Source organism: Zea mays, chromosome 5 (assembly GCF_902167145.1).
Source record: "Zea mays cultivar B73 chromosome 5, Zm-B73-REFERENCE-NAM-5.0, whole genome shotgun sequence".
NCBI classification, from domain to species: Eukaryota; Viridiplantae; Streptophyta; class Magnoliopsida; order Poales; family Poaceae; genus Zea; species Zea mays.
Genome location: NC_050100.1, coordinates 151,129,782 through 151,201,870, shown reverse-complemented (window position 1 = coordinate 151,201,870; position 72,089 = coordinate 151,129,782). Strand labels below are relative to the sequence as shown.

The 72,089-nt window shown below is 45.7% G+C and overlaps 1 protein-coding gene across 1 annotated transcript; it reads right to left on the bottom strand.

The window, feature by feature from the left end:
- Positions 1–63,376: 63,376 nt before the first annotated feature.
- Positions 63,377–65,525, bottom strand: LOC542741 (NOD26-like membrane intrinsic protein 1). Its single transcript, NM_001112251.1, has 4 exons — positions 65,274–65,525; positions 64,666–65,088; positions 64,512–64,573; positions 63,377–63,784 (listed from the first exon to the last, which is right to left on the bottom strand). The coding sequence occupies exons 1-4, from the start codon at positions 65,406–65,408 to the stop codon at positions 63,556–63,558; spliced, it is 849 nt and encodes a 282-aa protein (NP_001105721.1). The 5' UTR covers positions 65,409–65,525; the 3' UTR covers positions 63,377–63,555.
- Between the last annotated feature and the right edge of the window lie 6,564 nt (positions 65,526–72,089).

Genomic DNA, 72,089 nt, shown 5'->3' with positions numbered 1-72,089 from the left:
GATCTCAATGCAAAACTTGAAGCCGAAGCTCAGCAAAAATCGGATTTGAGAAAACTACTGACAAATCTTCAAGAAAAATGCCTGGAATTTAGCAACAAGTGCATTCAGCGACTAAGAAAGATTTTTTACTCAGTTGGAGCCAGCAGCGAAAAATTTACCCCCTCAGCTGAAGATCTATCAAAAACCTTCGAACACATTGAGGGGGAGATTGACGAGCTCGACGAAGTCATAGCCGGGCATGGTGACTTCTGTGCCTGGGTGGCTTCTCGAGGGACTGCTGCAGCCTTCCTGAAGGCTGGCTGTGATCATGGGAAAATTGTCAATAGGCCAAATTTTACTTTGTCACCATCAATCCTGGATGACATCCCTGATATCGCCCGAAGCATCTCGAATCGATTTGTAAAAATGATATGGACAAAAGGTGGTCGAGAGAAAGCTGGAGACGAAGCTCGTAGCCACCTTGATCCAGTAAGAAATCATACCTTGTGCTTACCTTTTTCTGTAAACTTGATTTTGACTTCCAACAACCTTATTCGTGTAGGATGACGAAGCCGAAGCTGATGATCAAAAATAACGCCGAAGCCGAAGCTCCTTGGAGATTTAGATAGTGGACTGCAGACAGTACTTGAAAAACTTTTGAGATAACTTTTGTAAATGTAAACAAAACTTGTTTTTAATGTATGCTGTTCATACCTTGTAATATATCCTTAACCTTTCACTGATGTATAAGAAATGCTTTGATGTGGACGAAATTTCCTTTTTTGAGCCGAAGGCGAAAAAACACCTTCCCTTCTTTTCGTACGCAACGAAGCATAGAAAACAACATTTTCCTTTTTCCCGAAGCTCTCCTTCATAGAAAACAACATTTTCCCTTTCTTTTTTCTCTTCTTGCCGAAGCAACCATTTTATGCGATGAAGATGATTATCCTACATATGCCTAGATGAATGTTTATGAATGCAAATGCTATGATGTAATGTGATGTGCAAATGAATGGCCAAGCACGTATCCGAAGCCATATTCATAGCCATTATTTTCTTAAAAACAATCACACCTCAGCTCTGCATTCCCTTAGGAACGACTTTGGAGCTTCTTCGCCTTTACTTTTGGCGGAATCAGCGTTGATTTTTCGCTGTAAGCTCTGCATTCCCTTAGGAACGTCTTTGGAGCTTCTTCGCCTTTACTTTTGGCGGAATCAGCGTTGACTTTTCGCTGTAAGCTCTGCATTCCCTTAGGAACGTCTTTGGAGCTTCTTCGCCTTTACTTTTGGCGGAATCAGCGTTGACTTTTCGCTGTAAGCTCTGCATTCCCTTAGGAACGTCTTTGGAGCTTCTTCGCCTTTACTTTTTGGCACTCGATGGTGCGCTCCCAACTTTTACATTTACATTCTTTGGGGGATTTTGCTCTTATAAGACTAAAAAAGGAAATTACATATGCTGGCGCCATTAAAAACCTTTCTCCCCCTTTGGAAAGGAAAAGGGTGCCATGAAAGAAAAAATAAAAATATGAAAAATTACATCGAATTATACATAATATCGCCGAAGCTCATCCGCATTCCAAGACCTAGGAATGTCATTGCCGTCCATATCTTTCAATCTGTATGAACCGGGTCTTGATGAAGATGCTACTAAGAAAGGCCCGTCCCATTTCAACTGCAATTTGCCCACTGCTTCCGGGTTGGCCACCCTCCGAAGCACCAAGTGCCCTGGCTCAATATTTTTTAGCCGAACCTTTCTATCCCGCCATTTGACTGTTTCAGCTTGATATTTATTGATATTCTCCACAGCTTGCAGTCTGATCCCTTCTAAAGCATCTTTTTCTATAGAATAAGCAGCTTCGGAATCTGATTCTGCCGAAGCTACTATCCTTATTGATCCGGTTCTAGCTTCCTCTGGAGTTATTGCTTCGTCACCAAATAACAACTTGAATGGAGTGAAGCCTGTAGACCTTGATGTTGTCGTGTTGTGGCTCCACACCACTTTGGTTAACTGATCAGGCCATTTTCCTCTGGGTTGATTGAAGATTAACTTCATTATTCCTGTCATTATAATGCCATTGGCTCTTTCAACGAGTCCATTTGACTCCGGGTGCCTAACTGATGCAAAATGGATCTTCGTACCAATTTGGTTACAGAAATCCCTGAAAGCTTCGGAGTCAAACTGTGTTCCATTGTCCACAGTGATAGCCTTTGGCACCCCGAAACGACAAACAATATTCTGCCAGAAAAACTTTTGGACGGTAGCCGAAGTTATTGTGACTAAAGGCTTCGCCTCAATCCATTTAGAAAAATATTCCACAGCTACTACAATATATCTCAGGTTCCCTTGGGCCGGTGGTAACGGACCTAACAAGTCAAGGCCCCACCTTTGCAATGGCCAAGTAGGTTGTATGAGCTGTGTTAAGGACAAAGGTTGTTTTTGATCTCTTGCACATTTCTGACAACCTTCGCACTTTTGAACCAACTCTGCTGCATCCGAAGCTGCCTTCGGCCAGTAAAACCCTTGACGGAAAATTTTTCCAAGTAACGGCCTAGATCCGATGTGAGATCCACACAGGCCTGCATGTATTTCTTTCATTAACTCTATACCTTCGGTTCTGGATAAACATTTGAGCAGCGGAGCACAAACTCCATGTTTGTACAACTCCCCTTCTATCATGACATATGGACGAGCTCTTGCCTCTATTCTCTTGTTATAAGCTTCGTCATCTGAAAGGAATTTACCCTGAAGGTAAGAGATGATCTCAGTTCTCCAATCTTCGCTAAAAACAGGAGATATGTTAAGGACTGCTCTTTCAAGAAGTTCCACCGAAGGTGCTTTTATTGTTTCGAAGAACACGTCCGAAGGTAAAGGCAGCCCCTGTGCTGCTGACTTAGCTAACAAATCAGCATGCTCATTTTGTCCTCGAGGGATATTTTTGACAGAAAACCCTTCGAAGGAAGCTTCGACTCTTCGAACCATATCCAGATATTTCTCAAGCTTCGGATCCTTAGCCTTGCAACTCTTGTCAATATGACCCGAAACAACCTGGGAATCAGTTTTAAGTATGGCTCTTTTGATACCCATTGCTTTTAACTTCCGAAGACCTAGAATCAATGCTTCGTACTCAGCAATGTTATTTGTGCAATTAAAATCAAGCTTTGCCGCATAACAAGTTTTGACTTTGGAAGGTGAAACCAATACAGCAGCCGCTCCTGCTCCGAAGGTTCCCCAGGATCCATCACAAAATACTGTCCAGGCTTCGTTGTCTTTATTCGTTTCCTCCTCCTGAGCCCCTAGCGTCCAGTCAGCAATAAAGTCTGTCAGCGCCTGTGACTGAATCGAAGATCTATGAACATATTCAATACAAAATTCATTGAGCTCTGCAGCCCATTTTCCAATCCTTCCAGTAGCTTCTCGGTTCCTCATAATATCCTTCAGAGGTTGTGATGAAGGAACAATTATGTTGTAAGCTTGCAAATAGTGCCGAAGCTTCCTGGAGGCCATCAAGACAGCATACAATACCTTCTCCAACTCTGTATAAATTTTCTTTGATAAACTAAGAACCTCGGAAACAAAATATATTGGGGCCTGCCTTTTGACTTGACCATCAAGCTTCTCCTGGACCAGCGCTGCACTTACCGCTGAGTGCGAAGCTGCCACATATAATAATAAAGGAGCCCCTGGCATTGGTGGAGTCAGTGTTGTTAGATCTATTAAATACTGTTTTAGTTCTTCAAAAGCCTTCTGCTGAATTGGTCCCCATTGAAAGACTTCTGCTGACTTCAGCACTTCGAAGAATGGTAAGTTTCTCTCTGCTGATCTGGATATGAATCTATTGAGAGATGCCAATCTTCCTGTCAATCTTTGAGCCCCCTTCTTTGTAGTTGGTGGCTCCATCCGAAGTATAGCTTCAATTTTACTTGGATTAGCTTCAATTCCCTTTGTTGAAACCAAACATCCAAGAAATTTCCCCTTCTTCACTCCGAAGACGCATTTTTCTGGATTTAACTTTAAGCCAGCTTGCCTGAAACTGGCGAAGGTCTCCTGCAGATCAGCAATATGATTCTCCTGCTTCATGCTTTTGACAATGATGTCATCAACATAAGTTAGCACATTTCTGCCTATTTGAGATTGGAGAACCTTCGCAGTCATTCGGCTGAAACTTCCTCCAGCGTTTTTGAGCCCCTCAGGCATCCGAAGATAGCAATATGTGCCACTTGGAGTTATGAAGCTAGTCTTCGGCTTATCTTCCTTCTTCATCCAAATTTGGTGATATCCTGAATAACAGTCTAACAGACTCATGAGCTCTGAAGAAGCTGCTGCATCAACTAAAGAGTCTATCCTTGGTAGTGGGAATTCATCCTTCGGACAAGCCTTGTTAAGATCTGTAAAATCGATGCACATTCGCCACTTGCCATTGGCCTTTTTTACCATAACAGTGTTAGCTAGCCATTCTGGGTACTTCACTTCTCTGATAACTCCTGCACTAAGGAGTCTTTTGACTTCGTTGCAAGCACCTTCGGCCTTATCATCTGACATTTTCCGAAGCCTTTGCTTTCTGGGTCTGAAGGATGGATCGACATTGAGCGAGTGCTCGATAACATCTCTATTAACTCCGCAAAGATCATTGGCTGACCATGCAAAAACATCATTGTTATTGAACAAAAACCTTATCAAGGTTTTCTCCTGCTCTTCGGATAACTGAGAGCCTAACAGCACCTTCTGCTCTGCTATGTCCTCACATAAGAGCATAGGCTTCGGCTGGTCTGCTGAAGCTGCTTTCTCCCTTCTGAATTTGTACTGTTCACAAGCTTCAGCTCCATCTATGTTATGGATTGCTTTTGAGTCAGTCCAATTACCTTCGGCCCTTCTTGCAGCTTCCTGACTTCCATGGATAGCAATGGGTCCCTGATCCGAAGGTATCTTCATGCAAAGATAGGCAGGATGAAGGATTGCTTCGAAGGCATTGAGAGTACCACGACCAATAATTGCATTGTAAGGGTATTCCATGTCAACAATGTCAAACACAACTTGCTCAGTTCTAGTGTTGTTGATGAACCCGAAGGTCACTGACATGGTGATCTTGCCCAATGCTACAATCTGTCTTCCTCCGAAACCACAGAGAGGATGTGTAGCATCATGAATTTTATCTTCTGGCTCCTGCATCTGTCTGAAGGCCTTAGCAAATATGATGTCCGTTGCACTGCCTGTATCAACCAAGACATTGTGGACCAGAAATCCTTTGATAACACAAGAGATAACCATGGCATCGTTGTGTGGGTAATCTTTGAGCTGAAGGTCCTCTTGGGAGAAGGTAATAGGAATGTGAGACCATCTTGACTTAATGAAGGGTCCTTGCACCCCAACATGTTGTACCCTTCTCTGTGCTTCCTTCTTCTGTTTCTTGTTAGCTGGCTCTGAGGACGAGCCACCTGTGATCGGGAGCACCAGCTTCGGGTCCGAAGCAGCTCCAGCTTGGTCGTTGAACGAAGCCATCAGCTCAAAAAGTGGAAGTGAGTTCACCGGAGGTGGGCGCCAATGTTGGAGACTTGTTCTCAAATGCTATGAATTAAGAACAAGGCAACATAAAATGTTAAATGATACTGTCCTTCGTCCGTGAAGCATTATTCCTTTGAGGATAATGGGTCTTGGACGAAGGTTGATGAGAGTATTATTACGAAGTTGAATCTTCGTAATAAACTTTCATTAAACATTGTAAAATAATGTAAAATAAAAGGTACAAAATGGATGAATGAATCACAAATGTATCATATTATATTCACTTAATATATTGAATTATTAAATACAATGATACCTATGCCTTGACAAAGGTTGTATTCCGAGAGAGGTGATTACAAAAATCAGAATGCGTGAACAGTAACGGAATACTGTTCACTATTTATAGGCACAGGACGCAGCCTGTGAGGAATTACAAGTATGCCCCTTATAAAAACTTACAACATTGACTCAGACCTTTATGGACTAAAAGGTCATTCTATCTTTAAGTCGGTTGATGATGCCGAAGCTACACGAAGAAGAACCTTCGGCTATCTTATATAAACAGCTTCGGCCGAGGACCACTTCTTCTTATAAGACCTTCGGCGACGAAGCATAAACCCAACAGTCCACCTCAGCAGCATCAGCAGTTTCAAAGGCAGTTTCCTCAGCACCAGTACCAGAACCGTCAGAGCAATCAGTCAGGAGGTCAGTTTCAGAGGCAGAATCAGCAGGCACCTCGTCTTCCTGCCCCAGCAAACCAGCAGAACAGTCAGGCAGCACCAGCTCAGGTTGGAAACAGAGCATGTTTCCACTGTGGAGAGCAAGGCCACTGGGTGATGCAATGTCCGAAGAAGGCAACCCAGCAGCAGTCAGGCCCCAATGCCCCAGCGAAGCAGAATGTGTCTCAGCCTGGAGCAGGCAATCGCTCTCAGCCGCGCTATAATCATGGAAGGCTGAACCACTTGGAGGCTGAAGCAGTTCAGGAGACCCCCGGCATGATAGTAGGTATGTTCCCAGTCGACTTCCATATTGCAGAAGTGTTATTTGATACTGGAGCAACGCATCATTTCATTACTGCATCATGGGTAGAAGCACATAATCTTCCAATTACTACCATGTCAACCCCCATTCAAATTGACTCAGCCGGTGGTAGAATTCGAGCCGATAGCATTTGTTTGAATATAAGTGTGGAAATAAGGGGGATAGCGTTTCCCGCCAACCTTATAGTAATGGGTACTCAGGGAATAGATGTCATCCTAGGGATGAATTGGCTAGATAAGTATCAGGCAGTTATCAGTTGTGATAAAAGGACAATCAAGTTGGTGTCCCCACTAGGAAAGGAAGTGGTGACCGAGTTAGTCCCGCCTGAGCCAAAGAAAGGAAGTTGTTATCAGATAGCTGTCGATAGCAGTGAAGCAGACCCGATCGAGAGTATCAAGGTTGTGTCCGAGTTCCCAGATGTGTTTCCAAAGGACTTACCGGGTATGCCACCAGAGCGGAAAGTTGAGTTTGCCATAGAGCTTCTTCCTGGAACCGCCCCTATCTTCAAGAGAGCTTACAGAATATCTGGACCAGAATTGGTTGAGCTTAAGGAGCAGATTGATGAGCTGTCAGAGAAAGGTTACATTCGGCCAAGCACCTCGCCTTGGGCCGCCCCTGTCTTGTTCGTGGAAAAGAAAGATGGCACCAAGAGGATGTGTATCGATTACCGAGCTTTAAATGAAGTCACGATCAAGAACAAGTACCCTTTGCCCAGAATAGAAGATCTGTTCGACCAGTTGAGAGGAGCCAGTGTGTTCTCCAAGATTGATCTGAGGTCAGGTTATCATCAGCTCAGGATCCGACCTTCAGACATTCCGAAGACGGCATTCATTTCCAAGTATGGTTTGTATGAGTTCACAGTGATGTCTTTTGGTTTGACCAATGCGCCAGCGTTCTTCATGAACTTGATGAAAAGTGTATTCATGGATTACCTTGATAAGTTTGTGGTGGTATTCATTGATGACATTCTGGTTTATTCGCAAAGCGAAGAAGAGCATGCAGATCATTTGAGGATGGTATTGCAGAGACTGCGAGAGCACCAGTTGTACGCAAAGTTGAGCAAGTGTGACTTCTGGATCAGTGAAGTCCTGTTCTTGGGTCACATAATCAACAAAGAAGGATTGGCTGTGGATCCGAAGAAAGTGGCAGACATTTTGAACTGGAAAGCGCCAACAGATGCTAGAGGAATCAAGAGCTTCATTGGAATGGCCGGATATTATCGGCGATTCATTGAAGGGTTTTCGAAGATTGCGAAACCAATGACAGCGTTGCTAGGCAACAAGGTTGAGTTCAAGTGGACCCAGAAATGCCAAGAGGCCTTTGAAGCGCTGAAAGAAAAGTTGACTACAGCGCTTGTCCTAGTCTTGCCTGATGTGCACAAGCCCTTCTCGGTGTATTGTGATGCTTGTTACACAGGTTTGGGATGCGTGTTGATGCGAGAGGGAAGAGTTGTGGCCTACTCGTCCCGACAGTTGAAGGTTCATGAGAAGAATTACCCAATCCATGATCTAGAGTTGGCAGCAGTGGTTCACGCACTGAAGACATGGAGGCACTATCTGTATGGACAGAAATGCAATGTTTACACAGATCACAAGAGTCTGAAGTACATATTCACCCAGTCAGAGTTGAACATGAGGCAACGAAGATGGTTAGAGTTGATCAAAGATTATTAGTTGGAGATTCATTACCATCCAGGCAAAGCAAACGTAGTGGCAGATGCTTTGAGCAGAAAGAGTCAAGTCAATCTGATGGTCGCTCGTCCGATGCCTTATGAGTTGGCCAAAGAGTTTGACAGGTTGAGTCTCGGATTTCTGAACAATTCGCGAGGAGTCACAGTCGAGTTGGAACCTACCTTAGAGCGCGAAATCAAAGAAGCGCAGAAAAATGATGAGAAAATCAGTGAGATCCGGCGACTGATTCTAGATGGCAGAGGCAAAGATTTTCGAGAAGATGCAGAAGGCGTGATATGGTTCAAAGACCGCTTGTGTGTTCCCAATGTCCAGTCCATTCGGGAGTTGATTCTCAAGGAAGCTCATGAGACAGCTTATTCGATTCACCCTGGCAGTGAGAAGATGTATCAGGATCTGAAGAAGAAATTTTGGTGGTACGGAATGAAGAGGGAAATCGCAGAGCATGTGGCTATGTGTGATAGTTGTCGAAGAATTAAGGCCGAGCACCAGAGACCTGCTGGATTGTTGCAACCGTTGCAGATCCCTCAGTGGAAATGGGATGAAATTGGTATGGATTTCATAGTCGGATTGCCTCGCACTCGAGCCGGCTACGATTCCATCTGGGTAGTAGTGGACCGCTTGACTAAGTCAGCTCACTTCATACCTGTCAAGACCAACTATAGCAGTGCAGTATTGGCAGAATTGTATATGTCTCGGATCGTTTGTCTTCATGGTGTGCCAAAGAAGATAGTGTCAGACAGAGGAACGAAGTTCACCTCTCATTTCTGGCAGCAGTTGCATGAAGCTTTGGGCACGCATCTGAATTTCAGCTCAGCTTATCATCCGCAGACAGATGGCCAGACCGAAAGGACCAACCAAATTCTTGAAGACATGTTGAGAGCCTGTGCGTTGCAAGATCAGTCCGGATGGGATAAGAGATTGTCTTATGCAGAGTTTTCCTATAACAACAGTTACCAGGCCAGTTTGAAGATGTCACCATTTCAGGCGCTCTATGGAAGGGGTTGTAGAACTCCGTTGCAATGGGATCAGCCTGGAGAGAAGAAGTGTTTGGGCCAGACATTCTGCTTGAAGCCGAGGAGAACATCAAGATGGTCCGAGAGAATCTGAAGATAGCGCAATCGAGGCAGCGAAACTATGCAGACACAAGAAGAAGAGAGCTGAGTTTCGAAGTCGGAGACTTCGTCTATCTGAAAGTGTCACCGATCAGAGGAGTCAGAAGGTTCGGAGTGAAAGGCAAGCTAGCACCCCGCTACATTGGTCCGTATCAGATTCTTGCAAGACGTGGAGAAGTGGCCTATCAGCTCAGTCTGCCAGAGAATTTGTCCGCTGTGCATGATGTCTTTCATGTGTCTCAGTTGAAGAAGTGCTTGCGTGTGCCAGAAGAGCAGTTGCCAGTGGAAGGTCTTGAGGTCCAGGAGGACTTGACCTACGTTGAGAAGCCAGTGCAAATCCTTGAGGTTGCAGACAGAGTCACCCGAAGGAAGACCATCAGAATGTGCAAAGTCAGATGGAATCATCACTCAGAGGAAGAAGCAACCTGGGAGCGTGAAGATGATCTGATGGCTAAATACCCTGAGCTCTTTGCTAGCCAACCCTGAATCTCGAGGGCGAGATTCTTTTAAGGGGGATAGGTTTGTAACGCCCTGAATTTGGGGGTAGAATTTTTTCTTCTTTTCCCTCACCAAATTCAAGCGTTACTCTTTTCTTTTCTCGTTCTCTCGCTAAACCTTGACCTTTTCCAAAGTTTTAGCGGGATTTGGCTTGGAATTCCCGTGTAAAGAAAAACCCTAAATTACTTTATGTTGTTTGATGCACCATGCCGAACCATGCATACTTTTTGATTGATTAAAAATGTGAATGCTTTCATCTAGAGAAAATTAGAAAAAAAAAAGAAAAAGCCTTTTCTTTTTTTTCTCTCTTCTTTCTTTCTTTTTCTTCCCTCTCTTCCCTCCCCCTTCTCCCCTATTCAGCCCAGCCGCCCCCCCCCTTCGGCCGGCCTAGCTGGCGGCCCAGCCGCCCCCTCTCCCCCCCCTCTCCCGCGTGGGCCCCGCGCCGGCCCAGCCGCGCGCCCCCTCCCTCCCCCACTTTGGGCCCAACCGGCCCAACCTCCCCCACCCCTTTTCCTTTTTCCAAAAATCCCCCCCCCCCGCGGGCCCCGCCCGTCATCCCTCTCTCTCTCTCTCCCTCCCTCGCCCTAACCGCCGCCACCGCCCTCCCCTGCTCGCCCGAGCCACCGCCGCCGCCCCTCCCCGCCCGCCGGTGAGGCTCCCCCCTCCTCCCTTCCCTCTCCTTCCTCCCTCTCCTCCCTCCGGCGCCCTCCCCTCACCCGCGCCGCCCGCCCGGCCGCGCCCCGCGCTTCCCCGCGCCCGGCGAGCTCGGCCGCCCACGCCTCCGGCGTCCCGTCCGGCCGCGTCCCGCCCCGACCCCGCCCGGCTCGGCTGTCCCGGCGAGCTCGGCCCGGTCCCGGCCACCCGCGCCGCCCGCGCCCGGCTGCGCTCGCGCCCGCCCCCGGCGAGCTCGCGCCCGGCCGCGCCCTCGTCCGGCGAGCGCGCGCCGCCCGCCCGCCCGCCCGCCCGCTCGGCCGGCTCCCTGGCCGCCCCAGCGACCCGCGCCGCGCCGCCCGCTCAGCCCCGCCGCTCGGCCGCCCGCTCGGCCCCGGCGACCCGCCCCGCCGCGCCCGGCCTCGGCTCGGCGAGCCCCGCTCGCCCGCGCGCGCCCGCCCCCAGCTCGGCCGCCCGCCTCCCGGCGAGTTCGGCCGCACCCCCGGTTCAACCGCCCCCATGCCCCGGCTCGGCCGCCCGTCCTCGCGCTCGGGCTCGTCCGGCCGTGTCCTCGCTCGCTCGCGCTCGCTTGCCCCGGCGTGCTTGCCCGCCCGCCCCGCCGTGCCTTGCTCGCGTCGTGTCGGCCCCGGCGTAGCCTTGAGTTCGGCCCAGCGTGCCTATGGCGCGTGGCTTTGAGCTCGGCTAGCGCACGGCCCCGACGTGCGCACGGTTAGTTCGTGGCGTGTGTAGGCGGCCTCGCGTGCGTGCCCGCGTAGTGCGCGTGCCTTGGCACGACTCGTCGTGCCTCATCTACCCCCTAACCCCCCGTCTACCCCCCCCCCCGTCTCCTATATGCGCTAATCACGTCGTTTATATTAATAAGGTAGGAGTCTCAATTTGGAAATTGGTTACTATAATTAATTTGTATAGTCAATCGTCTATCTTATTCTATGTTAATCTACTAAAAGGGATCGTGTTTACATTAGTGCATGTAGCTAATCCTTTTATTAGGACCAACTGGGACTAGAGCGCGTGACGTCTAGTCATTCGTTCACCCGTAGTGCCCCTCGAGCATAAGCCTTAACCCCTGCGAAACCTTCCCTCGTTTCTTTCTAACCAAGGTAAATCCATTATCGTATGTGGTATTCTATGCATATTTACTTTACTTGTTCTCTTGTATGGTGTACTGTTGGTTTCCTAATTTCAATGGATGGATGTATGTATGTTTGCACCCGCTTAGAGAACGATCCGGTTGAAGAGCCCGAGGAACCCGCAGGAGAAGCCCCTGAGCAGCAGTCGGTTGGTGGAGGCAAGTGTCCCTTGACCTATCTCTGTCCTATTCATTATTTAATTCATCTCCCGCTTTACACATTTATGCCTAAGGATTGACTAGCTTTTGTGATCCATGTCCTTGTTTACCTATCTGGGTTGGATTATTATTGTTTAGCTTTATGCTATTGCTCAAACTCTAATCAATGAACATGATGAGATTATCTATGATACGCTGTTTTCCCTTCTCTTATTATGATGTTGTACTTGTGGTCATCAAGGGGGCTCGAGCGGTTTCTCGAGTGCCTCTCCGTAAGGACCTGTTCTATGGATGACCGCCCGGGAAAACAGTGCAACCATGAGGGTGGAATGGGATGCCCTTAGCTGAATAATTAGAGGATCCGGGGTGTAGTTCACTTAGCCGTCGTGCCGTCAATGGGGCTCGGTGTATGCGGCTCGCTCTGCCAAGTTTGGGTTCGCCCCTTGGGGAGGAGTGCGGTGCATTTAGGAAACCTAACGGGTGGCTACAGCCCCGGGGAATCTTTGTAAAGGCTACGTAGTGATGCCCTGCTAGGCCACCTAGGTAGTGGTCAATGGGGAGTAGCTCTCTCCGGGCAGAAAGGGAATCACGGCTTGTGGGTAAAGTGCACAACCTCTGCAGAGTGTTTGAAAACTGATATATCAGCTGTGCTCACGGTTATGAGCGGCCAAGGGAGCTCTAGTGATTAGTGATACTTGATCAGAGATGGTTGGTTTACAGATGATGATGAGGATGGTTATGATCATGCTTATGGTAATGGTAAGTGGTACTCTTTCCGTTTGGAAAGGAGTACGTTTGGGTTAATAACTTGGGTTAATGCTAAAACTTGGCTTTCTACTAGTAAGTAATAATCTGACCAACTAAAAGCAATTGCTTGACTTATCCCCACATAAAGCTAGTCCACTACAGCCAAACAGGATACTTGCTGAGTATGTTCCCCATCCCCAGGTTGTCAGCATTGCAACCACTGCTCAGGCGAAGATGAAGCTGTGGAAGGAGACTTCCAGGAGTTCCAAGACTACGACGAGTTCTAGGTGTGGGTTAGCGGCAACCCCCAGTCGGCTGCCTGTGAAGGCCGCAGTTACCTACGTTTCTTTTCCGCACTTTGATTTATTGTAAGAACTATATGGACGTCTCAGACGTATGATGTAATCGACTATTTCCCTTCTTAATACTATTTTGAGCACTGTGTGATGATGTCCATGTTATGTAACTGCTGTGTACGTGAATAACTGATCCTGGCACGTACATGGTTCGCATTCGGTTTGCCTTCTAAAACCGGGTGTGACATAATCCTTGAGCTGAAGGTATTCCTGGGAGAAGGTGATTGGTATGTGAGACCATTGTGACTTGATGAAGGGTCCTTGCACTCCAACATGATGTACCCTTCTCTGTGCTTCTTTCTTTTGCTTCTTGCTGGCTGATTCAGAACTTGAGCCGCCTGTGATTGGGAGCACCAGCTTCGTAGCCGAAGGTGCCACATCTTGGTTGACTTGCGAAGTCATTGTCGCAATTGTGGAAGTGAGTTCACCGGAGGTGGGCGCCAATGTTGGTCACTTGTTCTCAAATGCTGTGAGTCAAAAACAAGGCAACACAATTGTAATCATTAAGGACCTTCGTCCTTCGAAGCATTATTTCTTTGCGGGTATAATGCTTCTCAGGCGAAGGTCAAGAAGGACATACCTTCATCATATCAATACAAGGATAGGAATGCGAAGGAATAAGTATGATAATTATATCTTAATAATTCATTTATTCTTGCATTCCATAAAACATATATGAAAAACAACAATGTTAATATTACATTGATACCTTCGGCTTGCTCGAAGGTGAGGATGCGAGAGAGTGAATACAATCCAGCGTGAACAGTACGGGGTACTGTTCATCTATTTATAGGCACGGGACGCAGCCCGGGTAAAATTACATCCATGCCCTTGAACATTTGTTTACAAGCAACTCAAACTAATAAGGTCTATCTAGTCCTTTTTCCTTCTCTACTTGGTCTGGGCCAAAGCTATTGACCTTCGGCATTCTGCATTGTTGCTTCTCTGCAGAGCCTTCGTCTTGAGGGGCTAAACTGAGGCTGAAGGTAGCTTTGACGAGCCTCTGTATTATTTTGCTGAAGGTGTTTTTGCCTTGAGGACCTTCGGTGGAGAAGAAGACCCCAACACCAGTCTACCTTGTCTTCTAGTGGTGATGCTAAAGCTCACTAGTAAACTTGTTAGTTGTGGGTTCTGAATCACTATCAATTGAGGGATATTGATTTTAGTGGGAGTAGATTCTATTAAATGTTTAATATGATTTACTCTGTCATGGATATGTTTGTCTTAGTATTTTGCATTATTTTGTTGTAGATTAATGGCACCTAGTACACCAACATTTACTTTGTGATCAATTCTTGAAAAGGATAAGTTAAATGGAACAAACTATACATATTGGATCCATAACCTGAGAATTGTTCTCAGGGCTAAAAAAATGAAGACGTTCTAGACACCCCACTACTAGCGGATCCTGGTGAAAATGTAACTGCTACAGCTAAAACCGCTTACAAGAAAGCAATGGATGCTAATCTTGAAGTGAGTTGCCCGATGCTTGCTTGCAAGGAACCTCAGCTGCAAGTCCAGTTTGAGACAAACCATGAGGCGTACGATGTGATTGTGGCGCTAAAGGATATGTTCTAGACTCAGGTTAGGACAAAAGGTTCAATGTGTCCAAAGCCTTTCTGGAATGCAAGCTAGCAGAAGGCGCAGCAGTTGGGCCACATGTAATCAAAATGGTTGGTTACAGTCAGAGGTTGGAGAAGCTAGGCTACCTAGTAAGCCAAGAGTTGGCTACTGACTTCATTTTGGCATCTCTTCTGCCTACCTATGGGAACTTCATTACGAACTACCATATGCATGGGGCAGAGAAGGGCCTCAATGAACTATGTGGCATGCTGAAAACAGCAGAGGGTGACATAAAGAAAAGCATTGCCAGCAGCGGCCAGGTGATGGCGGTCCAAAACAAACCCAACTTTAAGAAGGGTAAATCTCAAAAGAAGAAGGGCAAGGCAAAGGTTAGGGTATACAAGCCAAACCAAAAGCCCAAGGCTGGACTAGCTATAGATGCAGAGTGCTTTTACTGCAAAGAACTTGGTCACTGGAAGGGGAATTGCAAATAATACTTGGCCTCTATTAAGGATCACAACGGTAAAGGTACAACCACAACAAGTACACTTGCTATTCACATTACATAAATTTTTCTTGCTGATTCTTATATAAATTCTTGGGTATTTGATATCGGATCGGTCACTCATATTTGCAATTCGATGCAGGGAATGATAAGAAGTAGAAGCGTGAAAAGAGGAGAAGTTGATTTCCGAGTAGGCAATAATGCAAGCGTCGCTGTGTTGACCGTCGGGACGATGCAACTCCACCTTCCATCAGGATTTATTTTGGAGTTAAATAATTGTTATCTAGTTCCTAGTATGAGTCAAAACATTATGTCTTCTTCATGTTTGATGAAGGATGGTAATTCATTTGCGAGTGAAAACAATGGTTGTGTGATCTCTAAGAATGGCATGTTTGTGGCTTTTGCATCCATTATGAATGGGTTATTCATTTTAAATCTTAATGATGCAAATATCTATAATATTAGGGCTAAAAGGCCTCGGCCTAATGACTTAAGTCCTACCTACTTGTGGCACTATCGCTTGGGTCATATAAGTGAGAATCGCATGAAGAAGCTTCATTCTGATGGGCTTTTAACTTCGTTTGATTTTGAATCATATGAGACATGTGAAGCATGCCTACTTGGCAAGTTGACCAAGGCACCCTTCACAGGTTTACCTAAGAGGGCATTAGATATGTTGGAACTCATACATACTGATGTGTGCGGACCAATGAGTATGATAGCTAGAGGATAATTCCAATACTTCATAACCTTCGCTGATGATTTTAGTAGATATGGATATGTCTACTTAATGAAACATAAATCTAAATCTTTAGAAAAGTTCAAAGAGTTTCAGAATAAAGTTGAAAATCAGCGTGGCAAGAAAATTAAAGCACTACGATCTGATCGTGGAGGTGAATATTTGAGCCATGAGTTTAGCAATCATCTAAAGAGTTGTGGAATTGTTCCACAGCTTATGCCGCCTAGAACACCTCAGAGGAATGGTGTGCCTGAACGACGTAATCAAACTTTATTGGATATGGTTCGATCAGTGATGAGCAAGTCGGACCTACCTTTGTCGTTTTGGTGATACACTCTAGAAACAATAGCTTTCACACTAAATAGGGTACCATCTAAGTCCGTAGTTAAGACACCATATGAGATGTGGACTAGGAAAATCCCCCAGTTTGTCTTTTCTCAAGATTTGGGGTTGTGAGGTTTACGTCAAGTGACTGCAGTCGGATGAACTCACTCCAAAATCGGATAAGTGCATGTTCGTGGGATATCCAAAAGAAACTTTATGATATTACTTTTACCATCGGTCAGAGGGCAAAGTGTTTGTTGCCAGGAACGGTGTTTTCTTAGAGAAAGAGTTTCTCAAAAGAGAGAAAAGTAAACAAAATGTGTATCTTGAAGAAGTTCAAGATGAGCCAGTGGGACAAGATTCAACAAGTCATGCTAATGTACCAGAACAAGTTAAAACATCTATGCAAAGAGAATCACCACCACAACCACGAAGGTCATCAAGGCTTCATGAGGCACAAAGAGAAGTGCTATTATTGGGCATGGGGAAGTGTTGTTGTTAGACAATGAGGAACCTGTAACATATGCAGAAGCGATGATGGACCCAGATTCCGAGAAATAACAAGTCGCCATGAGATCTGAGACAGATTCCATGGGAGAAAATCAGGTTTGGAGCTTGGTTGACCCGCCTGATGGTGTTAGACCCATAGATGCAAATGGATCTATAAGAAGAAGAAAGACATGGATGGAAATGTTCACATATATAAGGCTCGACTTGTTGTAAAGGGTTTTCGACAAGTTTAAGGAATAGACTATGACGAGACATTCTCTCCAGTAGCGATGCTTAAATCCATTTGGATGAGGATGTATATATGATACCATTTTGCTTAATGGAAACCTATATGTGGATGTGTATATGATACAACCCGAGGGTTTTGTCGATCCGATCAATGCTCTAAAGATATGCAAACTTTAGAAATCTATTTATGGGTTGAAGCAAGCATCTCGGAGTTGTAACATTCGTTTTGATGAAGTGGTCAAAGGGTTTGGTTTTCATCAGAATGAAGAAGAAGCTTGTGTTTACAAGAAAGAAAGTGGGAGCGTTGTTGTATTTATGATCTTGTATGTGGATGACATATTATTCATTGGGAATGACATTCCTATGCTGGAGACCAAAAAGGCTTCACTGAAAAAGAGTTTTTCTATGAAGAACTTAAGGGAAGAAGCATAAATTTTGGGCATAAGGATCTATAGAGATAGATCGAAGGGGCTTATAGGATTAAGTCAAGATATATACATACATTGACAAGGTGTTGAAACGGTTCAACATGGAACAGTCCAAGAAAGGGTTCTTACCTATGTCACATGGTATACACCTTAGCCAGAAGCAGTGTCCTGCGACGGCTAATGACCGAGAGCCCATGAGTAAGGTACCATACGCCTCAGTAATTGGATCAATCATGTATGCCATGATAAGTACACGTCCAGATGTTTCATACACTATAAGTGCTACGAGTAGGCACCAGGCTGATCCAGGTGAGGATCACTAGACAGCGGTAAAAGGCATACTTAAGCATACTTGAGAAGGACTAAAGATATGTTCCTGGTATGGGGGTAAGGAGGACCTCATTGTAACTGGTTACATCGACGCTAGCTTCCAAATTGACCCATACGAGTTAAAATCGCAATCAGGTTTTGTGTTCACAATAAATGGTGGTGATGTTAGTTGGAAGAGTTCAAATTAGGAGACTGTGATTGATTCTACAACAGAAGTCGAGTACATTGCAGCTTCTGAATTTGCGAAGGAAGATGTTTTGATAAGGAAGTTCCTCATCGAGCTTGGTGTGTTTCCTAATGCCTCTAGTCCATTGAACCTCTACTGTGACAACAATGGGGCTATTGCGCAAGCTAAGGAGCCAAGGAACCACCAGAAAAGCAAACACGTATTGTGGAAGTTTCTCCTTATATGGGAATTCATAAGGCGGCGTGAGATAAATATATGCAAAATACATACGGATTTGAATGTTGTTGATCCTTTAACAAAACCTCTTCCACAACCCAAGCATGAGGCACACATGAGATCTATGGGTATTAGATAACTTCTAGATTAACTATAGTGTAAGTGGGAGACTGTTAGAAATATGCCCTAGAGATGAGCATATTTCTTTGTATACATTATATATATTGCTTAATTGAATATCCATGCAAGGCACCTTGTATTGATTAGCAATTATGTGAATTGTTTTTGAGATTGTTTACTTGTATGGTTACTCTAAATGATGTCCCTAGTCAGAGTCCATGACTAGCACATGTATTAGTTGATGACTACATTTCACAAGTCATGGGCATGGAGATGTTAAACTAATAATGTGGGCACATGTATGACATGAAGCTGGACCGACCCAACGTGAGATATTATAATATAGTTCTCTTTTTGCAACATGTATACTATATCCTTAGACCTGCGATTGTCACATGTTCTCAAGATGTGAATTGACTTACTTAGGGACTATCAAATGCTACTTCGTAGCAAGGTAGTTACAAAGGAAGTTTGGGTTTGTCAGGAATTATGTTGTGAGGCATGGTCAGTCAAGATGGAATTTGTCCCTCTCTTCTTGAGAGAGATATCTCTGGCCCCTTGAGTGATTGGATCAAGAAATGCATGGTTGTGCTAGGGTTAAGTGTTAACCAATGAAAAGATTCCAATTCACAGTATCGAGAAAGAAATGTCAGCTTAGAGCTAGACCAAATATCGTGAGACAAAGGGAACAACATGTACGTAATGTTGCAATGGTTTGTTTGATATGATCTTTACGCGCGCATAGGAGTTGACATGTCTTGCTAGAGGCCGCTGTCAATTATTGGGCCAAGTAAGAGTACTCGGGCCATGTCTATATGTACGTGAACCTATAGGGTCACACAAGTAAGGGGAGGGAAGCCTAACTCAGATCAGATCCGAAATTAGACAGGGCTTTAGGGTTACTGATGGGCCTCGAAGTTAGAAGCCCACTAGAATGCCTATATAATGAGGGGCAGGGGCACGGTTAAGGTAAACCTAATTCGCCACCAGTAAATGAGCAGCCGCCCGCCCCTCGCCCTCGCCTAGCCACTATCACGAACCTAGCAGTTCGGAACGCGATACTTCCTCCCTATACATGTGGATACCTAAGAGGTGCTACATTTGGAGAACTTGGACAAACCGTGCAAGGATGTGAAGGTCGCCGTCAACAGCACAACGCTGCTCGACGCGTTCATCTACATCGAGACGTCTTTCTGCTGCCCTACGCGTCTAGTGGTGATTCCATGATCTATAATCACAGTAGTTTCTGGTTTTATGGGGTCGAAAATTTTGTTTTGCACTATTGTAGCCTCCCCATAATCCGCCAGTGCTCACGTCTCAGCTCTTTTACTACCTCCATTCACAGATGGATCAAGGCGTTCTCCAGCAAACTTCACCATAGCTGCAAAGTTTCTGCATGCTTTAATGAGACAGATCCTTTTACCTATCATGGGATATAGAGAGGCCACCACTCATATTCAGCTCTGGCTCCTAGTTGTTTTTGTTTTTCACTACGTGTTAGACGTTATGGATTTTCTGATTTGTGAGATACGGGACACCGTATTGGACGATCTTCGTGCTCATCAATAGCTGCCATATGCCCACGACCTTTGTCACATATTTGTGTAGCTGATCTAGCCTCCTCGGTTCTAGACAGTTCTTGGTCACTCACGTCTATTGTTAGGATCTACCGTCCCTCACCTATGAGACTCATACATGAGCTCGTGCCTTGGATAGACGTTTGGAGGATCCTTTAGCCTTCGAGCGTCAGGTTGAGGATGAGGCAATCAAGCAAATTGAGGATCGAAGCCTGATTCCTTTTGGTGCAGTTGATACCTCTTCAGATTCCACTGATGATGATGATCATGGTATACCACCACTGCCTCCCCTGTGCCTCCTCACTCACATGATAACAAAGAAGGTGGTTCCAGTGCTTCTCCCTCTCCAACACCTCCGACGATGAATCCAGCTTATAAATGATTCTTCAGCAGTTGACTCAGCAGCAGGCTCATTCGGCCACCGAGCAAGCTCGACAGGCAGCAGTTCAACAGTAGCAGTCCGAGTCGATGCAATCTATGTTTTAGACCATTCAGGACCATCATGATGCATTTCGGCAACAGCTTCTAGCTGATAGGATAGAGCATCGGGCATTCTGCAGTACATTCTTCAGCACATAGGTGGTCATGTGCCTCTAGTTCAGTCGACACCTCGTCGACCCCTTCAAACTTCAGTTGTGCTAGTGATACAGTCAGGTGCTCATACTCATTATTTTGGACTGACTGTCTCTCCTCTCTGACCTATGACTTTGGATTTTTTTCTACCTGGGTCATCGGAGTTGAGAGCGTTTAGATAGCAGTGCCACCATTTTGCTCAGCAGTTTCTACCCTAGCAATGGCAGTATTAGTTCTAGTGCTAGCTCCAGCACCAACACCAATTACTCGGACTCGATCGACGGATCCCTCTGAGTCAGCACCTGCTCTAACTTCTATAGCAGATCCAAGATTAGGCTCTGACTTTGACTTTGATGCTAAGTTTGAGTTGGTCACTTGCACTCCCACTAATGCATCTGCCCCTCCTCCTCCTCCTTCTGACTCTAGGTTAGGGTGAACCTTTTGGTGTTTGACGCCAAAGGGGGAGAGATGAGTTGTGAGAGATAGGGGCGCTAGTTGAGAGAGACTGTCTTTTGGTTGTATTATATGCCTTTTACTCTCTCTTGTGACTCTCAGCTTTTGTGCCTTAAACATAATGATATACTCTCATGATCTTTTGGTGACTTATGTGTTTCATTCTCGCTCACTAATTTCATCTGTCATGCAAAATGTGTTCTTGAATTTCATTCTTATATTTTGAATGAAGTTTTAAGTCATGTATATGTGCTTATGTTTCTCACAATTTTTATACATGACTAGCTATTGTCAACTTCATGAATATCACTAACAATCTTCAACAGTTGACAAAACTTAAAACAAAATTCTTTCACACTCTTGTAGGGTTGTCATCAATCACCAAAAAGGGGGAGATTGAAAGCATCTAGGGCTATAGTTGGTTTTAGTGATTAATGACAACGTAAGATTATTGTGACTCACATGTGTTTTGCAGAATATATGGTAAGTGAGAACACAATGTGGGGAATTGGGCTTCAACAGGTGAAAACAACCCCACATATGAAACTTGAAGTGACGGCTAAAAAAGGTGAACCAAAAGGTGAATTACTTCATATTCTAAGTGTCGAAGGAGAGGTGGTACACTTAGATAGAGTTAGGACCTTTTATTTTATATTAATCGTACTATAAAGAGGGGTTGTGGATGAGTAGCTTGACCAAGGCATGTCTAGTGTAGTGTCGGTGCATGCACACACTTAAAACTAATGCTAGGTGTCACTCTCTAGCTCACACAAAAAATTGGAGTCAAAATCATTTTTGAAAAACACGAGTTAGAACAGTTTGTAGCTTCTCTAGGAGCACCAGACTATCCGGTGGTGCATCGGACTGCCCGATGGCACTCCAGACAAATGACCTAGAGAGCTTGCAAAATTGGCTATCTGAGATGGCGCATCGAACTATCTGGTGGTGCACCAGACTGTCCAGTGTGCATTGGTGGTGCACCAGACTGTCCGGTGTGCATTGGTGGTGCACTGATTGATCTCTAAGTGTAACAGCTAGTTGTCAAAACTGTCTAGTTTGCATTGGTGGCGCATTGGTCGATCTTTGAGGTAACAGCTAGTTGTTAGAACTAGTCGTTGGTGTGTGTAAGGAAAATGGACCCCGGGCCATTTGGCTCAATAGATTTTGGTGTTTGATGATCAACATAACCTGTGGACTAATGTGTTAGCTAGTTTTTGTATTTGTAGTTCACAGGATGCGAAGAGGATTGGACTAAGGAAATGAGGATGCAATACCTCAAAAGAAGACATAAAAAGAAGCAGAGAAGTCCAAGACTCAAGAGCAAAAGAAGCCAATAAGAATCAGTGAAGAAATCCAAAAAAGGGCAGTTAGCTAGCACCTGGTGGCACACCGGACAGTGAATAGAAACTATCCGGGGTGCACCAGATTGTCTGGTGGGACAACCGGACAGTCTGCGCAGAGGGCCTGTGACGGAACCTCCCAAGTAATTAGGCCCACCTACAGTTGTCCTTGTCCAACGGACCTCAGACAACCCTGTAGGTTCCCCTGAATTACTTGACAAGTTCGGTATCTTTCCTTACCTTTCCAGGAACGTCTCACCCGTCTTGCAGACATTACAGAACATCAGAGATTGTAACGCCCCGAATTTTGCAGTTGAATTTTTTTTTTCTTTTCTTTACTCGCCAAAATTCGGGCGTTACCTTTTCTTTTTCTTTTTGCCCTCGCTACACCTTGACCTTTTCCAAAGTTCTAGCGGGATTCGGTTTGGATTTCCCGTGTAAGAAAAACCCTAAATACTTTATGTTGTTTGATGCACCATGCCGAACCTTGCATTTCTTTTTGATTGCTTTGAAAGTGCAAATGCATTCATGTAAAAAGATCGGATTTCGAAAATGAGGAGAAGATCTTTTCTTTCTTTTTTTTCTCTCTCTTTCTCTCTCCTCTTTTTCTCTCTCTCCCGCGCCGTGGGCCGACCCCGGCCGGCCCAGCCGCCCCTGGCGCCCCCCCTTGGGCCCAAAAGGCCCAACCGCCCCCCCCACCTCCCCTTTTTCCCCAAATTCTTTCTCCCTCCCTCTCATTTTCTCTCATTTTCTCTCCCTCACCCTAAGCCGCCGCCGCCCCTACTCCCTGCCCTAGCGCCGCCCCTCCCCGTCGCCGATCGGCCGCCCCGCTCGGCCGCCCCGCCCTGCCCCGTCCCCGTCGCCGGTGAGCCCCCTCTCCTCCCTTCCCCATTTCCCCCCCTCCCCTTTCCCCTTGCCGCTCGGCGCCTTGGCCGCCGCCATGGCCGGCTCGGCCCGCCCCGCCCGGCCGCGCCCTGGCCGGCTCGGCCAGCCCCCGGCCGTGCCCCCGCCGGCGCGCCCCCTGGCCGCCTTGGCTGCGCGCTCGCCTGGCCGTTTGGCCGGCTCGGCCGCCTGGCCAGCCCGACCCCCCCCCCCCCCGCGCGCTCGCCTGGCCGCCGGTTCAACCGGGCCGGCTCAGCCGCCCCGCCGCCCAGCTCGCCGCCCAGCCGGCCGGTTCAACCGCCCCTAGGGCCGGTTCAACCGCCCCCCCCCTGTTTTTTATTTTTTTAATTTATTTTATTTTATTTACTTTCTGTGATCATAGCTATTTTATTTTAAGTAGGCTAATCGTTGTTCATATGCCATTGAAATAGGAAGTTTAATTTAAAATTCCGTTATGCTAATTGATTCATGTAGTTAATTGTTTATCTCGTGCGATGTTGATCAACTTAAAACGATTAGGTTCCCACTAGTGCATATAACAGAATTCTTTTGTTGAGAACCAATTGTAATTGATCGTTAGCGCATAAGATTTAACCCCCTGCGAGACCCTTTCCCGTTTCTTTCTAACCATAACAAATGCGATATCGAATGTCATACTTGATGCATATTCGCTTTATTTGTTTCCTTGTATGGTGTACTGTTCTTTTGTATTAAATATGTGGATGTACGTATGTTTGCAATCGCATAGAGAACGATTCGGTCGAAGAGCCCGAGGAACCCGCAGGAGAAGCCCCTGAGCAGCAGTCGTTTGGTGGAGGCAAGTGTCCTTTGACCTATCTCTGTCCTATTCATTCTTTAATTCACCCCCCGCATTACATATTTATACCTAAGGATTGACTAGCTTTTGTTATCCATGTCCTTGTTTACCTATCTGGGTTGGATTATTACTGTTTAGCTTTATGCTATTGCTCAACTCTAATCAATGAACATGATGAGATTATCTATGATACGCTGTTTTCCCTTCTCTTATTATGATGTTGTACTTGTGACCTTCAAGGGGGCTCGAGCGGTTTCTCGAGTGCCTCTCCGTAAGGACCTGTTCTATGGATGACCGCCCGGGAAAACAGTGCAACCATGAGGGTGGAATGGGGTGCCCTTAGCTGAATAATTAGAGGATCCGGGATGTAGTTCACTTAGCCGTCGTGCCGTCAATGGGGCTCGGTGTATGCGGCTCGCTCTGCCAAGTTTGGGTTCGCCCCTTGGGGAGGAGTGCGGTGCATTTAGGAAACCTAACGGGTGGCTACAGCCCCGGGGAATCTTTGTAAAGGCTACGTAGTGAAACCCTGCCTATTCACCTTGGTAGTGTTTAAGGGTTTGATCGGCCCGAGGCAAGAGGGAATCACGGCTTGTGGGTAAAGTGCACAACCTCTGCAGAGTGTTATGAAACTGATATATCAGCCGTGCTCACGGTTATGAGCGGCCAAGGGAGCTCCAGTGATTAGTGGTACTTGATCAGAGACATTGTGGTACAGGTGGTTATGAGATTGATGGTTTTGGTTATGACTATGGTGCTGGTAAGTGGTATTCTTTCCGTTTGGAAAGGGTACATTGGGTTAATAACTTGGGTAAATGCTAAAACTTGGCTTTCTACTAGTAAATAATAATCTGACCAACTAAAAGCAACTGCTTGACTTATCCCCACATAAAGCTAGTCCACTACAGCCAAACAGGATACTTGCTGAGTATGTTGATGTGTACTCACCCTTGCTCTACACACCAAACCCCCCCCCCCCCCCCCAGGTTGTCAGCATTGCAACCACTGCTCGGGCGAAGATGAAGCTGTGGAAGGAGACTTCCAGGAGTTCCAAGATTACGACGAGTTCTAGGTGTGGGTTAGCGGCAACCCCCAGTCGGCTGCCTGTGAAGGCCGCGTTATCTACGTTTCTTTTCCGCACTTTGATTTATTGTAAGAACTATATGGACGTCTCAGACGTATGATGTAATCGACTATTTCCCTTATTAATACCATTTTGAGCACTGTGTGATGATGTCCATATTATGTAACTGCTGTGTACGTGAATAACTGATCCTGGCACGTACATGGTTCGCATTCGGTTTGCCTTCTAAAACCGGGTGTGACATAAGTGGTATCAAAGCCGTGCTGACTGTAGGACCGCTAACCTAGAGTAGAATGGTCGTTCTAAGGACTATAGACCTCTGTCCCTACCTTGACTTTAATATCTCTTCAAAAGTTGGTCATACCGACCAAACCTATGTTCTACTATATATTATACCTTGCTAAAAAAAATTGTGTTTCATTCTGATCCTTCATTTACTTATTACTTGCTGGTCATATTAATTCTGTTCTCACCCTTCTGCTTGCGATGTCTTTTGTAGATGGCTCGACTTAGACACACTGCACGAAAGTCAGTCATCCCCTTCTTACCCTCCCGCCTTGCTGAGCGTCCGCTTCGCCGTCCCGTGGCCGGACAGTCCAGCCACTTGGAGAGAATACACCACCGCCTGCGTGAGGAGCAGGAGCGTCGACGACAGGAGCAGCAGAGCTCTTCCTTCTCGCTCCACCAGGAGATAGAGTCTGTGAGGAGCTGCTCCCCTGTGCTTCCTCTGGAGCCGCCCCCTGCACCACCACTGGGCGCCCCAGCTTCTGGAGTAGCTGCTGGAGGAGACCCAGACGACGGAGATGGCGACGACAGCTCAAGCCACGACACCGACTTCTCTGCTAACCCTGAGCCGGAAGGATGGGTTGCTCGACCCATCACTCGCGACGCTGCTCGCGGGTGTCACTTCCACGATGCGCTCGACACCCTGCTACGTCGGGCATTTGACCGGCATACTTGGTCCGTCGAGTATCGCTGTGTGGTCTACCAGCACAGTCGCGGGGTCTACCCGGACCGCTGGGATGCAACTTGCTTGGTGCGCTGCCCGGAGAACAGTCTCCAGGGTGCAGAGGCCTGTTCAGAGCACTATTCTATTTCTGAGCGGGACTCAGCTGAGGCAGCCATGCAAGATGCTGCACGGCGTGCGCTTTCGCACTACTGCTCGGTTTTCGGTGGGGCAGCTGACGGTCTTGACCTGAAGTATTACCCCCGCCGTCCATCTGGCAGCACAGGAGGCGTGATTGTCTCACCTGTCGGTGAGGGCAATCCTAGGTTGAGCAGCACAGTCAACCTAGCCGCCGTGCTAAACACGGAGCTGGACCATGCATTAGACGAGCTGAGTGGGGCTCGTGCTGAGATCGCCCTGTTGCGGGCTGAGCGCGCGGAACGTCGTTATTTGGATGGTGGTTCCCCCGCTCCCGTTGGGACTCAGCACCCGTACCGCTCACCTCAGCGTGGACACCAGTCTTATGGCAATCCCGCCTGCAAGACCAAGATAAATCTAGAACCATAGATCGCTAGAGTTGGATCTTGTAATTAATACGAAATATATACGTAGAAGCTTCAGTCTTAGCGTTAGTCTCGGTCTTAGTTAGTCTTAGTTAGACAGGGTAGTTTGCTATATCCTGTGCATTTATGTTTGTCATGATGAACTATGTTTGGTTTGGATCTTTGTAATGATTGTCACCAGAGTGTGGGTATCCCCTGCATTTTGGTTTACCTATTATGTTAATAAAGTTAGTTATATAGTTGGGAAACCTTTTATTCCACTTTCCTCTTTATCTGAGAAGCTGTGTGGTCTGGGTTGGAGATCAGTGAAGATGCTCATCTGTTCAGTGCTGTTGAAGAATTCTATTCTCTTTTCTTATGCTGCAAGATTTGCCAGATCAGTTCTGATGTGTGGTCGCATTCTGCAGATGTCAGAGAACAGGCGTAGAGGAGGAAGGCGTGCTCAGCAGGAGCGAGCCGGTCAGCAAGATGAGGCGCCCCAGCAGCAGCAGCTGCCGCCCCCGCCCCCGATGTCGATTGAGCAGATGTTTCTGATGCAGACTCAGGCAGTTCAGGCCATCGGTCAGACTTTGGCCGCCATTCAGCAGCAGCAGCAGCAGCAAGCACCACCTCAGCCTCAGATGCCTCAGATGCCCAGAGACAAGCGTGCTGAATTCATGAGAGGTCATCCACCAACGTTTGCTCACTCTTCTGACCCCATGGATGCTGAAGATTGGCTGCGCACTGTGGAGCGGGAGTTGCATACCGCTCAGTGCGATGACAGGGAGAAAGTCTTGTATGGTCCCCGTCTGTTGAGAGGAGCAGCCCAATCATGGTGGGAGTCTTACCTCGCCACCCATGCCAACCCCGACACCATCACCTGGGAAGAATTCAGAGGTAGCTTTCGTCAGTACCATGTTCCTGCAGGTCTGATGACAGTGAAGAAAGAGGAGTTCCTGGCTCTCAAGCAAGGGCCATCATCTGTCAGTGAGTACCGAGACAGATTTCTGCAATTGTCTCGCTATGCTCCTGAGGATGTCAACACCGACGCCAAGCGACAGTACCGTTTCCTGAGAGGCTTGGTTGACCCTCTGCAGTACCAACTGATGAATCACACCTTCCCGACATTTCAGCACCTGATTGATAGAGCAATCATGACAGAGAGAAAGCGTAAGGAGATGGAAGATCGTAAGCGCAAGATCAGTGGACCCCAGCCTGGAAGCAGCAGCCGTCCTCGTTTCTCAGGCAATCAACCTCAGCAGTTCAGGCAGAACCAGCGTCCACCTCAGCAGCATCAGCAGTTCCAAAGGCAGTATCCTCAGCATCAGTACCAGAACCGTCAGAGCAATCAGTCAGGAGGTCAGTTTCAGAGGCAGAATCAGCAGGCACCTCGTCTTCCTGCCCCAGCAACTCAGCAGAACAGTCAGGCAGCACCAGCTCAGGTTGGAAACAGGGCGTGTTTCCACTGTGGAGAGCAAGGCCATTGGGTGATGCAATGTCCGAAGAAGGCAGCCCAGCAGCAGTCAGGCCCCAATGCCCCAGCAAAGCAGAATGTGTCTCAGCCTGGAGCAGGCAATCGCTCTCAGCCGCGCTATAATCATGGAAGGCTGAACCACTTGGAAGCTGAAGCAGTTCAGGAGACCCCCGGCATGATAGTAGGTATGTTCCCAGTCGACTCCCATATTGCAGAAGTGTTATTTGATACTGGAGCAACGCATTCTTTCATTACTGCATCATGGGTAGAAGCACATAATCTTCCGATTACTACCATGTCAACCCCCATTCAAATTGACTCAGCTGGTGGTAGAATTCGAGCTGATAGCATTTGTTTAAATATAAGTGTGGAAATAAGGGGGATAGCGTTTCCCGCCAACCTTATAGTAATGGGTACTCAGGGAATAGATGTCATCCTAGGGATGAATTGGCTAGATAAGTATCAGGCAGTTATCAGTTGTGATAAAAGGACAATCCAGTTGGTGTCCCCACTAGGAGAGGAAGTGGTGACCGAGTTAGTCCCGCCTGAGCCAAAGAAAGGAAGTTGTTATCAGATGGCTGTCAATAGCAGTGAAGCAGACCCAATTGAGAGTATCAAGGTTGTGTCTGAGTTCCCAGATGTGTTTCCAAATGACTTACCGGGTATGCCACCAGAGCGGAAAGTTGAGTTTGCCATAGAGCTTCTTCCTGGAACCGCCCCTATCTTTAAGAGAGCTTACAGAATATCCGGACCAGAATTGGTTGAGCTTAAGAAGCAAATTGATGAGCTGTCAGAGAAAGGTTACATTCGGCCAAGCACCTCGCCTTGGGCCGCCCCTGTCCTATTTGTGGAGAAGAAAGATGGCACCAAGAGGATGTGTATCGATTACCGAGCTTTGAATGAGGTCACGATCAAGAACAAGTATCCCTTGCCCAGAATAGAAGATCTGTTCGACCAGTTGAGAGGAGCCAGTGTGTTCTCCAAGATTGATCTGAGGTCAGGTTATCATCAGCTCAGGATCCGACCTTCGGACATTCCGAAGACGGCATTCATTTCCAAGTATGGTTTGTATGAGTTCACAGTGATGTCTTTTGGTTTGACCAATGCGCCAGCATTCTTCATGAACTTGATGAACAGTGTATTCATGGATTACCTTGATAAGTTTGTGGTGGTATTCATTGATGATATTCTGGTTTATTCTCAAAGCGAAGAAGAGCATGCAGATCATTTGAGGATGGTATTGCAGAGATTGCGAGAGCACCAGTTGTACGCAAAGTTGAGCAAGTGTGAGTTCTGGATCAGCGAAGTCCTGTTCTTGGGTCATATAATCAACAAGGAAGGATTGGCTGTGGATCCGAAGAAAGTGGCAGACATTCTGAACTGGAAAGCGCCAACAGATGCTAGAGGAATCAAGAGTTTCATTGGAATGGCCGGATATTATCGGCGATTCATTGAAGGGTTTTCGAAGATTGCGAAGCCAATGACAGCGTTGCTAGGCAACAAGGTTGAGTTCAAGTGGACCCAGAAATGTCAAGAGGCCTTTGAAGCGCTGAAAGAGAAGTTGACTACATCGCCTGTCCTAATCTTGCCTGATGTGCACAAGCCCTTCTCGGTGTATTGTGATGCTTGTTACACAGGTTTGGGATGCGTGTTGATGCAAGAGGGAAGAGTTGTGGCTTACTCGTCCCGACAGCTGAAGGTTCATGAGAAGAATTACCCAATCCATGACCTAGAGTTGGCAGCAGTGGTTCACGCACTGAAGTCATGGAGGCACTATCTGTATGGACAGAAATGCGATGTTTACACAGATCACAAGAGTCTGAAGTACATATTCACTCAGTCGGAGTTGAACATGAGGCAACGAAGATGGTTAGAGTTGATCAAAGATTATGAGTTGGAGATTCATTACCATCCAGGCAAAGCAAACGTAGTGGCAGATGCTTTGAGCAGAAAGAGTCAAGTCAATCTGATGGTTGCTCGTCCGATGCCTTATGAGTTGGCCAAAGAGTTTGACAGGTTGAGTCTCGGATTTCTGAACAATTCGCGAGGAGTCACGGTTGAGTTGGAACCTACCTTGGAGCGCGAAATCAAAGAAGCGCAGAAGAATGATGAAAAGATCAGTGAGATTCGGCGATTGATTCTAGAAGGCAAAGGCAAAGATTTTCGAGAAGATGCAGAAGGCGTGATATGGTTCAAAGACCGCTTGTGTGTTCCCAATGTCCAGTCCATTCGGGAGTTGATTCTTAAGGAAGCTCATGAGACAGCCTATTCTATTCACCCTGGCAGTGAGAAGATGTATCAGGATCTGAAAAAGAAATTCTGGTGGTACGGAATGAAAAGGGAAATCACAGAGCATGTGGCTATGTGCGATAGTTGTCGAAGAATTAAGGCAGAACACCAGAGACCTGCTGGATTGTTGCAACCGTTGCAGATCCCTCAGTGGAAATGGGATGAAATTGGTATGGATTTCATAGTCGGATTGCCTCGCACTCGAGCCGGCTACGATTCCATTTGGGTAGTAGTGGACCGTTTGACCAAGTCAGCCCACTTCATACCTATCAAGACCAGCTACAACAGTGCAGTATTGGCAGAGTTGTATATGTCTCGGATCGTTTGTCTTCATGGTGTGCCAAAGAAGATAGTGTCAGACAGAGGAACGCAGTTCACCTCTCATTTCTGGCAGCAGTTGCATGAAGCTTTGGGCACGCATCTGAATTTCAGTTCAGCTTATCACCCACAGACAGATGGCCAGACCGAAAGAACCAATCAAATTCTTGAAGACATGTTGAGAGCCTGTGCGTTGCAAGATCAGTCCGGATGGGATAAGAGATTGCCTTATGCAGAGTTTTCCTATAACAACAGTTACCAGGCCAGTTTGAAGATGTCACCGTTTCAAGCGCTTTATGGAAGGAGTTGTAGAACTCCGTTGCAATGGGATCAGCCTGGAGAAAAGCAAGTGTTTGGGCCAGACATTTTGCTCGAAGCCGAAGAGAACATCAAGATGGTTCGAGAGAATCTGAAGATAGCGCAATCGAGGCAGCGAAGCTATGCAGACACAAGAAGAAGAGAGCTGAGTTTCGAAGTCGGAGACTTTGTCTATCTGAAAGTGTCACCGATCAGAGGAGTCAGAAGATTCGGAGTGAAAGGCAAGCTAGCACCCCGTTACATTGGTCCGTATCAGATTCTTGCAAAGCGAGGAGAAGTGGCCTATCAGCTCAGTTTGCCCGAGAATTTGTCTGCTGTGCATAATGTCTTTCATGTGTCTCAGTTGAAGAAGTGCTTGCGTGTGCCAGAAGAGCAGTTGCCAGTGGAAGGTCTTGAGGTCCAGGAGGACTTGACCTACGTTGAGAAGCCAGTGCAGATCCTTGAGGTTGCAGACCGAGTCACCCGAAGGAAGACCATCAGAATGTGCAAAGTCAGATGGAATCACCACTCTGAGGAAGAAGCAACCTGGGAGCGTGAAGATGATCTAGTGGCCAAGTACCCAGAGCTCTTTGCTAGCCAGCCCTGAATCTCGAGGGCGAGATTCTTTTAAGGGGGATAGGTTTGTAACGCCCCGAATTTTGCAGTTGAATTTTTTTTTCTTTTCTTTACTCGCCAAAATTCGGGCGTTACCTTTTCTTTTTCTTTTTGCCCTCGCTACACCTTGACCTTTTCCAAAGTTCTAGCGGGATTCGGTTTGGATTTCCCGTGTAAGAAAAACCCTAAATACTTTATGTTGTTTGATGCACCATGCCGAACCTTGCATTTCTTTTTGATTGCTTTGAAAGTGCAAATGCATTCATGTAAAAAGATCGGATTTCGAAAATGAGGAGAAGATCTTTTCTTTCTTTTTTTTCTCTCTCTTTCTCTCTCCTCTTTTTCTCTCTCTCCCGCGCCGTGGGCCGACCCCGGCCGGCCCAGCCGCCCCTGGCGCCCCCCCTTGGGCCCAAAAGGCCCAACCGCCCCCCCACCTCCCCTTTTTCCCCAAATTCTTTCTCCCTCCCTCTCATTTTCTCTCATTTTCTCTCCCTCACCCTAAGCCGCCGCCGCCCCTACTCCCTGCCCTAGCGCCGCCCCTCCCCGTCGCCGATCGGCCGCCCCGCTCGGCCGCCCCGCCCCGCCCCGTCGCCGGTGAGCCCCCTCCCCCTCTCCTCCCTTCCCCATTTCCCCCCCTCCCCTTTCCCCTTGCCGCTCGGCGCCTTGGCCGCCGCCATGGCCGGCTCGGCCCGCCCCGCCCGGCCGCGCCCTGGCCGGCTCGGCCAGCCCCCGGCCGTGCCCCCGCCGGCGCGCCCCCTGGCCGCCTTGGCTGCGCGCTCGCCTGGCCGTTTGGCCGGCTCGGCCGCCTGGCCAGCCCGACCCCCCCCCCCCCCGCGCGCTCGCCTGGCCGCCGGTTCAACCGGGCCGGCTCAGCCGCCCCGCCGCCCAGCTCGCCGCCCAGCCGGCCGGTTCAACCGCCCCTAGGGCCGGTTCAACCGCCCCCCCCCCCCCTGTTTTTTATTTTTTTAATTTATTTTATTTTATTTACTTTCTGTGATCATAGCTATTTTATTTTAAGTAGGCTAATCGTTGTTCATATGCCATTGAAATAGGAAGTTTAATTTAAAATTCCGTTATGCTAATTGATTCATGTAGTTAATTGTTTATCTCGTGCGATGTTGATCAACTTAAAACGATTAGGTTCCCACTAGTGCATATAACAGAATTCTTTTGTTGAGAACCAATTGTAATTGATCGTTAGCGCATAAGATTTAACCCCCTGCGAGACCCTTTCCCGTTTCTTTCTAACCATAACAAATGCGATATCGAATGTCATACTTGATGCATATTCGCTTTATTTGTTTCCTTGTATGGTGTACTGTTCTTTTGTATTAAATATGTGGATGTACGTATGTTTGCAATCGCATAGAGAACGATTCGGTCGAAGAGCCCGAGGAACCCGCAGGAGAAGCCCCTGAGCAGCAGTCGTTTGGTGGAGGCAAGTGTCCTTTGACCTATCTCTGTCCTATTCATTCTTTAATTCACCCCCCGCATTACATATTTATACCTAAGGATTGACTAGCTTTTGTTATCCATGTCCTTGTTTACCTATCTGGGTTGGATTATTACTGTTTAGCTTTATGCTATTGCTCAACTCTAATCAATGAACATGATGAGATTATCTATGATACGCTGTTTTCCCTTCTCTTATTATGATGTTGTACTTGTGACCTTCAAGGGGGCTCGAGCGGTTTCTCGAGTGCCTCTCCGTAAGGACCTGTTCTATGGATGACCGCCCGGGAAAACAGTGCAACCATGAGGGTGGAATGGGGTGCCCTTAGCTGAATAATTAGAGGATCCGGGATGTAGTTCACTTAGCCGTCGTGCCGTCAATGGGGCTCGGTGTATGCGGCTCGCTCTGCCAAGTTTGGGTTCGCCCCTTGGGGAGGAGTGCGGTGCATTTAGGAAACCTAACGGGTGGCTACAACCCCGGGGAATCTTTGTAAAGGCTACGTAGTGAAACCCTGCCTATTCACCTTGGTAGTGTTTAAGGGTTTGATCGGCCCGAGGCAAGAGGGAATCACGGCTTGTGGGTAAAGTGCACAACCTCTGCAGAGTGTTATGAAACTGATATATCAGCCGTGCTCACGGTTATGAGCGGCCAAGGGAGCTCCAGTGATTAGTGGTACTTGATCAGAGACATTGTGGTACAGGTGGTTATGAGATTGATGGTTTTGGTTATGACTATGGTGCTGGTAAGTGGTATTCTTTCCGTTTGGAAAGGGTACATTGGGTTAATAACTTGGGTAAATGCTAAAACTTGGCTTTCTACTAGTAAATAATAATCTGACCAACTAAAAGCAACTGCTTGACTTATCCCCACATAAAGCTAGTCCACTACAGCCAAACAGGATACTTGCTGAGTATGTTGATGTGTACTCACCCTTGCTCTACACACCAAACCCCCCCCCCAGGTTGTCAGCATTGCAACCACTGCTCGGGCGAAGATGAAGCTGTGGAAGGAGACTTCCAGGAGTTCCAAGATTACGACGAGTTCTAGGTGTGGGTTAGCGGCAACCCCCAGTCGGCTGCCTGTGAAGGCCGCGTTATCTACGTTTCTTTTCCGCACTTTGATTTATTGTAAGAACTATATGGACGTCTCAGACGTATGATGTAATCGACTATTTCCCTTATTAATACCATTTTGAGCACTGTGTGATGATGTCCATATTATGTAACTGCTGTATACGTGAATAACTGATCCTGGCACGTACATGGTTCGCATTCGGTTTGCCTTCTAAAACCGGGTGTGACAGAGATATAGAAATGCGGAAGCTTTTACATAAACTTACATTTATTTAGAAAGTAAGATCAAGTTACTTATTACAGACCAGAGCTATAAACGAGTGCTGAGTAGTATTGTTACACATACCAAGGGAGGTAAAAACTCCTCCTGATAACTATCAAACAAAAAGTCATATATGGAGGACCACGACCTCCCGCATCTTCATTCTTCTACTTCTTCATTTGATACCACCTTGGAGCAAAAAGCAACAAAACTTTGTCGCTTCCTCACCTAAAAACAACGAAGGGATAAACCCTGAGTATGGAATTACTCAGCAAGTCTTACCCGACTAAGGAAAAGACTCTCAAGGGTATGCTAGATAAATAGGAGTCAAGGAGAGGCTTTAGCAAAAATCAAATTATACTTTTGCAGAAATAGCTTACTAAAGTGAGTCCTTACTTTCAATATTTTAACGCCAGATTATATATCAATAGACTCTGTTTGCATCTAGTCTCATTTCATCATCTCATCAATGCAACATCCTTTTTATTCATAATGTTCACATCCTGACTTAGGTTGTAGACAAGTGACCAAGTCTTCATAACCGCGAAGGTACGGCGATCCGAATCGATTATACTCAGCTGAGGATCTCCAATCACACGACATATGTAGCACTTAACCCTTGCATATGTCAACCCGCCACCGGGGTTCTTAAGACCAGATCAGGTTCACGCAAACCGAGAGCACAGATACACCACCGTCCAGCCTCTTGCCACGGAGGGTACACGCTACTCTCGCCACCGCTCCACGCCCATTTCGTGTTATCTTATTCTGGCCTTAGTCTGCCCGAGGCAAGGCTTACCCATGACGAGGCATGTGACCAGTTAAAGGGTCCTCGGTCAGCACACCTACATATGCATCAATCCTTAATCAACATGGGTAGAACATCACCTGTTCCTAACCCAAGTCCCGATTTACGTATTTCCACCCTTAGGATTGTTTGTGTTCCTTAGGATGAAAAGAGCATCACAGGGAACTTTTGCAGTAAGATCCCACCATGCTCCAAATGAAAATATAATCTTGCAGGTAGAAGCCATCTTTCCTCAGGATAACCCCTGAGCAAGGCCTTAACGCAAAAGACAACCTCTATCCACAAGATCTAAGCAGGGCCAAGCATTTTTGTAAATCATATTTTGATACTTCACCAGAAGTATCTATAAAGGTATGGATTTCAAGGAAGGCAATGCATCAAAGGGGTTTCAAGCAACTCCTATAAACCTAATGCACATTTCACTAGACTTAAAGTGTGCGAAAATTATTTAAAAACACAAGGAAGGGGTTGCATGCACCGGGGCTTGCCTTCGTTCGTAGGTGAGTCAGGCTCGGACTCGCAGATGTCGAAGTAGAGCCAAGTCCCTGTCTGAGATTCCAAAGGTGGTGGTGTCTTCTCTTGAGTCACCTCACTCTCTTCTTCGTTTTCTAAATATAACCATATAGGTATATATATAAGAATGAATGCCATGTAATGCTCATGAGAGTGCAAAGATAATAAAGATTTATTAACTAAGTCTTGAATACACCTCTCCTTCACGGAACTCCGAGAACTTAGGGTTTCCGGAGTCAGTAAAGGAGTTCAAAGGACAGGGGTAGGGGTTTTAGGTTCTAAGTATCAAACAAGGTCCAAATCAATTCAAACTCTACCCAAGGCTTCTAAATATTGTTTTAAGTTCATATAAAAAGTTTGGGCATTTTTGGACTTATCATCTATTTTCTAAAAATCCATAACTAATACTTTTAACTACTTTAAATGCCCTAAAATTTCTCATTTCCACTAAAAATCACAAAACTATTTTTATTAAATTCTAGGGAAAATAACAAGCCTAGGAAAATTGGTTTACAATTTTAGGATGTTTCTACATTTTTTTTATAATTGTTTTGGCTCTGGAAATAAAAGAAAAAGGAAAACCAGTGAATAATACTGGGCCGAATCCAGCCCAGGACGACCCACTACCAGCAGAATTGCGCGCGCCCGCGCCCACGCTGACAGACTTGCATGGAGGCCCTTGGACTAACAACTAAATCGAAATAGGTCCTCGGCTATTTTCTCAGTGTCACTGACAAATTGCGATTACACCCCTGTACTTCTATCTCTTCTCCGAAGGGGTCCAAATCGGCGGCGCGCACGCAGATCGTCCCGAACGTGGTCCGTACCGGCCATGGCCGGCGATGACTGCTCGGAATAACTAACGGAGAGGCTTCACCGGCCTACGACGGCCTCGGAACACACACCAATTTGACCCGAACACCCCGAGAACGACCGGTCCACGTGCACTGCGGAAACCGAGCACGGGAATACATGTTCCCGCCAAACCATGGTCGATCAAAGCAAACGGGCGCCACCATGAGCTTCGCAAGCATACAGAGGCATGGAAACAACACTTGACTTGAATAGGAACTCACCAGCGTGGCCCAGCCACGGGCGGCTGTTCTTCGCGATGCGGTAGACCAGTTTGGGGGAAATCGGCGTTACGGCAGCTCTGGGTGACATTGGGGGCGGGGATTGAGGCTACACGGCTGTAAGAGACTGTAGTTTCACCGTGCAACATCAATTTGGGAAGAGGTGGAGAAGGCCGTGTGAATTTCTGGTTGTACCCAAGCTTGTTTGAAGAACAGCAAGCACCTCGCCGAGGACCCAATGGCTATTTATAGCCGTGGCGGTCCGACGATCACTTCGCGGCCACGGACAGCATCACAAGTGCATGCCGACCACGTCGGTAGGAGGTACAGTGCGGGAGATGGAGGCATGGGCGACACCACGGCAAGATTCAATGGTCACGGTGGCCGCCGGTGAAGTCTCCGGCTGGACTCAGGGAACGGTGCCACGTATGCGCCGTTTAACTCCGACTCTATCCATTTCCTATCGCGCACGAACACGGACGGCGGCGGCACGGATTTTAGCACAAAGAGGTCGCCGGCGGTGTACATTTTGCGCTGGCGGTCTGATCTGCGCGAGCACTGTACCATGGCCAACTCCATCAAAAAGCCTGACAGAGCATTTTGGAGCTTCATTTTCTTCCAGATTCAAATGGCAACTCTACTAAAGCTCTGCAGCAAAATTGTAGAGCTATAAACCAGTTACAACATTGCTATATTGTAGAGCCACAAAAGTCAAGGGAGCCTGCCTGAAATTAAGCTTGAAGTTCTTGTCAGTTCACTGTTAGTCTGAAAATTCAGACCCAGTAACCTAATAGCCCAACTTCAGCCTTATTTATCTCTAGATTCTTTTTAACAACTATGCTTACACTCTTAAGCAAAGTTGTTCTCCTATGATTGAGCTACAACTTTGATGTGGTGCCCTAGGGCAAAATCCCTAGAACATGAAAGATACAAGGGTTCAAAGTTGAAGAAAACACACTGATTTCAGACTTAGGCTCTATAGTGCTTAAGAGGTGATTTTTGCAATTTGGTCCAAAACTTAGGGTTTGGCTTGCAAATTCACATATTTGTGACCCAATTTATTTAAGATACTTATTTAACTTAGTTTTTGCACTTTAGTCCAAAACTGGACTAATTTTGCACATAAGTCCCTAGGGTTTGGTTTTAGTGTTTTTCCAGGGTTCCAATTAGGGTTTCTGGTATCCCAGGGGTATAAATGTGATTCCACTTTATTTTTGGGGACATTTTATGACTATTTCCCTAAAGCCTTTAGGTTTTCCCAACTTGGGTTAAGTTTTACCCCTTTAATCCCTATTTAGGGTTAAGTTTCCTATCCAGGGTTCTATTTGCAAAAACACTAAAACAATACAACTTGTTTGAAATTTTTGCCTAGTGAATGCACTCTAGGTGTATCAAACATATGCAATGCCAATGCTTATGATGTCATGCTCAAGTTTTAGTTACAGTAACACCAGGGGTGTTACATCCTTCCCCCCATAAAAGAATCTCGTCCCGAGATTAAAAATCCTAGGGTAAGTAATGGAAAAGGAAACGCGGCATACTTTTATTTCCTTATTTCTGGTACAAGGCAGGGGTGATGTGGGGGTCACTTCTTTATTACACAGTTAAACGGGCTTTTATAATTTACAAGAGGCTAAAAAGCTTGGGAAATTCTTTTCTAAAAAGTCTTGAGTTTCCCATGTAGCCTCATCTTTGGAATGCTGGTTCCACTGTATCTTATAAAACTTGAGAGTTTTTCTCCGGGTAACCCTGTCCTTTTGATCCAAGACTCGAATAGGGTGCTCAGAGTATGTCAAGTCCGGTTCAAGGACAACATCTGTTACCTCAACGGTTCGATCAGGAATCCGTAGACACTTCTTCAATTGTGACACGTGGAACACATTATGCACAGCAGACAATGTTTCGGGTAGTTGGAGTCGGTATGCCACTGGTCCATATCTTTCCAGAATAAGAAAAGGACCAATATATCGTGGTGCAAGCTTCCCTTTAACCCCAAAACGCGATACTCCCTTCATTGGTGAGACCTTCAGGTAGACATAGTCTCCTTTCAGGAAATATAAGGGCATTCGCCGTTTGTCTGCATAACCCTTCTGACGAGCTTGTGCTTTCTTCATATTATGAATAATTTTCTGAACCTTTTCCTCGGCCTCCTTCACCATATCAGGCCTAAAGAAGTACCTTTCTCCTGGTTCAGACCAATTTAGCGGAGTACGATACCGTCGTCCATATAAAGCTTCAAAGGGTGCCATCTTGATACTTTCTTGATAGCTATTATTATATGAAAACTCCGCCAAATGCAAACATTCATTCCATTTCAGTGAGAAGTCCAGAACGCATGCTCGCAACATATCTTCGAGTATCTGATTAACTCTCTCAGTCTGTCCGCTGGTTTGAAGATGATAGGCCGAACTGTGGAGCAGCTTGGTACCCAGGGATTTATAGAGTTCTTCCCAGAATTTGGATACAAATTGTGGTCCACGATCCGACACTATAGTCTTTGGAACACCGGGCAAACTGAGAATGCGAGCAATGTACAACTCCGCATAGGTAAGTACCGGGTAATATGTCTTGACCGGCAGAAGTGAGCAATTTTCGTGAGCCGATCAACGATCACCCAGATAGAGTCATACCCTTTTGCAGTCTTGGGTAATCCCATAATAAAGTCCATACTTATGTCTTCCCATTTCCATGTTGTTATTGGTAGAGAGTGTAATGGACCAGCAGTCTTCATGTATGTGGCCTTGACACGTTTACAAGTGTCACATCTAGTCACATAACATGCAATTTCAATCTTCATCTTCGTCCACTACTAGAGACGATGTCAGCCAGAAAAACACATAAGGTTACATGTGTGCAATTTGCTGCTTCTGATGACACTGTACTATCTGAGTCTGTTGGGTGGGTGGCAATTATGCAACTTTACCCAAATAGAATCAGATGCACCATCTTGGGTAAAACACACAGAAAGAGGTTTACCAACAAGTGGTTACAGTAAGTTCATAACACACGAGACGGGTGTGAATGTCGAATAACATCACGGTCAACTCGTGTTAGCCAGGGGATCCAAGTCCACGAAAGGTGATATTGATTCAAGAAAAATCACCAGCGGAGGGATCTATAAATGCGGTCTTTGCAACCAGTCCATTTTATCCAGCACTAGTCATGGATCGGCATGATCACACATGCAGGAAAAACATGCGTGAGACGGTCGAGGCGCGACTAGAGCGATAATTGAGTGGTTACTGGTCGACTTAATTTGATTTTGGTAAGCACTTTCTTTAGGGTGGGTTGAACCAAAGTGAGTTTAGACAACTCGATAAAACGATCTCTAAACTCAGCCTTTGTTCCATGTGCAGTTACAAGTTAGTCAAAACCAACTTGTTGAACTACTTTTGACATTGAGCAAGTCCTCTCAGTACCATCGGTAAGCCAAAGGTTGAGAGTTCACATTTGCTAACAAGAAATCCTGCACTTGGTTAAAAATCTATTTGGTCATGTTGTTCATCCGTTTTTCTCATGCGAGATGAATTATCCACTTGTTTAGGGAATACATGGATTAAATAAGAGAGCGAATGAACAAACTCCTGCATTTCAACAACAGGGGAAACAGATCTCTATTTTGGGAGCTAATCAGTTGTTGTCCAACACTAAAAAGCTCCAAGGCTTCACCTTTACACAAAAGATGCAAAGGGAACCTGTATGAGTAGTCACTACCAAGATCAAAAGAAATAAGACCACACATGAAAGTGGTATGCCCTGGCAATGACAGATGTTGCTTGATCTCTTCACAAACAACATAGAATTTGTTTCAAGGGAAAAGTCAACGGAAGATAACACATCAGTGTAATTCCATAATGGATCATGACCAGAGACCTTGATACCGACATGCGCCAAGCAGCAAAATCCTGTGTGCACATTTACAGGAGGCTCTCAGTTTCGCCGTGGTACCATAAGTCCTCAACCATGACACCATTACAAAACTGGCACCAATAATGAATCTCACGAGGTAAAAACAATTTGTGTAGAGATAACCTATTAATATAATCTCATAATGGATTATGACTACTAACTGTGATACTAGCGTGTACCGAGCAGCACAACCTTGTGTGTATACCCACAGGAGGCCCTCAGTTTTTGGCGCGGCATCATCAATTTTAGTCATAACCCCAATACTAGACATAACCAATAAGAAATCTCACACAAATAGACGGGTTAAGGATGACAATATACAAAAGAGACTCCACTTGTAAGAATGGTTACAAGTAGAGAGCCAAATAGATCATGGCCCGATGAAGTGAACAAGGCATGGCCATAACCTAACTTGATGAAAGAAGTACGATGGGAGACTGTTAATTCAGCCCCATGCATATTTCTATGCCCATCATAGAGATCACAAGATCAAGGATTAAGTTGGTATGCCTTCGATAGATATGAAGAAACCAAAGGCATCAATTTCAAGGAAAATGGTCGGACATGTCTTTCCTAGGTTGGGTTAATAAAGTAACATGGCGATCCGCAAGGAGAGGCCAACTATACTAGAGACCGCAACCTGCATCAGCTGATCAAGAGAATGGCTTTAAAAGGAGACATGACTTGAGACCCTTGTTTGAAGTCTAGGTACACTTTAGGTCCGACAAAGAAATTATCTAGGCATGTATTTGTATGTGTTTGGTCATAGAGTGATAAAAATTTAACTTTGGGTCGGGTCATGGTTCACTAAATACGACTAGCCCAATTTTGGGTTTAGGCAATCAAGTTACCAACTCTTTATTGGCCATAACTCAACCTGATGGTTCTCAGATCAGGATTGAGAATTGCTTTATGCTGGACTAACCAGTTTATGCCCAAGATGACATCTATGTCTTGGCTTTTCAGAACAACCATATTAGTAGGAAAGTCCTGTCCGGCCAATGTTAAGGGCACTTGGTAAACCACTTATTTTCACTTTTGGTAGCTTTACTGTCGGGCGTAGAAGACCATTTGTCAACCAACTTCATAGAGGGAGAGGGCCTGAAAAGGTCCAGTTCACCACCAAGTGCTTCTCCCGCTACATGAGAAGGTCCGGCTTCCATTCCGACAGGATTCACAGGGACGTTCGGGTGCAGTTGTGAATACAACACATGAACTTCTTCATGTAGTGTATTATAATAGACCTGCAAGTTATCCATGGCTAAGCTAAGCTCCTCCACGTGGGCTCGAGCTTTGGCTTCCTTAGCCCAGGCGAGTAAACGAGAGTTAACCGTCCAATCGAGCGCTAAATCTCGTTTCGCGAGTTGGTCTTGCAAGTAGCGGATGGCTGCATCCGCGACCCATAGATCATTCCTGTGACGGAGTTCTGATTGAAGCAGTTCGACTTGTGCTTCCAAATCCCCGATAGGATCATTGCTACCACTGCTACTTTCTTCATGTCTTGGGGCAAGTTAATGGCGGGGTATGCCAATGGGTCTAGTAGATTTGCGCGCGGTCTTTCTGATGCGCGACAGCATTTTTCTAAGGGGGAAAACTTATTAGTATAGTTCTTAGCATGATGCATGTGTAATTACAGAATCAACCTTAGTTGATTCGACCTTCTATACATTGCACTCTTCCTATCTGGTCTTTAAGATAAACTCTTCAGAATAGTTAGGTAAGAAGAGAAGAGAGTTTCTAGGTAAGACTTTTAGAAAATCCTTTTGAATATGCCTAATAATATCTGCAAAGAAGGGCTACGCTCCGATACCAGCTGTGATGGAACCTCCCAAGTAATTAGGCCCACCTACAGTTGTCCTTGTCCAACGGACCTCAGACAACCCTGTAGGTGTTAGAAATATGCCCTAGAGATAATCATAGAGATGAGCATATTTCTTTGTATCCATGATATATATATTTAATTGAATATCCATGGAAGGCACCTTGTATTGATTAGCAATTATGTGAATTGTTTGTGAGATTCTTTACTTATATGGTTATTCTAAATGATGTCCCTAGTCAGAGTCGATGACTAGCACATGTATTAGTTGATGACTACATTTCACAAGTCATGAACATGGAGATGTTAAACTAATAATGTGGGCGCATGTATGACATGAGGCTAGACCGACCCAACGTGAGATATTGTAATATAGTTCTCTTCTTGCAACATGAATACTGTATCCTTAGACCTGAGATTGTCGCATGTTCTCAAGATGTGAATTGACTTACTTAGGGACTATCAAACGCTATCCCGTAACTGGGTAGTTATAAAGGTAGTTTTGGGTTTGTCAGGAAGCATGCTGTGAGGCATGGTCAGTCAAGATGGAATTTGTCCCTCTCTTTGTGAGAGAGATATCTCTGGGCCCCTCGAGTGATTGGATCAAGAAATGCATGGCCGTGCTAGGGTTAAGAGTTAACCATTGAAAGGATTCCAATTCACAGTATCGAGAAAGAGAGGTCAGCTTAGAGCCAGACCAAATATCGTGAGACAAAGGGAACAGCATGTACGTAATGTCGCAATGGTTCGTCTGATATGATCTTTACGTACACATAGGAGTTGACATGTCTTGCTAGAGGTCGCTGTCAATTATTGGGCCAAGTAAGAGTACTCGGGCTATGTCTATTTGTACGTGAACCTATAGGGTCACACACTTAAGGGGAAGGAAGCCTAATTCGGATTAGATCCGAAATTAGACTGGGCTTTAGGGTTAATGATGGGCCTCGGCGTCAGAAGCCCACCATAACGCCTATATAATGAGGGGCGGGGGCGCGGTTAAGAGATAACTTAATTCGCCACCTGCGAACTAACAGCCGCCGCCCACCTCTCGCCCTCGCCAAGCCGCCGTCGCGAACCTAGCAGTTCGGTACGCGGCGCTTCCTCCCTGTACGTGTGGATACCTCGGAGGTACTGCATCTGGAGCACTTGGACGAACCGTGCGAGGACGTGAAGGACGCCGGCGACTGCACGGCACTGCTCGACGCGTTCGTGTACATCGAGACGTCTTCCGCTGCTCTGCGCGTCTAGTGGTAATTCCATGACCTATAACCGCAGTAGTTCTTGGTATTATGGGGTTGAAAATTTTGTTTTGCGTTAGTGTAGCCTCCCCGTAATCCTACAGTGGTATCGGAGCCAGGTTCTGCGTAGTTTTAGGTCTGGATCTAGGTTCATGAGATGGATCTATTTGATGCACGGTTTGATTAGATCAATTGGTAATAAAGGGTTGAAGTAGATTACATCGGATATGACTGGAGAGATCAGTTCATCCTTCTCTGTTATGTGTGCGACTTGCCCCTACCGGCTGGAATCACCATCGGGGCTAACTGCGTACACAACTAGCAGATTGATGTAACAGATCAACGTCATGAGTGTAATCTTCTTCGGGTCGTGACCAGGGCTGACCGCTCGCTGACCGGCCAGCGGGACCGCCGTGGCTATCTGCTGAAGTGGCGAACGTATAGAAACGTGTTTGTCTAACCTGTTTTTGCAGGACATCTTGTGATCGGTATGGCTATTGTGTATATGATGCATGTTAATAAATTATTCATGACCTGCGTGTCGTGACCAGGGCAATACGGCTGGAGCCACATGTATTGTCCAAATTTAATGTAATGACCTGCGTGTCAACATGTGATGATCCAAAGCGTATATGTAATTTGTTTACCAGCATACGTTAGATAGGTCTTGAAGGACTCATCACCTGGAGGATGGCATACCTATATCATGGAGATGGAGATCATCGTGATGGACAGATTATTGGAGATGGGGATCACCATGTGACAGCAAGCCATACCGAATCACAACTGTTGTGTGAATGCCATTCTTATTGTTCTACTTGTTTATATTGCATATATGTCCTTGCGTGCGATGTTATAAGTAGGACAATCCCTCATAAATGTTTAAGCTTCAATGCCTCTCCAAACCTTGCACTATCATAAGTCTTGTACAATTGGTGGTGGGTCTATGAAATTAGGGTGCCACCAGTTTTCCTTGACTAGATAGGTTTGTATCGGATACGAACTGCAGAAAGGGTTGGTTAACTTAAACAAAGTCAGCTTAATGGTTAAGGAATTTGAGGCATAAGGTTGGGAGCCGAGACATAGAGATGTCACCCAACAACAGGAGTCATATATATGATATGATTAGCAAGGAGTTGCTTACCAATCTACCTTGTCTTCTAGCGGTGATGCTAAAGCTCACTAGTAGACTTGTTAGTTGTGGGTTCTGAATCACTAAGTATCAATCGAGGGATATTGATTTTAGTGGGAGTAGACTATTAAATGTTTAATATGATTTACTCTGTCATGGATATTTTTGTCTTAGTATTTTGCATTATTTTGTTGTAGATAAATGGCACCTAGCACACCAACATTTACTTTGCGATCAATTCTTGAAAAAGATAAGTTAAATGGAACAAACTATACGGATTGGATCCGTAACCTGAGAATTGTTCTCAGGGCTGAAAAAAAGGAAGACGTTCTAGACACCCCACTGCCAGAGGATCCTGGTGAAAATGCAACTGCTGCAGCTAAAACCGCTTACAAGAAAGCAATGGATACTAATCTTGAAGTGAGTTGCCTAATGCTTGCTTGCATGGAGCCTGAGCTGCAGATGCAGTTTGAGACAAACCATGAGGTGCACGATATGATCGTGGCGCTCAAGGATATGTTCCAGACTCAGGCTAGGACAGAAAGGTTCAATGTGTCCAAAGCCTTTCTGGGATGCAAGCTAGCAGAAGGCGCAGCAGTTGGGACACATGTAATCAAAATGGTTGGTTACAGTCAGAGGTTGGAGAAGCTAGGCTTCCCAATAAGCCAAGAGTTGGCCACTGACTTCATTTTAGCATCTCTTCCGCCCAGCTATGGAAACTTCATCACGAACTACCATATGCATGGGGCGGAGAGGGGCCTCAATGAACTATGTGGCATGCTGAAAACAGCAGAGGGGGACATAAAGAAAAGCGCTGGCAGCAGCGGCCATGTGATGGCGGTCCAAAACAAACCCAACTTTAAGAAGAAGGGTAAATCTCAAAAGAAGAAGGGCAAGGCAAAGGATACAGTATCCAAGCCAAATCAAAAGCCCAAGGCTGGACCAGCTGCAGATGCAGAGTGCTTTTATTGCAAAGAACTTGGTCACTGGAAAAGGAATTGCAAGCAGTACTTGGCCTCTATTAAGGATCGCAGCGGTAAGGGTACAGCCGCAACAGGTACACTTGTTATTCACATTACAGAAATTTTTCTTGATGATTCTTATATTAATTCTTGGGTATTTGATACCGGATCGGTTGCCCATATTTGCAATTCGATGCAGGGAATGATAAGAACTAGAAGCATGAAAAGAGGAGAAGTTGATTTCCGGGTAGGCAATAATGCAAGAGTTGCTGCGTTGACCGTCGGGACGATGCAACTCCACCTCCCATCAGGATTTATTTTGGAGTTAAATAATTGTTATCTAGTTCCTAGTATGAGTCGAAACATTATGTCTCCTTCATGTTTGATGAAGGATGGTTATTCATTTGCGAGTGAAAACAATGGTTGTGTGATCTCTAAGAATGGCATGTTTGTGGCTTTTGCATCCATTATGAATGGGTTATTCATTTCAAATCTTGATGATGCACCTATCTGTAATATTAGTGCTAAAAGGCCTCGGCCTAATGATTTAAGTCCTACCTACATGTGGCACTGTCGTTTGGGTCATATAAGTGAGAATCGCATGAAGAAGCTTGATTCTGATGGGCTTTTAACTTCGTTTGATTTTGAATCATACGAGACATGTGAAGCTTGCTTACTTGGTAAGATGACCAAGGCGCCCTTCACGGGTTTACCGGAGAGGACGTTAGATTTATTGGAACTCATACATACTGATGTGTGCGGACCAATGAGTACGACAGCTAGGGGAGGATTCCAATACTTCATAACCTTCACTGATGATTTTAGTAGATATGGGTATGTCTACTTAATGAAACACAAGTCTGAATCCTTAGAAAAGTTCAAAGAGTTTCAGAATGAAGTAGAAAATCAGCGTGGCAAGAAAATTAAAGCACTGCGATCAGATCGTGGTGGTGAATATTTGAGTCATGAGTTTAGCAATTATCTAAAGAGTTGTGGAATTGTTCCACAGCTTACGCCGCCTGGAACGCCTCAGAGGAATGGCGTGTCTGAGCGACGTAATCGGACTTTATTGGATATGGTTCGATCAATGATGAGCCAGTCGGACCTACCTTTGTCGTTTTGGGGATACGCCCTAGAAACAGCAGCTTTCACACTAAATAGGGTACCGTCTAAGTCCGTAGTTAAGACACCATATGAGATGTGGACTGGGAAGACTCCCAGCTTGTCTTTTCTGAAGATTTGGGGTTGTGAGGTTTACGTCAAGCGACTACAGTCGGATAAACTCACTCCAAAATCGGACAAGTGCATGTTCGTGGGATATCCAAAGGAAACTTTAGGATATTACTTTTACCACCGGTCAGAGGGCAAAGTGTTTGTCGCCCGGAACGGTGTGTTCTTAGAGAAAGAGTTTCTCAAAAGAGAGAAAAGTAAACAAAAGGTGTATCTTGAAGAAGTTCAAGATGAGCCAGTGGGACAAGATTCAACAAGTGATGCTAATGTAGCAGAACAAGTTGAGACGTCTATGGCAAGAGAATCACCACCACAACCACGAAGGTCAGCAAGGCTTCGCGAGGCACGAGGAGAAGTGTTATTGTTGGGCAATGGGGAAGTGTTGTTGTTAGACAACGACGAACCTGCAACATATTCAGAAGCGATGATGGACCCAGATTCCGAGAAATGGCATGTCGCCATGAGATCCGAGATAGATTCCATGGGAGAAAATCAAGTTTGGAACTTGGTTGACCCGCCTGATGGTGTTAGACCTATAGAATGCAAATGGATCTATAAGAAGAAGAAAGACATGGATGGAAATGTTCACATCTATAAGGCTCGACTTGTTGCAAAGGGTTTTCGTCAAGTTCAAGGAGTTGACTATGACGAGACATTCTCGCCAGTAGCGATGCTTAAATCTATTCGGATCATTCTAGCTATTGCCGCATATTTCGATTATGAGATTTGGCAGATGGATGTCAAAACAGCTTTCCTTAATGGAAACCTAGATGAGGACGTGTATATGATACAGCCTGAGGGTTTTGTCGATCCGATCAATGCTGGAAAGATATGCAAACTTCAGAAATCCATTTATGGGTTGAAGCAAGCATCTCGGAGTTGGAACATTCGTTTTGATGAAGTGATCAAAGGGCTTGGTTTTCATTAGAATAAAGAAGAAGCTTGTGTTTACAAGAAGGAAAGTGGGAGCGCTGTTGTATTTCTGATCTTGTATGTGGATGACATATTATTGATTGGGAATGACATTCCTATGCTGGAGTCCGTCAAGGCTTCACTGAAAAAGAGTTTTTCTATGAAGGACTTAGGGGAAGCAGCATATATTTTGGGCATAAGGATCTATAGAGATAGGTCGAAGAGGCTTATAGGATTAAGTCAAGATACGTACATTGACAAGGTTTTGAAACGGTTCAACATGGAACAGTCCAAGAAAGGTTTCATACCTATGTCACATGGTAAACACCTTAGCCAGATGCAATGTCCTGCGACGGCTAATGAGCGGGAGCGCATGAGTAAGGTACCATACGCCTCAGCGATTGGATCAATCATGTATGCCATGATAAGTACACGCCCAGATGTTTCATACGCTATAAGTGCTACGAGTAGATACCAGGCTGATCCAGGTGAGGATCACTGGACAGCGGTAAAAGGCATTCTTAAGTACTTAAGAAGGACTAAAGATATGTTCCTGGTATATGGGGGTAAGGAGGAGCTCGTTGTAACTGGTTACACCGATGCTAGCTTCCAAACTGACCCAGACGAGTTAAAATCGCAATCAGGTTTTGTGTTCACAATAAATGGTGGTGCTGTTAGTTGGAAGAGTTCCAAACAGGAGACTGTGACTGATTCTACAACAGAAGCCGAGTACATTGCAGCTTCTGAATCTGCGAAGGAAGGTGTTTGGATAAGGAAGTTCCTCATCGAGCTTGGTGTGTTTCCTAATGCATCTAGCCCATTGAACCTCTACTGTGACAACAATGGGGCTATTGCGCAAGCTAAGGAGCCAAGGAACCACCAGAAAAACAAACACGTACTGCGGAAGTTTCACCTCATACGGGAATTCATTAGGCGGGGTGAGATAAAGATATGCAAAATACATACGGATTTGAATGTTGCTGATCCTTTGACAAAACCTCTTCCACAACCTAAGCATGAGGCACACGTGAGATCTATGGGTATTAGATATCTTCTAGATTAACTCTAGTGCAAGTGGGAGACTGTTAGAAATATGCCCTAGAGATAATCATAGAGATGAGCATATTTCTTTGTATCCATGATATATATATTTAATTGAATATCCATGGAAGGCACCTTGTATTGATTAGCAATTATGTGAATTGTTTGTGAGATTCTTTACTTATATGGTTATTCTAAATGATGTCCCTAGTCAGAGTCGATGACTAGCACATGTATTAGTTGATGACTACATTTCACAAGTCATGAACATGGAGATGTTAAACTAATAATGTGGGCGCATGTATGACATGAGGCTAGACCGACCCAACGTGAGATATTGTAATATAGTTCTCTTCTTGCAACATGAATACTGTATCCTTAGACCTGAAATTGTCGCATGTTCTCAAGATGTGAATTGACTTACTTAGGGACTATCAAACGCTATCCCGTAACTGGGTAGTTATAAAGGTAGTTTTGGGTTTGTCAGGAAGCATGCTGTGAGGCATGGTCAGTCAAGATGGAATTTGTCCCTCTCTTTGTGAGAGAGATATCTCTGGGCCCCTCGAGTGATTGGATCAAGAAATGCATGGTCGTGCTAGGGTTAAGAGTTAACCATTGAAAGGATTCCAATTCACAGTATCGAGAAAGAGAGGTCAGCTTAGAGCCAGACCAAATATCGTGAGACAAAGGGAACAGCATGTACGTAATGTCGCAATGGTTCGTCTGATATGATCTTTACGTACACATAGGAGTTGACATGTCTTGCTAGAGGCCGCTGTCAATTATTGGGCCAAGTAAGAGTACTCGGGCTATGTCTATTTGTACGTGAACCTATAGGGTCACACACTTAAGGGGAAGGAAGCCTAATTCGGATTAGATCCGAAATTAGACTGGGCTTTAGGGTTAATGATGGGCCTTGGCGTCAGAAGCCCACCATAACGCCTATATAATGAGGGGCGGGGGCGCGGTTAAGAGATAACCTAATTCGCCACCTGCGAACTAACAGCCGCCGCCCACCTCTCGCCCTCGCCAAGCCGCCGTCGCGAACCTAGCAGTTCGGTACGCGGCGCTTCCTCCCTGTACGTGTGGATACCTCGGAGGTGCTGCATCTGGAGCACTTGGACGAACCGTGCGAGGACGTGAAGGACGCCGGCGACTGCACGGCACTGCTCGACGCGTTCGTCTACATCGAGACGTCTTCCGCTGCTCTGCGCGTCTAGTGGTAATTCCATGACCTATAACCGCAGTAGTTCTTGGTATTATGGGGTTGAAAATTTTGTTTTGCGCTAGTGTAGCCTCCCCGTAATCCTACAGTAGGTGCCCCTGAACTACTTGACAAGTTCGGTATCTTTCCTTACCTTTCCAGGAACGTCTCACCCGTCTTGCAGACATTACAGAACATCGCAGATATAGAAATGCGGAAGCTTTTACATAAACTTACATTTATTTAGAAAGTAAGATCAAGTTACTTATTACAGACCAGAGCTATAAACGAGTGCTGAGTAGTATTGTTACACATACCAAGGGAAGTAAAAACTCCTCCTGATAACTATCAAACAAAAAGTCCTATATGGAGGACCACGTCCTCCCGCATCTTCATTCTTCTACTTCTTCATTTGATACCACCTTGGAGCAAAAAGCAACAAAACTTTGTCTCTTCCTCACCTAAAAACAACGAAGGGATAAACCCTGAGTATGGAATTACTCAGCAAGTCTTACCCGACTAAGGAAAAGACTCTCAAGGGTATGCTGGATAAATAGGAGTCAAGGAGAGGCTTTAGCAAAAATCAAATTATACTTTTGCAGAAATAGCTTACTAAAGTGAGTCCTTACTTTCAATATTTTAACGCCAGATTATATATCAATAGACTATGTTTGCATCTAGTCTAATTTCATCATCTCATCAATGCAACATCCTTTTTATTCATAATGTTCACATCCTGACTTAGGTTTAGACAAGTGACCAAGTCTTCATAACCGCGAAGGTACGGCGATCTGAATCGATTATACTCAGCTGAGGATCTCCAATCACACGACATATGTAGCACTTAACCCTTGCATATGTCAACCCGCCACCGGGGTTCTTAAGACCAGATCAGGTTCACGCAAACCGAGAGCACAGATACACCACCGTCCAGCCTCTTGCCATGGAGGGTACATGCTACTCTCGCCACCGCTCCACACCCATTTCGTGTTATCTTATTCTGGCCTTAGTCTGCCCGAGGCAAGGCTTACCCATGACGAGGCATGTGACCAGTTAAAGGGTCCTCGGTCAGCACACCTACATACGCATCAATCCTTAATCAACCTGGGTAGAACATCACCTGTTCCTAACCCAAGTCCCGATTTACGTATTTCCACCCTTAGGATTGTTTGTGTTCCTTAGGATGAAAAGAGCATCACAGGGAACTTTTGTAGTAAGATCCCACCATGCTCCAAATGAAAATATAATCTTGCAGGTAGAAGCCATCTTTCCTCAGGATAACCCCTGAGCAAGGCCTTAACGCAAAAGACAACCTCTATCCATAAGATCTAAGTAGGGCTAAGCATTTTTGTAAATCATATTTTGATACTTCACCAGAAGTATCTATAAAGGTATGGATTTCAAGGAAGGCAATGCATCAAAGGGGTTTCAAGCAACTCCTATAAACCTAATGCACATTTCACTAGACTTAAAGTGTGCGAAAATTATTTAAAAACACAAGGAAGGGGTTGCATGCACCGGGGCTTGCCTTCGTTCGTAGGTGAGTCAGGCTCGGACTCGCAGATGTCGAAGTAGAGCCAAGTCCCTGTCTGAGATTCCAAAGGTGGTGGTGTCTTCTCTTGAGTCACCTCACTCTCTTCTTCGTTTTCTAAATATAACCATATAGGCATATATATATAAGAATGAATGCCATGTAATGCTCATGAGAGTGCAAAGATAATAAAGATTTATTAACTAAGTCTTGAATACAACTCTCCTTCATGGAACTCCGAGAACTTAGGGTTTCCGGAGTCAGTAAAGGAGTTCAAAGGACAGGGGTAGGGGTTTTAGGTTCTAAGTATCAAACAAGGTCCAAATCAATTCAAACTCTACCCAAGGCTTCTAAATATTGTTTTAAGTTCATATAAAAAGTTTGGGCATTTTTGGACTTATCATCTATTTTCTAAAAATCCATAACTAATACTTTTAACTACTTTAAATGCCCTAAAATTTCTTATTTCCACTAAAAATCACAAAACTATTTTTATTAAATTCTAGGGAAAATAACAAGCCTAGGAAAATTGGTTTTACAATTTTAGGATTTTTCTACATTTTTTTATAATTGTTTTGGCTCTGGAAATAAAAGAAAAAGGAAAACCAGTGAATAATACTGGGCCGAATCCAGCCTAGGACGACCCACTACCAGCAGAATTGCGCGCGCCCGCGCCCGCGCTGACAGACTTGCATGGAGGCCTTTGGACTAACAACTAAACCGAAATAGGTCCTCGGCTATTTTCTCAGTGTCACTGACAAATTGCGATTACACCCCTGTACTTCTATCTCTTCTCCGAAGGGGTCCAAATCGGCGGCGCGCACGCAGATCGTCCCGGACGTGGTCCGTACCGGCCATGGCCGGCGATGACTGCTCGGAATAACTAACGGAGAGGCTTCACCGGCCTACGAAGGCCTCGGAACACACACCAATTTGACCCGAACACCCCGAGAACGACCGGTCCACGTGCACGGCGGAAACCGAGCACGGGAATACAGGTTCCCGCCAAACCATGGTCGATCAAAGCAAACGGGCGCCACCATGAGCTTCGCAAGCATATAGAGGCATGGAAACGACACTTGACTTGAATAGGAACTCACCAGCGTGGCCCAGCCACGGGCGGCTGTTCTTCGCGATGCGGTAGACCAGTTTGGGGGAAATCAGCGTTACGGCGGCTCTGGGTGACATTGGGGGCGGGGATTGAGGCTACACGGTCGTAAGAGACTGTAGTTTCACCGTGCACCATCAATTTGGGAAGAGGTGGAGAAGGCCGTGTGAATTTCTGGTTGTACCCAAGCTTGTTTGAAGAACAGCAAGCACCTCGCCGAGGACCCAATGGCTATTTATAGTCGTGGCGGTCCGGCGATCACTTCGCGGCCACGGACAGCATCACAAGCGCATGCCGACCTCGTCGGTAGGAGGTACAGTGCGGGAGATGGAGGCATGGGCGACACCGCGGCAAGATTCAATGGTCACGGTGGCCGCCGGTGAAGTCTCCGGCTGGACTCAGGGAACGGTGCCACGTATGCGTCGTTTAACTCCGACTCTATCCATTTCCTATCGCGCACGAACCCGGACGGCGGCGGCACGGATTTTAGCACAAAGAGGTCTCCGGCGGTGAACATTTTGCGCTGGCGGTCTGATCTGCGCGAGCACTGTACCATGGCCAACTCCATCAGACAGCCTGACAGAGCATTTTGGAGCTTCATTTTCTTCCAGATTCAAATGGCAACTCTACTAAAGCTCTGCAGCAAAATTGTAGAGCTATAAACCAGTTACAACATTGCTATATTGTACAGCCACAAAAAGTCAAGGGAGCCTGCCTGAAATTAAGCTTGAAGTTCTTGTCAGTTCACTGTTAGTCTGAAAATTCAGACCCAGTAACCTAACAGCCCAACTTCAGCCTTATTTATCTCTAGATTCTTTTTAACAACTATGCTTACACTCTTAAGCAAAGTTGTTCTCCTATGATTGAGCTACAACTTTGATGTGGTGCCCTAGGGCAAAATCCCTAGAACATGAAAGATACAAGGGTTCAAAGTTGAAGAAAACACACCGATTTCAGACTTAGGCTCTATAGTGCTTATGAGGTGATTTTTGCAATTTGGTCCAAAACTTAGGGTTTGGCTTGCAAATTCACATATTTGTGACCCAATTTATTTAAGATACTTATTTAACTTAGTTTTTGCACTTTAGTCCAAAAGTGGACTAATTTTGCACATAAGTCCCTAGGGTTTGGTTTTAGGGTTTTTCCAGGGTTCCAATTAGGGTTTCTGGTATCCCAGGGGTATAAATGTGATTCCACTTTATTTTTGGGGACATTTATGACTATTTCCCTAAAGCCTTTAGGTTTTCCCAACTTGGGTTAAGTTTTACCCCTTTAATCCCTATTTAGGGTTAAGTTTCCTATCCAGGGTTCTATTTGCAAAAACACTAAAACAATACAACTTGTTTGAAATTTTTGCCTAGTGAATGCACTCTAGGTGTATCAAACATATGCAATGCCAATGCTTATGATGTCATGCTCATGTTTTAGTTACAGTAACACCAGGGGTGTTACAGGGCCCACACATGGGCGCTCTATAGCTGCATCATCGAACTGTCCGGTGTGCACCGGACAGTCAGGCAACGGTCAGATCCAACAGTCGACTGCTGCAGACTCCAACGGACGGCTGACGTGGCAGGCACCGGACAGTGAACAGTGCCCAGTCCGGTGCGCACAGGACTGTCCGGTGTGCCCGTCGATAAAAAGTTGTTGCTTTCTATCCAACGGATAGAAATGGTGTTGGGGCCTATAAATACCACCCCAATCGGCCATTTCAAGGGGTGGGTGCCCAAGCAACAACCAAGGCATATTGTAGACATTTCCAAGTGCTCATACACCCAAGTGCTTAATAGAATCACTCGGTGATTAGCGTAGGCGCTTTGCAAAGTGCTTAGGTTAGTTAGACCGCTTTAGCACTTGCTCTAAGTGAATTCTAATAAGTTGAGTGAGTTTAGATAAACCACAGAACCCCTCGTCTCTTGTGTGAGCCATTGTAATTGTACCGAGTGGGGCGAGAGTCTTGCGAGACCATGACAACCGAGTTTGTGTCACGGCCGCCACCGTGTACCGGAGAGAACGAGGCCCGTGGTGTTTTCGGCCGGAAGCTCGATAGTGGAGACGGCGGGGAGCGTCCGAGAGGAGCCGGAAGCGGAGCACCACTTGCGCGTGGAGAAGGCTCGCGGCTCTCTAAGGAGTTACTCGACCGAGGTGCTTGGCCCTCGCGTGGGCTTCCCTTTGCATAGGGGCACCAACGAGGATTAGTCGGAACCTTACGTGGTTCTGGATAGCTCGGTAAAAATATCGGTGTCATCCACAAGAGTTTGTGTCAGTACTTTGCTCGTTAGCTTCCGCATTTATATTAAGCATTTAAGTTTCAATCTTGTCTTTATACTTAGATTGTTTAGGATTGAAACTTAGCCATTGCGGTAGAGATAGCAACACTTAGACAAAACCTCGTTTGCACATTCTATTTTGATAAACTGTATAGGTTTTGCTCTAGGGATTTATTTGTGGCCTAGTTTAGAGAAAGTTTTAGAAGTCCTAACTCACCCCCTCTTAGGCATCAATCGTTTCCTTCAATTGATATCAAAGGCCGGTTTGACTCATTTGAAATGCTTTAGCTTCACCGCTAAAAGAGTCGACGCTTTTTAGAGAAAGGGGATGGATACCCATAGGCCACCACACTTCGACGGCACTAACTTCCCATATTTTAGTGCTAGAATGGCATGTTACCTAGAGGTCGTTGATTAGGTATTTGGCGAGTCACTCGTGATGGGATGAAACCGCCCAAGAATCCCGATAAACCCACCACGAGTGAGGAAAAATAAATTCACTTAAATGCTAGAGTCAAAAATTGCTTGTACGAATCTCTTAGCATGGATATTTTCAATCAAGTTTTTACATTAAAAACTGCTAATGAGATTTGGCTAAAATTGCATGAGCTCCATGACGGCACATTCAGTGTCCATGAGCAAAAACATTCCTAGTCTTAAATGAGTATAATTCTTTTGCTATGAAAGATAGTGAGCTTGTTAGAGACATGTATTCTCATTTGAATCTAATCATCAATGAGCTCAGTTCTATTGGCATTAATAAGCTAGGTGATGTGGACATTGAGGAAGATTATCTCCCTACTACCACAACAAAGATATGGGAGCATTGTTGTTCACTTATTCTCAAATGATGTGAATTAAGAACAAGGCAACACAATTGTTAAAGATTAAGGACCTTCGTCCTTCGAAGCATTATCTCTTTTTGGATATAATGATCTTCAGACAAAGGTCATGAAGGACACACCTTCATCATTCATAAGAATAAGAATCCATAGAGATAATATATGTAATCCATTCATTCATATATGTATTTCATGATATACATATGAACATTAATAGAACTTATATTATATTGATACCTTTGGCTTGTTTGAAGGTGTTGACGCGAGAGCGATTACAATCTAGCGTGAACAATGGTACTGTTCACCTATTTATAGGCACGGGATGCAGGCCGGGTAAAAATACATTTATGACCTTAATACTTGTTCATAATTGTAGCCTAAATCATTGGGGATTAGCTAGTCTTTTCCTCCCCGGCTCGGCATTATGCTTGATCTTCGTCACCGCTTTAAACCGAAGCTATTACTCTTAGACCATAACTTCGGCATTCATTGTTATCATTCTCGGGCTATACCTTCGGCGGAGGATAAAACTTCCATCATGAACCGAAGCTCCCTGTAATAATCAATATTATGCTAGAAGCAAATGGTTAGTCATGTTTTTATTGGACCTTCGGAAGAGGAAGGCCCCCAACAGTAGCCGCTCGCAGTATTAATTTGTTTCTTTGTAATAAATTCAGACTGTGATACGAACGAAGGCCTTTAGCCGAAGGTCCGAAAAACGCCTTCCCTTCGCTAGAATAGCAAATCGTTCTGAATTATGGGACCCACCGACCAGTGAAGCTCTGAGTATCAGCTTACTCCCAAAGCTTTAATTAAAGTGAGAGTTTTTATTTGGGCTATGAGGAGCCAAGGGCTAGAGCCAGATGCTAGGTGCTTCTGTAATATTCATGAATTACCTTACCAAATGAAGGAAACTAGGAAGGAGCAGTACCATAACAACTTCAGGTGCTACAACTTCGTGCCCCGCTCTGATGCAATATATCACGTGCCAACATTTCAGAAGAAATGGCCGAGCTCTTGGATGAAATAATGGTTCTATGTGAAGAATGATCTGAGTGAGAGGGAAGATGTGAGGGCATTATTCAGCGTCCCATATGATCACGCTTCGGCATTAGAAGGTCGTCAGTTGCAATTGGGAAAGAAGTGCAAGCGTGTTCAATGGCTTTCAGCACCATGTGCACTTACATCGGTACCAGGGATTTGGTACAAGAGCATATTGCCTATGAAGTGTGGCCACTGGTGAATGCCTGGGAAATGCCGAAGGAAACTGTTGTCGGCTCCAGCGAAGGTGGTCTGGTTTACTTAAGGTATACCTATCATTTCAGAAGTGAGTTTGATGAGCCGAATGACGATTGGCTTGAGGCTGTGGAGGCTACCAGTGATGAGCTGTTGGGAGCCTACACGAAGGCAGAGGACGAAGCCATGACCATTGCCTTCGGTGCTCAAGGAAAAAAGAGCCTGAACAGAGTTTTTGATGTGTTCGGGTTTATTTATCCTGACTATTGTTTTCCTACTCGAAAACAAGGAGGGAAGAGAAAAATTGCCGCTTCGATCTCTAACAGTGCACCGAAGCCGAAGAGAGCTAAGGTCCTGAGTCATAGGCCAAAGCTACATTCTCTAGAAAATACGACTATAGCGCCTACGACAGAGAAGTTGAAGTTTGTTGAAAGTGCCGAAGTTATCCCCTTAACTTCGGAAACAATTCCTGCTGTGCCAGTCGAAGTTAGTGTCGATCCCGTAAAAGAGCCGGGACCAAAGAAAACAATAGAAGAACAGCCAAAACTGATGAGTCCCATAGCTGAGGCAGGGTTACTGAAGCTATCAACTACTGCAACAATGACTCCTAGAAAGAGGAGAATGGCCAGCGTTTTAGATGTTGTTTTACAATCCTCTAAGTAGCCCGCTCCTGCTACTACTTAAGTTTCTGATGATAAAATTGAAGATGCAATGGAAGTAGCCGCTGCAAGCACTTCTCCTGTTCATGTTGAAGCGGGGCCTTCGGGGGCTGCGCCAGTAGAGCTGGTGAAAGAAAATCTGCCAGAAAAGCCCATGTCACCTACTCCCGATGCACCTTCACAGGGTGATTTGAGCTATATTGTTCAACATGCTTCAGGAAAGCAACTATCAACAGAGCAACTTGCCGAAACGCAACATTATGCTAAGGAGCTGAAATACCCCTGTGGGTCTTTGGTATACGAAGGAGACGGCGAAGATGATTTCCTTTACTGTCTGCCAGCCAGTAAGGAGATTAATGTTTGTCGTGAGATGATGGACAAAATTGGTTATTCAAAGCTTGAGCTTGGTCTGTCTGCAGTGACGAAGGACCAACTTGCAGATAGCCTCGCCTAAAACAGCTTGAAGGTTTGTATACTTTGGCTTCACATTTGGTAATTTTTGTTATGGTGAACTATTTTTGTGGTAATTCTTATCGTTATTATTTGTACATTCTTTTTTTGCCAGGGTTTAATTCTAAGTAAAGCTTTAAAAGCTCAAAAAGATGTAGAAGATGAGAGCCACCAGATAGCAATTGGAAACCTTCGTTCGGAGGTTATAACTTTAAGAAACGAAGCTCTTGGGAAGGATAGAATCCTGCTCTCTCTGGTGGAAAGGTTAAAATCTAGTGAAGCCAGGCTTTCTAGCATTTCTGAAGCAGAGCAAATGATGAAGGGGCTTGAAGAGAGGCAATTGAAAGATGTAAAGAGCATTGCTGACTTGGAGTAATTTAAAGATGCAAAGCGCATTACTCAAGTGGAATTGCATAGATCTGAAGTTCAAAAATTAGAAAAGAAACATGCCGAAGTAATTGAAAATTTCAATGTGGAACAAACGAAACATGAGATATCTTATCTGGAACGATTGAGGGTGCAAAAAATGTTGAGGAGCTTCGCCAAGCTAAAGAGGAATGCTTCAATGTTGCTTTGGAATGTGCTAATAATTTGAAGAATAGTTTTGCTAAGGTTGGCGCATTCTCCTCGGAGCAGAACTTTATCTGTGGTGATCCTGATGGGGTTATCCGTTGGATTAGCGATGAAGTCGAAGCTTTTGAGGAGATTCTCGGTGATAGAGGGGACTTCTACGCCTTTGTCAACACCCGCGGAGCTGTATCGGTCCTTGAGAAGGTCGGCTGCGAACATGCCAAGGCTGTGGTTCAGCCAAGGTTCTCAATTTTAGCCAACGACATTAAAAACCCTTCGGCCGAAGCCTCTACACTAAGTGGAAAGTTTTACAGCAAAGTATGGCTGAAGGGCGGCCGAGATATAGCTGACGAAGCTATCAGAAAAAACAAAAAGGAGTCTCATGATGCCTTGGAAGAGAGGATGCTTCGCATGCGGGGAGAAGGGCCACTTTAGGGACAATTGTCCAACTATGGCTGAACCCACAAAAGGGAGGAGCAAGGACAAGGCGCTTACAAGTGTCAAAACTTGGGATGACTCTTCAAGCGAAGATGAACCTCCAAGGACGCACAACCACCAATCCTCATCATGATCATCACGGTCATCACACAAGTGCCTTATGGCAAGAGGTAAAATGAGTATTCCATCCTCTAGTGATGATAGCAGTAGTGATGATGAAGGTGAGGGAAAGCCCTCCATAGATGAGCTTGCAGAAGCTGTTAAATTTTTCCAGCATGTTTGCACTACGCAAAAGGCTCAACTTAAAACATTTTTCCAGCGGAGGTTGCGGCTCTCTCCCTATATCCACTCTCCGGCGCAAGGAGCAAGCCAGGCAGCCAGCAAGGCACGGCGGGTCGGCGACAAGCGAGAGCAGACAAACCACTGTGGACCACCTGACCGGAACCAGAAGGCAACCAGGCAAGGCACGGCAGCAAGGCAAGCCACTGCGGACCAGCAAGGCAAGGTAATTTATCCATGAATTTTTATTGCATAGTTTGGACTACGGTCGACGTGAATTGGATTGTTGTAGTCTATGGAGAACTAGATTGCGGACTGTTGCAGTCTTTGGAGAATTTGGACTTTTAAGCCTGAAGTCTGAACTATAGTTTGTTGTTGTGATTCAGTGGCACTTGGACACTTGGTGGCTGTCATTGGCACCCTGATAGGCAGCACCGCAGCAGGCTGAATGCCTTGCACTTTTGTATCTTGTAGTCGTTTAGTACTCAAAACATTAGTAGTAGTAGGTACTTAGGTAGTACCTGTCTGCTATGGGCTATGGCTTAGTCGCTAAGTGGTTGTGTCCCTGTGGAGTGTAGATATGTGATTCTACTGTCTGGATGGGAACTGTATATTTTTTATATATGATTCTAGTGTTCTCGCATGTGCTTTTATATATTTCGGGTAAATTGGGTATACCTGAACCTGAAATTGTGGGTACCCGAAATTACGGGTTGTGGGTTTTAAGAGCTATGATCGGGTACCAGTTTCTATTACCCGAACTACCCGACCCAAACTAATCGGGTAACCCGAACGCCTAGTCCTAGCACTGGTGGCTGACCGGACTGTCCGGTGTGCCACGAATAGTGCAACACAATAATAACTAGTTTTGGGTGATTGGGCTATTTATACCCCTTTCACCAACCATATTGAATGTCTTGCTTCCCCAACAACCTAGTATTCATTGCATTGAGCTTGCAAGTCCATATTGCATAGTGAGGTGATTAGTGAAATCATAATCTCACATTAGGACCTCATTAGTGCAAGTGAGAGCCACCTAGAACACACACCATATGCATTAGGCTTCTCTCGGTAAAATGAAAGTCTATGGCTTATTACTCTTGGTAATCGGCATCACCCGCCAGTGAAAATCGATTTTCACTGGCGGTCGACGTAATAAAACCGCTAGTGCAAGTCGCGGCATTTTTCGCGCAAAATTCGCGTGCTACGCGGTTGTTAGTAATCGAACCGTAGACCTCACCCTCGCGCGTACCCTCCACTACCACTCCGTCTATGACATACCTTGTGTCTAGTTTGTAGTTGTTTTCTCCACATATTACAACCATTTGAGTATAAATTGCTTATTTGAGACCCTAAACGGATTCAAATAAAAAAGTTGTCAACTACAAAGATAAATAACTTTTGAAGTTCTACAACTTTTATTTTGACACTTTTTTCATCCGAGGTAGTTTGCAAAATTTGAATTTTAAATTTGACATACTTAGATTCAATTTTTGAGAACCGAAATGAGTTCAAATAAAAAAGTTGTCAACTACAAAGTTTCATAACTTTTAGAGATCTACAACTTTTATTTTGGTGGTTTTGTCATACGAGGTCGTTTGAAAAACTCGAAAAATTAAGGATAAAAATGATTTGTAGTGGCGGTTCCTTAAGAAAACCGCCACTAGAAATCGTATTTCTACTGGCGGTTCCTTAAGAAAACCGCCACTACAAATCATGGATTTCTACTGGCGGTTTTCTTAAGGAACCGCCACTAGAAATACGATTTCTAGTGGCGATTTTCTTAAGGAACCGCCACTAGAAATAGCACAGTCGGTGGATAACCGGATCCGTCTGTAAAAATATATGGGTGCCGCAGGCTTTGAGCTCTTTTCTACTAGTGGAGTATGGTGATCACCCCGAAAGATTTGTTGGTGACACGACTCAAGTTTGTTCGCGGCCGTGAGAGATACACCGCGCTTGAGAGATAAAGGATCATCTCATAGTGAGCACTTGGTCCTTGTGAGGATTAAGGGGGCTATACCCTTGCGCGGGTGCTCCAACGAGAACTAGTGGAGAGTGCCAACTCTCTGAGACCTCAGGAAAAATTCGAAGGAGTTTCTTTGCCCTTTGCTTTACATTTCATAATTCCTTTGAGCAATTTACTTTGAGTATTTTTCATTCATAGTAGTTACCATGATGACTTAGAGCTTGTTTAGCATCTCCTAGCTTTTGTGATCTAACTAAGTAGTTGGGTGAAGTTGGGCTCTTGTTTAGGATTTAATCTTTTGCAAGAAATTTATAAAAGCCTAATTCATTCTCCTCTTGGGCATCGTGATCCTTTCAGCAGCGAACACGTACAACTTTGTAGTATCAAGGTATGAAGCAGCAGGTATACTAGAAGTGATATTAGCAGAGGCATAAGAGAATGGATGGAGATGCAAGAAAATAACAAGACAATAATAATTGGTACTTTATATGTCAGATCTTTATATGTCATAGCTCTAACCAATATAAAGTTGTTTAGCTGTCAGCTGATAGTCTGGTACCAAGAGCTATGTACATTTGCCATTTGCCTTCGTTTCTCCGCTTGGGCCCTCTCCAGTCTGGACTTTTCCATCAGTAGCCAAATTTCGGTACACTATTGATTACTGTCTAAAAGATTATTTTGGCATCATATGTACATAATATTTTAGTTTATAATCTATTTGTCAGGTCTGTTAGTACATAATGTGTCTTCCATCAGGCTGTCCTCATCTGTTAATACATAGTCCTTTTTATGTAATAGCTTGCCTTATGTCTGCGTATCCTATTACTTGTAGATTAATATTAATATATGAATGATGAGGAAGAGGATGAAGCATTTGTTGTGCAAGACATCGAGGTCATATGCTGAGGAGATTTGGTTCTATGCCATCGCCTCAAACGAGTACTAGTCAATTAGGTGATGAAGTGCCATGAAAACTTTTCGTGATATAGTATTGAAGATGCTTTATTTGCTAAAAAAACTAAAGGTGTGTTTGGTTGAGAAGAGAGAGGAGAATTGAATGATTCCATTTCTGTAATGTTTGGTTTCTAACGGAAGAGGAGTGCAGTGGCTCTGCAGTCTATATATGGCAAATATTTGGAATGCTCCTGCTCCACCAAAACGATCAAATATGAGCGCTCTTACAGATGTGAGCGCTCTCCTTTCTCTTCTCCCCTTCACACTTGTATGGCTCTCCAACCAAACAATGAATGGAACGGCTTCGTTATATTCTACTCTTCAACCAAACAAAAAATAGAGCGGCTTTGTTCTACTTGCCAAACATAAAATGAAATGGTTCCATTTTCAGAAATTGGAATGGAGCCGCTCCATTCTACACTTGTCGGGTGCCACTCTCGGCGAACTACGACACTCGGCACAGACAACCTTTGCCAAGTGCAAAACACTCGTCATATAACAACGCTCGGCAAAGGTTGTTTTCCCGAGCGTGAAGCTCTCAGCGAAACAAGATGCTCAGTAAAGAAGACGGCGTTTATAGATGATGACCGTTAACTATGCTGAGCGTTCGTCGTTGACACTCGGCAAATAAGCTTCTTTGCCGAGTGTTCCAACTTTGTCCAGTAGTGACAATTGGCTCTCCAACCAAATGCACCCTAACATTGTTGTTGTAGCATGTTTCTATTTTATTAGAAATATATAATTTGATATTATGTGAATTCGTAATGACTTCAAATTTACATATCAATGATCTTTCATGGCGAAAATAGTAATGTGAAACGCGAATACGTATATGTTATTGTTGCCCTTGCGATCGAACACCATCGGTTCATCCATCCATCCAAATCATGTTTATTTGTTTATATTTTACTGTATATAGTCGTCTAATACCTAACTACCTACACCGGATGCTTATCTATTTTTTGGGGTCGGTCTTGCTCAGTTAATTCTCTCTTCCATTTCAGTCTTCTTCGACGCACGCGTGTGTGTCATAGACTGGAGGGATGGAACTCTGTATGTGTCATATGATGAGAGACAAGACAACAAAGAGGCTAAGCACAGTGATGCGTATGATCTCGCCAACACATTAAAATTGAGTTAACAAAACATGCGGCAACAGGTTAAGCACGTTCACGGGGTAGAGCGACGTTGCCCAGGGTCGAAGGCAGGCACAGTACGTTTTCCATCCACACACAAACCATACCTCTTCTTTCATATGTTTTCCATCCACACACAAACGCACACGCACGCAGGAATTATATATCTATATCCTCTCACGTACTGACACGACGACACGGGTGAATATATAGTTTTGTAGGCTAAATTACCGGCCATGGAGATCCATCAGGCGGAGGCGGCGGAGTTCATCCTGCTCGTGCTCTTGAGGAAAGACGTGCTCTTGGTGATCTCGCGGAGGGGCTTGTTGGTGAAGCGGATGAGGTTGTAGGCCCACGCCCCGGCCACGGCCCCCACCACCGGCCCCACCACGTACACCCAGATGGACGTGTACTCCCCGCTCACCAGCGCCGGGCCCACGCTCCGGGCCGGGTTCATCGACGCGCCGGAGACGGGCCTGCTTGTTGGCACAGCACAAAGCAACGGGCCGTCAGCTAGCAAAAGCTCGTGTTTGTTTCTTTGTTTTCGTTCTTTTTTCCACCTCTGAAGAAAGTTGCAGGTCTAAGCACCCAAAAAAAAGAGAGAGAGATGTACTAGCACAATAAAAAAAGTTAATTTTAGGACTGTTGTCATTACTAATAACAAGTAAGTATATATATGGTGTTCACATTATCTCTGCAGTTTTCTGCAAACACACTTTAAAAGCTGGAAGGACAGTGGAGTGGAGTGGTATTACGTTCATATTAATGTCATTGCACCGGTGTCTCACCAACCACACTTTAAAAGCTCATTTTTCCCTGCCCTACTCTACTCATGTGACGGTCTTTATGGCTCCATAAAACCCTGCTCGGCAGACAGATCGAGACACATCGTCCACAACGCAAAGCCCCACTATAAAAAATATCTATATTCTAATTCTCTCTTTTGGTTTTTGACTTGACTTGTTGGGTAAATACTCTAGCTAGGCAGTTTGTCGTCACTTTTGTGCACGCATTGTGAATGAAAAGTAAAACAAAAATAATCTTGAAAGTTATTCTTGTGACGACGACAACCCTGCTGGCTGCTCCTTATAATTTGTAGTAGTACTTATTATAATTTGTACTACTTAAATTTTGTACAAAATATGTATATTCCAGGCAATGAGCACGTCACGAAGAGTAAGTATATATATCGTAAGTACTCACCCGGCAATGAGCACGTTAAGCAGGATGGTTGCGCCCACGGCCAGCCCAGCCAGCTCCCCGATCTGCAAATATATATGCACAGTACGTACGGGTTGAACGACCGGAAAAGAAAGAAACAAACAAACAAACAAACAAAATGGCAACAACGACTTACTGCTCTGTTGTCCGTGGCGACGCCGGAGATGACGAACATGAGGTAGAATGTGGTGATGATCTCGATGACGAGCGACTGCACCTCGGAGCCCGTGGGCAGCGTGCCGGGGAAGTGCTCGTGCCGGCCGCCGAACATGAGGCGCAGCGTCCCGGAGGCGAGCGTGGCGCCCAGCATCTGCGCCAGCACGTACGCCGGCAGCTGCCGCCACGGGAACCGCCCGCTGGTGGCGAAGGCCAGGGTCACCGCCGGGTTGAAGTGCGCGCCGGAGATGTGGCCCACGGCGTACACCATCACCATCACCGCTAGCCCCCACACGATCGCCACGCCCGGGAACGTGATCTGCCCGTTCTTGCTCGCGTTGATCGTCACCGCGCCGCACCCCGCGAACATCAGGAAGTAGGTGCCGAAGATCTCCGCGATGATCTGCAAATGCAGTGAGCAGCACAAAACTCCATAATTTGACCGAGACATGATGAATAACGTTGATGTTGAGAGAGAGAGAGAGAGAGAGAGAGAGTATTAAGCGGACGGGGGAAGAGCCGAAGAACACGGCAGACGAGAGAGAGATCTCGGCCAGTGCCTTTTGATCTCTCACAGCACCACCGTACCTTCTGGATAAATGGGACGGAGACGACCATGGCGGCGCAGCCCTGGTCAGCGAACTCCTCCTTCCTGCCCTCCTCCAAGGCCCTCTGGTCGACGTGGCCTCCGTTCGTCTGGGAGTGGTCTCCGCCTCCGGCCATCGTCTCAGCGAGGCAGCAGCTGTCTCTTCTGCGTCTCTCCCTGTACCCTGGGAGGCTGGCTGCTCAGATGGGAAGCGCGGTAATCAGCACGGGGCCAGTGATCTATCTGATGATCTGATTGGAGTGCAGAGGTAGAGAGCAGGCGGCGATGGGGGGTTGGCCGATGACCCGGCCGCCTATTTATTGCCGCCAAGCCCCGGCCCAGCCCACTCCTCGTCGCTATCGCTTTCCTTGCCGTTTCGATTGACCGGCCTTCTCCTTTAATTTTTACTACCACTATTCTACTAGTGCTAATTTAGGAGCATTATTATTGTACCCAGAGATTACCGCTGAGAGTCCATTTATATTGCTAGGGGTTGGACGACTTATTAAAATATGGATCAACGACCGTGGTACAAGGGTTTCAAATGACGAACTTATCACAGGTAGTATAAGCTTGGCAGCTGCACGATTTAATTAATTTATTTATTTATTTTGCTCGTGAGTATATATGCACTTGAGTTCAAAATAATAATAAAACTACCACAGATATATACGAGCTCAAGTGTAGGAGTACACGTACGTAGTAATGTTTTTTCTTTTGGGAGACACACAATGTCACATGGCGTACGAGAAGATTAGATGCCTCCCATAATAATTACGCACCACTTTAATTTCGGCCATTGAATTGCCAATCGGTCGGACAGTTGAGACAGCTGGAAAAAATGGTGAGACGATGGTTCAATAATTTTTTTTTAAAAAAAAAATCGTTGTTGTATGCAGCAAGTACTGCCCCGGTGGTTCAACAAATAATCGTTGTTGTCGCCGTGTCGCGGGCTTAAGATTGCAGGGTTTTTTTATAAAAAGATAAAAACATCGACAGGCAATTCAATTTGTTGCGTCAGTTCTGCGAGTGGGGTCGATGAGCATGCATGCATGCATGCCGCAGCAACACATTATGGCGCGCCAACGAACAGTGCTGGCCGTCTTTAATAAGTTTGCATGCTCGCTACAACTACAATACGTCAGACGTTGTGGATGGAACTTGGAAGACAGTAATGGAGTACCACTCGATCGCCACCAGAACACACCACACAAATGACCATCTAGTCACCTCTTATTTTGCTTCATTCAGTCTACTGGTCGATACTGACCCTTCTCAAGCGTCGCCAAATTTAAGGGGTACGGTCGCAGGATGACCAAGAGCCAAGAAAACCTTGGTGATGGCCCTTGCTTGGTATGCCTTCTTGGTGACTCTTACCAAGTGTCACCTATTACAATTCTATAACACGATGATTATTATTCCGGATTCATTAAGTAATCCCCCCCCTTAATTTTGTTGCTGTCACACTAGCTACTTTTCAAATTCTTGGGTAAAGGTTGCAATGGGCACCATTCCTTTCTCATTTCTAACACACACTCATTTCTAACACACACGTGAGTGCAAGCGAACTTTACTCACTGTTTTGTTAATTCTTTGAATTCTTAGTGGGTATCAATACTGTCGGCGTTTCGACCCCGGGGGGTCCCCGGACTGACGAGTAAATTGTCGCTGCGTGCCCCAGCCCAGATGGGTCGGCGCGAGACGGAGCGCGATGGGGGGAAAACCGGAGGGAGACAGGCGTAAAAGGGGAAACCCGCGGCCTTCGTGTTTGTCCCGCGCCCAGGTCGGGTGCGCTTGCAGTAGGGGGTTACAAGCGTCCACGCGGGAGGGAGCGAGAGGCTTATGCGCGCGCCGTCCCGTCCTTCCCCGCGTGGCCAACCCTCTGTAAGAGGGCCCTGGACCTTCCTTTTATAGGCGTAAGGAGAGGGTCCAGGTGTACAATAGGAGATGTAGCAATGTGCTAACGTGTCTAGCAGAGAAGAGCTAGTGCCCTAAGTACATGCCGTCGTGGCAGCCGGAGAGGTTTTGGCACCCTGTTCGTTTGATGTCGTGGCCATCGGAGGAGCGCTAGAGCCTTACGGAAGGACAGCTGTCGGGGCTATCGAGTCCTTGCTGACGTCTCCTTGCTTCCGTAAGGGGGCTGAGAGCCGTCGTCGTCATGGAGCACGCGGGGCGCCATCATTATTTGTTTTACCGGGGCGAGCCAGATGGGACGCCGGTCTTGTTCCCCGTAGCCAGAGCTAGCTAGGGGTAGGGTAATGATGGCCCCTCCTGTGACGTGGTCGGTCCGAGCCCTGGGTAGGGCGAGGCGGAGGCTCCTCCGAGGTCGAGGTCGAGTCTGTCTTCCGAGGTCGAGGTCGAGTCCGAGCCCTAGGGTCGGGCGAGGCGGAGACCGTCGTCTTCCGGGGCCGAGGCCGAGTCCGAGCCCTGGGGTCGGGCGAGGCGGAGTTCGTCGTCTTCCGGGGCCGAGTCCGAGCCCTGGGGTCGGGCGAGGCGGGGTTTCCTATGGCGCCCGAGGCCGGACTTGGCTGCTGTCAGCCTCACTCTGTCGAGTGGCACAGCAGTCGGAGCAGCGCAGGCGGCGCTGTCCTCTTGTCAGGCCGGTCAGTGGAGCGGCGAAGTGACTGCGGTCACTTCGGCTCTGTCGACTGAAGGGCGCGCGTCAGGATAGGGTGTCAGGCCATCCTTGCATTAAATGCTCCTGCGATACGGTCGGTCGTCGTGGCGATTTGGCCAAGGTTGCTTCTTGGCGAAGACTGGGCCTCGGGCGAGCCGAAGGTGTGTCCGTTGCTTGAGGGGGCCCTCGGGCGAGACGCAAATCCTCCGGGGTCGGCTGCCCTTGCCCGAGGTGAGGCTCGGGCGAGGCGAGATCGTGTCCCTTGAGTGGACCGAGCCTTGACTTAATCGCACCCATCAGGCCTTTGCAGCTTTGTGCTGATGGGGGTTACCAGCTGAGATTAGGAGCCTTGGGGGTACCCCTAATTATGGTCCCCGACAAATACATACATGAAAGCGATTATATATGCACTTAGATTACAAAATACCTTCGAAACGTACACAAAGCTTTCAAGGCGGAGCCCTTCAAAGGTTGTGTGAGCACGTGAATTCGCCATCAAAAAGTTTCGTATGCAAGGACATTGTTCACCTATTTATAGAGGTACGGTGTTGTATAATCTGAAATTACATCAATTTATATATGTTTATCCCCTAATCAAACAACATCAATGCATATCGTATCATGTCATTTACTCATGCATCATTATCATGAAGCACCATGCATAATATGATCATGGTTAATATATTGCATGCTCTGTTACAATATGACTAGAGCACCTATGGTTCCTATGTTGTGTTCTAATACCTCGAATATAATGACGCTGCACCACTTAAATGTTATTTGCTTACTTTTCTTGATTGGTTAACTCATGCTTAGCTTTCAATATAGAAGATGAGTTGGTGATGGGTTTCTCATTACTCATACGTTTTAGGACATGGTTGTCCGCTAAAGCAACATAAATGGGTTGTGAGCTAAAACTTGACCAAAATAACGAGGTCAATTTTGATGGATCGTCGTCGACGTTAGGTTGGACCAAGGTAAGACGTGTGAAGACATTGGATGGTATAGCCGCTCTCTAAGCGGTTAAGGACCGTGAAACCCTGGTAGTAAGCCATAAATATAATTGTACAAAGTATATGCGTGCGACAAGCCAAGCATCTAATTACGACCGTACCCATATAACAATATATAAAAATATTTATAGGCACCCTTAAGGACTATTCGTTTCGCATGGAATGAAGGGGTCAAATAAATCTGGCTTGGATTCCTTCAATAATTACTATAAGTTTTGGAAATTTGGAATTAATTCTGTTCTACTCCAGCAGAAACGAATGGGCCCTTAGCCAGATTGAAGAAATGTTAAGATATCGAGGTATCCCTTATGTACTGATAGACTATATAGGTGATATCTCTTTTATTGATCAAACACTACCATAATCGTGTTCTTTGCCGACTGTCTAAGACATTCAGCAAAAGTCATTTTACACTCGGCAAAAAATACTCAGTAAATATTTTATCGATAAAGAGTTCTTTGCCGAGTACTTTTTCGGACATTCGGTAAAGAATTTGCCGAGTGTCGAAAAGCACTCGAAAAAAAACTCAAAAAACAGCAAAACATTTTTTTAAAATTATAGGAACAGCTCTCCAATCACTATCTATTACCATACCTATCGCACTATCATTTTTCACTGTTATTTTGAATCAAATTTACATGTTTTGTAAATGGTGAGATTCAAACTCTATTTTGAATCAAATTTACATGTTTGTGAATGGTGAGATTCGAACTCGCAACCTCTCTCTCGCGCATACCCTCCTCTACCACTACACTACTACATCAATTATGTCTATATTACGTTTCCATTCCTCGTGTATTATAACAAACCGAGAGTAATTTAATTAGTTAAGGCACTAAATGAATTCATTTGAAAATATGACCAACTATAAAGTTGCATAACTTTTTGAGATCTACAAGTTCTATTTTAATAATTTCTACATCCGAGGCCGTTTACAAAATTTGAATTTCAAATTTGAAAACTTCACATGAATTTTTCAATGATAAGATGAATTCAAATCAAAAAATTTGTTAATTATAAAGTTTCATTACATTTTAAGACCTACAACATTTATTTTGGTGGTATTTCTATCCGAGATAGTTTGAAAAATTCAAATTTTAAAGTTCAAACATAATTTTGCATGACAAGATGATTTTAAACCAAAACATTGTCAACTACAAAGTTTCATAACTCTTCAATATCTACAACTTTCATGTTGGTGTTTTTTTTTCTTTCGAGGTCGTTTTCAAAATTCAAATTTTAAATTTTTTAAATTCAGACGTAGTTTTCGTTGACAAGATGACTTCAAATGAAAAAGTTATCAACTACAAAATTCTATAACTTCTCAAGATCTATAAAGTTTATTTTTGTTGTTTGGTCATTTGTCCATTTCACATGATGGCTCTAACAATATGCACAAATCTTATACATCTCTCTCGTAGTTTCATAAACTACGAGAGAGATATGCGTTTTATGAACAAATTTATTTTTATTTTGTCATATGAAAAATGTTCAAAATATAAATTGTACATCATGATGAGTTATACAAATTTGTAGTTGAAAACTTTTTCATTTAATTAATTTACTGCTTTAAAATGTGATTTTTAAATTGTCTTTGCCTAGTATTGAAAAAAAGCACTCGGCAAAGAGCTTCTTCGTCGAGTGTTTTCTTTTACCGAGGGTTTTTTGCGTGGCACTCGGCAAAGAGCTTCTTTGCCGAGTGCTTAAAAAAAACACCCGGCAAAATATTTGGTACTCGGCAAAGAGCCAAATTCCGGTAGTGAAAGTTTCTTTTATCGAACGATATTGTACATACTAAGGTTGTGTTTGGTTTAAGATCAAAGTAGGATGAGGCAGGGGTGACAATGTCCCCTTGATATTTTTGGGATCACGCCGCCATCAAAAATTGCTCCGGTGTTCACCTCGCCTCTGCGTAACTTTCATCCCAACACTATAAAAAATGTGACCATCCACTTCCATCCCTTCTTATACCTCCAACCAAACACACTTTAAGTTGATCAAGCAAATAGACTTCCAAATAGAGACTTAACCCAGCAGATTGGCGGCGGCAATTATTCAACTTATCTTGTATATATGCGTGCAATAGAAACGGGGGCTATATATGGAACGTGGTAATCTATACCACTCACAACAGTAAAACAGTACTGTCGGCGTTTCGACCCCGGGGGGTCCTTGGACCGACGAGTAAATTGTCGCCGCGTGCCCCAGCCCAGATGGGTCGGCGCGAGACGGAGCGCGAAGGGGGGAAGAAGACGGAGGGAGACAGGCGTAAAAGGGGAAACCCGCGGCCTTCGTGTTTGTCCCGCGCCCAGGTCGGGTGCGCTTGCAGTAGGGGTTACAAGCGTCCACGCGGGAGGGAGCGAGAGGCTTACGCGAGCGCCGTCCCGTCCTTCCCCGCGCGGCCAACCCCCTGTAAGAGGGCCCTGGACCTTCCTTTTATAGGCGTAAGGAGAGGGTCCAGGTGTACATTTGGGAGATGTAGCAGTGTGCTAACGTGTCTAGCAGAGAAGAGCTAGTGCCCTAAGTACATGCTGTCGTGGCAGCCGGAGAGGTTTTGGCACCATGTTCGTGTGGTGTCGTGGCCGTCGGAGGAGCGCTGGAGCCTGGCGGAAGGACAGCTGTCGGGGCTGTCGAGTCCTTGCTGACGTCTCCTTGCTTCCGTAAGGGGGCTGAGAGCCGCCGTCGTCATGGAGCGTGCGGGGCGCCATCATTACTTGTTTACCGGGGCGAGCCAGATGGGACACCGGTCTTGTTCCCCGTAGCCTGAGTTAGCTAGGGGTAGGGTGATGATGGCGCCTCCTGTGACGTGGTCGGTTCGAGCCCTAGGTTGGGCGAGGCGGAGGCTCCTCCGAGGTCGAGGTCGAGTCTGTCTTCCGAGGCCGAGGTCGAGTCCGAGCCCCTAGGTCGGGCGAGGCGGAGACCGTCGGCTGAGGCTAGGGCTGAGTCCGAGCCCTGGGGTCGGGCGAGGCGGAGTTCGTTGTCTTCCGGGGCCGAGCCCGAGTCCGAGCCCTGGGGTCGGGCGAGGCGGAGTTCGTCGTCTTCCGGGGCTGAGCCCGAGTCCGAGCCCTGGGTCGGGCGATGCGGAGTTCGTCGTCTTCCGGGGCTGAGCCCGAGTCCGAGCCCTGGGGTCGGGCGATGCGGAGTTCGTCGTCTTCCGGGGCTGAGCCCGAGTCCGAGCCCTGGGGTCG

What these genes read in the sequence shown, in the direction of transcription:
- LOC542741 (NM_001112251.1), bottom strand. Translation starts at nt 65,408, where the DNA reads ATGGCCGGAGGCGGAGACCACTCCCAGACGAACGGAGGCCACGTCGAC. An exon ending in CCGTCCCATTTATCCAGAAG is followed by an intron (nt 65,089 to 65,273) that starts GTACGGTGGTGC and finishes CTGCATTTGCAG; the next exon opens with ATCATCGCGGAGATCTTCGG. An exon ending in CTTAACGTGCTCATTGCCGG is followed by an intron (nt 63,785 to 64,511) that starts GTGAGTACTTAC and finishes GCCAACAAGCAG; the next exon opens with GCCCGTCTCCGGCGCGTCGA.